Source organism: Coregonus lavaretus (assembly GCF_964263955.1).
Source record: "Coregonus lavaretus genome assembly, chromosome: 19".
Classification (NCBI taxonomy): domain Eukaryota; kingdom Metazoa; phylum Chordata; class Actinopteri; order Salmoniformes; family Salmonidae; genus Coregonus; species Coregonus lavaretus.
Genome location: NC_140006.1, coordinates 37928516 through 37998949, shown reverse-complemented (window position 1 = coordinate 37998949; position 70434 = coordinate 37928516). Strand labels below are relative to the sequence as shown.

The 70434-nt window shown below is 43.2% G+C and overlaps 5 protein-coding genes and 1 pseudogene across 7 annotated transcripts in view; 4 read left to right on the top strand and 2 right to left on the bottom strand.

Annotated features, from left to right (window-relative positions):
• Nucleotides 1-17852, top strand: part of LOC311146395 (putative ATP-dependent DNA helicase HFM1) — a gene marked incomplete at both ends in the record, with an annotated part of 29694 nt that extends 11842 nt beyond the window's left edge. The window contains 24 exons of the mRNA XM_084182894.1: nt 2235-2329; nt 2554-2687; nt 4908-4955; nt 5081-5161; nt 5392-5483; nt 5666-5772; nt 5864-5911; nt 6057-6154; nt 6279-6413; nt 7606-7691; nt 7921-8004; nt 8215-8372; nt 11839-11942; nt 12127-12333; nt 12461-12538; nt 14260-14384; nt 14635-14717; nt 14833-14933; nt 15062-15151; nt 15330-15926; nt 16024-16096; nt 16320-16425; nt 17521-17660; nt 17786-17852. Coding sequence (XP_084039020.1) covers nt 2235-2329; nt 2554-2687; nt 4908-4955; nt 5081-5161; nt 5392-5483; nt 5666-5772; nt 5864-5911; nt 6057-6154; nt 6279-6413; nt 7606-7691; nt 7921-8004; nt 8215-8372; nt 11839-11942; nt 12127-12333; nt 12461-12538; nt 14260-14384; nt 14635-14717; nt 14833-14933; nt 15062-15151; nt 15330-15926; nt 16024-16096; nt 16320-16425; nt 17521-17660; nt 17786-17852 — 2937 coding nt within the window. The remainder of the gene's footprint in view (nt 1-2234; nt 2330-2553; nt 2688-4907; nt 4956-5080; nt 5162-5391; nt 5484-5665; nt 5773-5863; nt 5912-6056; nt 6155-6278; nt 6414-7605; nt 7692-7920; nt 8005-8214; nt 8373-11838; nt 11943-12126; nt 12334-12460; nt 12539-14259; nt 14385-14634; nt 14718-14832; nt 14934-15061; nt 15152-15329; nt 15927-16023; nt 16097-16319; nt 16426-17520; nt 17661-17785) is intronic.
• Nucleotides 17853-25274: 7422 nt separating this feature from the next.
• On the top strand, nt 25275-37505 carry cdc7 (cell division cycle 7 homolog). The gene is made up of 11 exons (XM_084182909.1): nt 25275-25451; nt 28299-28409; nt 28513-28599; nt 28752-28887; nt 30151-30244; nt 30354-30496; nt 30630-30918; nt 31194-31295; nt 32427-32700; nt 32871-33020; nt 36879-37505. The coding sequence occupies exons 2-11, from the start codon at nt 28319-28321 to the stop codon at nt 37232-37234; spliced, it is 1722 nt and encodes a 573-aa protein (XP_084039035.1). The 5' UTR covers nt 25275-25451; nt 28299-28318; the 3' UTR covers nt 37235-37505.
• Nucleotides 37491-45769, bottom strand: glmna (glomulin, FKBP associated protein a). 2 transcript variants are annotated; one of them, XM_084182904.1, is made up of 19 exons: nt 45692-45769; nt 45099-45189; nt 44568-44693; nt 44087-44200; nt 43593-43701; nt 43009-43249; nt 42644-42743; nt 40436-40617; nt 40208-40261; nt 40002-40032; nt 39806-39895; nt 39623-39664; nt 39458-39531; nt 39272-39356; nt 39022-39131; nt 38797-38860; nt 38484-38622; nt 38273-38358; nt 37491-38134 (listed from the first exon to the last, which is right to left on the bottom strand). In XM_084182904.1, exons 2-19 carry the CDS (start codon nt 45135-45137, stop codon nt 38045-38047), a joined length of 1776 nt encoding a protein of 591 aa, XP_084039030.1. In that variant the 5' UTR covers nt 45138-45189; nt 45692-45769; the 3' UTR covers nt 37491-38044. The 2 variants fall into 2 exon arrangements, with proteins under 2 accessions (XP_084039030.1, XP_084039031.1); XM_084182905.1 differs by having other exon boundaries at nt 38273-38355; nt 45692-45764.
• A 253-nt stretch (nt 45770-46022) lies between these two features.
• Nucleotides 46023-58319, top strand: LOC311146289 (putative RNA polymerase II subunit B1 CTD phosphatase rpap2; the record flags this gene model as incomplete). The annotated part of the gene is made up of 5 exons (XM_084182781.1): nt 46023-46033; nt 46390-46416; nt 48108-48213; nt 49803-49921; nt 57444-58319. The coding sequence occupies 5 exons, from the start codon at nt 46023-46025 to the stop codon at nt 57586-57588; spliced, it is 408 nt and encodes a 135-aa protein (XP_084038907.1). The 3' UTR covers nt 57589-58319.
• On the top strand, nt 47229-48101 carry LOC311146908 (annotated as a pseudogene). The gene has a single exon. The product of its transcript is annotated as an uncharacterized misc_RNA (transcript).
• Nucleotides 58320-60689: 2370 nt separating the features above from the next.
• Nucleotides 60690-63108, bottom strand: LOC311146413 (zinc finger protein Gfi-1-like; the record flags this gene model as incomplete). Its single annotated transcript, XM_084182918.1, has 6 exons — nt 60690-60932; nt 61315-61480; nt 61657-61794; nt 61914-62320; nt 62553-62753; nt 62997-63108. 6 exons carry the CDS (start codon nt 63106-63108, stop codon nt 60754-60756), a joined length of 1203 nt encoding a protein of 400 aa, XP_084039044.1. The 3' UTR covers nt 60690-60753.
• Between the last annotated feature and the right edge of the window lie 7326 nt (nt 63109-70434).

Sequence of the window (70434 nt, the reverse complement as noted above, 5' to 3'; positions counted from 1 at the left end):
CACTAATGGCCTCATTGTAACATCCCTGAGCAGTTTCATTCCTGTCCTGCAGCTCAGTTCAGAAAGACGACTGTATCTTTGATGTGTCTTGGTGGTTTAATATATAATCCACAGCATAATTATTAACTTGACATGCTTAAACAGATATTCAATGTCTGATTTGTTATTGTTACCCATCTACCAATCACTGCCCTTCTTTATAAGGCTTTCGAAAAGCTCCCTGGTCTTTGTATATTTAATCTGTGCTTGAAATTCAATACTTGACTGAGGGACCTTACAGATGTATGTATGGGGAACAGAGGAAGGGGTGGTCATTAAAAAATCATGTCAACCCCTATTATTTCACACAGAGTGAGTCCATGTAACTTATTATGTGATTTGTTGAGCCAAATGTTACTCCTGAACTAATTTAGGCTTGCCTAACCAAAGGGGCTGAACACTTAAGCAGCGACTATATTTTAGTTATGAATTTTTTATTTATAAAAATATATATACAGTACCAGTCAAAAGTATGGACACACCTACTCATTCAAGGGTTTTTCTTTATTTTTACTATTTTCTACATTGTAGAATAATAGTGAAGACATCACAACTATGAAATAACACATATGGAATCATGTAGTTACCAATAAAGTGTTAAACAAATCAAAATATATTTTATATTTGAGATTCTTCAAAGTAGCCACCCTTTGCCTTGATGACAGCTTTGCACACTCTTGGCATTATCTCAACCAGCTTCACCTGGAATGCTTTTCCAACAGTCTTGAAGGAGTTCCCACATATGCTGAGCACTTGTTGGCTGCTTTTCCTTCACTCTGCGGTCCAACTCATCCCAAACCATCTCAATTAGGTTGAGGTCGGGTGATTGTGGAGGCCAGGTCATCTGATCCATCACTCTCCTTCTTGGTAAAATAGCCCATACACAGCCTGGAGGTGCGTTGGGTCATTGTCCTGTTAAAAAACAAATGATAGTCCCACTAAGCGCAAACCAGATGGGATGGCGTATCGCTACAGAATGCTGAGGTAATGCTGGTTAAGTGTGCCTTGAATTCTAAATAAATCACAGACAGTGTCACCAGCAAAGCACCATCACACCTCCTCCTCCATGCTTCACGGTGGGAACCACACATACGGCGATTATCCGTTTACCTACTCTGCGTCTCACAAAGACACGGTGGTTGGACTCATCAGACCAAAGGACAGATTCCCTCTGGTCTAATGTCCATTGCTCGTGTTTCTTGGCCCAAGCAAGTCTCTTCTTCTTATTGGTGTATTTAGTAGTGGTTTCTTTGCAGCAATTCGACCATGAAGGCCTGATTCACGCAGTCTCCTCTGAACAGTTGATGTTGAGATGTGTCTGTTACTTGAACTCTGTGAAGCATTTATTTGGGCTGCAATTTCTGAGGCTGGTAACTCTAATTAACTTATCCTCTGCAGCAGAGGTCTTCCTGTCCTGTGGCGGTCCTCATGAGAGCCAGTTTCATCATAGCGCTTGATGGTTTTTGCAACTGCACTTGAAGAAACTTTCAAAGTTCTTTAAATTTTCCGGATTGACTGACCTTCATGTCTTCAAGTAATGATGGACTGTCGTTTCTCTTTGCTTATTTGAGCTGTTCTTGCCATAATATGGACTTGGTATTTTACCAAATAGGGGTATCTTCTCTATACCACCCCTACCTTGTCACAACACAACTGATTGGCTCAAACTTTTAACAAGGCACACCGGTTAATTGAAATGCATTCCAGGTGACTACCTCATGAAGCTGGTTGAGAGACTGCCAAGAGTGTGCAAAGCAGTCATCAAGGCAAAGGGTGGCTACTTTGAAGAATCTCAAATATAACATTTTTTGATTTGTTTAACACTTTTTTGGTTACTACATGATTCCATATGTATTATTTAATCGTTTTGATGTCTTCACTATTATTCTACAATGTAGAAAATTGTAACAAAATAAAGAAAAACCCTTGAATGAGTAGGTGTGTCCAAACTTTTGACTAGTACTGTATATAAATGTTTTCTTCCACATTGACATTAGAGTATTTTGTGTAGATTGTTGACAAAAATTACAATGAAATTGATTTTAATCCCACTTTGTAACACAATAAAATGTGAAGAAATCCAAGGGGTCTGAATACTTTTGCAAGGCACTGTATCCATGGCAGCAGTGTCACTGAAAGTGGACGGTCCATTTATTTGATGTAAGGCTTTGACTTTTATTTTTTTTCCTCTCCAGTTTGATACATCAGCGACCGCAGTGATCATGACCAAGACTCACACCAAAGACAAGTACATGCAGTTCATGAATGGGGCAGAAATCATTGAGAGCAGGTATGGTGATGGGTTACTTCTACAGTGTCAAAGTTCCCCAACACTTGTTTCAGAGTGTAGCTTATATGATTTGATTTGGTTTTACATTCATTTGTATGATACAGTACATTGTGATGATGATTGTTTGACCACATAGACCGGTACCTTTCTTTAAATCTCTGTTTGATTTCATACTCTTTATGTGATTCACATTGAGGTTGAAGTATTTTTGTCCTCCTCCTCAGCTTGCACACCCACCTTGTGGAGCACCTGAACGCTGAGATCGTCCTCCACACCATCTCAGACGTCAACATGGCCCTGGACTGGATCCGCTCCACCTTCCTCTACATCAGAGCCCTGAAGAACCCCAAACACTACGGTAAGTACACACAGACTGGACATCACCCAGTCATTATTAGCATTAGCCAGCATTGTTAGCATGGATGCTAGTCTATTTCAGCGCAAGTCAACTTCATCGTTAGCATGGATACTAGTCTATTTCAGCACAAGTCAGCTATATCGTTAGCATGGATGCTAGGCTATTTCAGTATTAACCAGTTAGATCGTTAGCATGGATGCTAGGCTATTTCAGTATTAACCATTTAGATTGTTAGTATGGGTGTTTGGCTATTTCAGCACTAGTCAACTACATAGTTAGCATGGATGCTAGGCTATTTCAATATTAACCAGTTAGATTGTTAGCATGGATGATAGACTATTTCAATATTAACCATTTAGATTGTTAGCATGGATGCTAAGCTTTTTCAGTGTTAACAGTTAGATTGTTAGCATGGATGCTAGCTTATTACAGTACAGTTAATAGCATGTACAGTGGCTTGCGAAAATATTCACCCCCATTGGCATTTTTCCTATTTTAGTTGCCTGACAACCTGGAATTAAAATGGATTTTTGGGGGGTTTGTATCATTTGATTTACACAACATGCCTACCACTTTGAAGATGCAAAATATTTTTTGGGGTGAAACAATCAAGAAATAAGACCAAAAAAACTGAACTTGAGCGTGCATAACTATTCACCCCCCCCCCCCCCAAAGTCAATACTTTGTAGAGCCACCTTTTGCAGCAATTACAGCTGCAAGTCTCTTGGGGTATCTCTACAAGCTTGGCACATCTAGCCACTGGGATTTTTGCCCATTCTTCAAGGCAAAACTGCTCCAACTCCTTCAAGTTGGATGGGTTCCGCTTGTGTACAGCAATCTTTAAGTCATACCACAGATTCTCAATTGGATTGAGGTCTGGGCTTTGACTAGGCCATTCCAAGACATTTAAATGTTTCCCCTTAAACCACTTGAGTGTTGCTTTAGCAGTATGCTTAGGCTCATTGTCCTGCTGGAAGGTGAACCTCCGTCCCAGTCTGAAATCTCTGGAAGACTGAAACAGGTTTCCCTCAAGAATTTCCCTGTATTTAGCGCCATCCATCATTCCTTCAATTCTGACCAGTCTCCTAGTCCCTGCTGCTGAAAAGCATCCCCATAGCATGATGCTGCCACCACCATGCTTCACTGTGGGGATGGTGTTCTCGGGGTGATGAGAGGTGTTGGGTTTGCGCCAGACATAGCGTTTTCTTTGATGTCCAAAAAGCTCAATTTTAGTCTCATCTGACCAGAGTACCTTCTTCCATATGTTTGGGGAGTCGCCTTTTGGCAAACACCAAACATGTTTGCTTATTTTTTTCTTTAAGCAATGGCTTTTTTCTGGCAACTCTTCCGTAAAGCCCAGTTCTGTGGAGTGTACGGTTTAAAGTGGTCCTATAGACAGATACTCCAATCTCCGCTGTGGAGCTTTGCAGCTCCTTCAGGGTTATCTTTGGTCTCTTTGTTGCCTCTCTGATTAATGCCCTCCTTGCCTGGTCTGTGAGTTTTGGTGGGCGGCCCTCTCTTGGCAGGTTTGTTGTGGTGCCATATTCTTTCCATTTTTTAATAGTGGATTTAATGGTGCTCCGTGGGATGTTCAAAGTTTCTGATATTTTTTTATAACCCAACCCTGATCTGTACTTCTCCACAACTTTGTCCCTGACCTGTTTGGAGAGCTCCTTGGTCTTCATGGTGCCGCTTGCTTGGTGGTGCCCCTTGCTTAGTGGTGTTGCAAACTCTGGGGCCTTTCAGAACAGGTGTATATATACTGAGATCATGTGACAGATCATGTGACACTTAGATTTCACACAGGTGGACATTATTTAACTAATTATGTGACTTCTGAAGGTAATTGGTTGCACCATATCTTATTTAGGGGCTTCATAGCAAAGGGGGTGAATACATATGCACGCACCACTTTTCCGTTATTTATTTTTTAGAATTCTTTGAAACAAGTTATTTTTTTCATTTCACTTCACCAATTTGGACTATTTTGTGTATATCCATTACATTAAATCCAAATAAAAATCCATTTAAATTACAGGTTGGAATGCAACAAAATAGGAAAAACGCCAAGGGGGATGAATACTTTTGCAAGGCACTGTACTTAGAATATCTCACAACATCCTTACAACAGTTTCTCAAACGACATAGAGACATAAATGTTATAGACATACATTGGCACATCATACATGAGAAAACAACTGTCCGTACTTTTTATTGCAGGTTTTTCCACTGACTTGGACCAATGTGGGATCGAAGCCAAATTGCAAGGTGTGGCATTCCTGTGTTTTCTTTGTTAATATGGACTTCATATCTGAAAACACAGAATATCTCTATCATGATAGCGTTTGTGTAGTAACTAACTGTATTATGTCTCTCCATACTCTCTGCTCCAGAGCTCTGTCTGAAGAACCTGAACTCCCTGGCCTCCATTGGTCTGGTCTCCATGGATGAGGACGTCAACATCAAAGCTACAGGTTGAGAGAGGCAACCCATTTTGGGTTTTGCGTGGCTACTATGGCCTTTTACTGTTTGTTTCATTAGTAATCATCAGAAGTGTACAACAACTAACTAACAAACCCCCGTACATGTTTGGTGTTATTCAATACAGATGGATATCTCCTACATTTGCTTTCCAGCATCCCAAAGCCATTCAACTCAAGTCTGTTCTCTTCTTGACATGTGTAATTGTGGACATCCCCTACAGAGGCAGGCAGGTTGATGGCCAGGTACTGTGTGGCATTTGACACAATGAAGCAGTTCAGCAAGGTGGCTGGCACTGAGACCTTACCTGAGCTGGTAGGTGTACAGTAACACTGTAGCATCTCTCATATGCACGTACACAGTTTTTTATTGAGTTTCTGTATTGTGTTGTTTGTGGCGTTTGTGTTGTTTGTTACATAGGAAATTAAAATAGATGAGTTGAGTAGATTTTGTATTGAGAATCCCACTGAAATGGAAGCTGTCTCTTCTTCACACAGATAGAATTGATGGCGAAGGGCAGAGAGTTCACTGACGTGCAGCTGAGAGTGAACGAGAAGAGAACCCTGAACACATTGAACAAGGACAAGAACAGGATTACCATCAGGTTAAAGTACAATCCATTGATACATTGTAAGAAGAGGTGAAGTGACATGCAAAAAACTGTAAATGGTCATATCTGGGCTTTTTATCTCCAGGTATCCCATGGAGGGAAAGATCAAAAACAATGAGATGAAGGTGAACTGGTAAGTCAAGCAGAGGCCCGTACAGTGTACCAGCATGAGAAGATGGAGGATGACATTGATGCCACCATGTATTCTCTTTGGGTGAATCTCAAATGTCTTTCCTTGAACTTCGGCACTTTTCCTCTATACTCGTCTTCCACCTCAGCTTGATTCAGGCCCAGTTTGGCTCCATTCCAGTCCAAGAGTTTGGACTCACACAAGACACCGGTAGAATCTTCCGGAATGGAGTCCGAATCAGCAGATGTAAGTCATCAATCACTTCACATTTTGATAGTAGAAGATGGTTCGCAGTGAGCCTTGTCTAATAAGCAAGCTTCCTTTGAAAAAAACACTCTTTGATCCAAGATGTGTTTTGAATCCAAACCAGGTTTGGCAGAGTTTCTAAACCAGCGCTCCAAGACAGGCTTCTCTGCTCTGCTCAACTCCCTGATACTGGCCAAGTGCTTCAGGGCAAAGCTGTGGGAGAACTCTCCTTACGTCTCAAAGCAGCTGGAGAAAATAGGTAGAAAACGGTCAATGAATACAGAATGTGTACGCAAAACATACTGTCAACGCATGTAGAAAGTTAGTAGTTAATGGTTGTCCTGCTGTTACTATGTTCAGAGACCCTTTTTAAGAAATCCATTGACCAACTGATTTATTCCTAGACAAATTAAAGTAGTACAGTAGCTGTAACCATAGAAATATAATGACTCTATAATGGTCCCATGTGGCTCAGTTGGTAAAGCACGGTGCTTGCAATGCTAGGGTCGTGGGTTTGATTCCCGCGGGGGAGCAGTACGAAAATGTATGCACTCACTACCGTAAGTCGCTCTGGATAAGAGCGTCTGCTAAATGACATTTCTTTATTTCATTTTTTTGTTCTCACCTTTATTTAACCAGGTAAACCAATTGAGAACAAATTCTCATTTACAACTGCGACCTGGCCAAGATAAAGCAAAGCAGTGCGATAAAAACAACAACACAGAGTTACATATGGGGTAAACAAAACATATAGTCAAAAATACAACAGAAAATATATATACAGTGTGTGCGAATGTAGTAAGTTATGGAGGTAAGGCAATAAATAAATAGGCCATAGTGCAAAAATAGTTACCATTTCGTAATTAACACTGGAATGATAGATGTGCAAAAGATGAGCAGTTCGTTCCAGTCATTGGCAGCAGAGAACTGGAAGGAATGGCGGCCAAAGGAGGTGTTGGCTTTGGGGATGACCAGTGAGATATACCTGCTGGAGCGCAGACTACGGGTGGGTGTTGCTATGGTGACCAGTGAGCTAAGATAAGACGGGGATTTGCCTAGCAGTGATTTATAGATGACCTGGAGCCAGTGGGTTTGGCAACGAATATATGTAGTGAGGGCCAGCCAACAAGAGCGTACAGGTCACAACGGTGGGTAGTATATGGGGCTTTGGTGACAAAACGGATGGCACTGTGATAGACTATATCCAATTTGCTGAGTAGAGTGTTGGAGGCTATTTTGTAAATGACATCGCCGAAGTCAAGGATCGGTAGGATAGTCAGTTTTACGAGGGCATGTTTGGCAGCATGAGTGAAGGAGGCTTTGTTGCGAAATAGGAAGCCGATTCTAGAGCCAATTTTAATGTAATAATGAGGCTGATTTAAAATGATAAATGAGACTCTATTCATAATATAATGATATATGTCTGTAACGGCACAGATAATCTGTTCCAGGGTTGACTCTGTCAGCAGCCATGGTGAACGCTGGGCTCACCACCTTCAATAAGATAGAGCAGACCAACGCCAGGGAGCTGGAGCTGGTGAGCATACAGCATCTGTAGATGACTATAACAAACAAAGTCATTCATTTAAACACCACGTTGTTTCAAAATCTCCATGGTTTATTGACATACCCGCTGAAACAAACATGCAGTTCCATGGCTTTCAATCAAATCAGTCTTTCAAATGTTATTCATAAAGCCCCTTTCTACGTCAACAGTCATCACAATGTGCTTTCACATACAATAAAATCAAATATTTGTTGTCTAGATCGTCAACAGACATCCTCCATTTGGAAACCAAATCAGAGAGGCTATCATCAATCTGCCTAAGTATGAAGTTCGTTTGGAGCAGGTAAAAACCATTGCTTTGGTAGAATTTTTGTTAGAATGGAAAAAAGGTGATCAAGATTAATCATTGTAGCAATATTTGGTATCGGGATGTAACAGAATATTTTCCCACACATATATCATTTAATATCACGGCTGCGTATATTTCCATTTCTAACCAATTAATACATCTCCCCAACAACCTTTAATTTCATTTTTATTTATCACGTTTTAGCTTCCAAGATACAACGTCGCCACCGCAGAGATTGTCGTGACTGTGAACGTGAAGAACCATGAACAGCTGCTGTCAAAGAGAACTGCTCCTGACCACCACTATGTCACCATGATCATCGGGGACTGTGACAACAACGTGGTCTTCCTGCAAAAACTCACGTAAGATAAGGAGGACTGACATTTTGAGTAACACACCGACACACACACAGCCTGATACATGCATAGAGACACACTTTATCTAAAGCTTGTTAAAAGCGTATTATAAGATGTTTTAAAGGTTCATACATGGTTATAACAAGTTATAAAGCATTATACCTGCAGGCAGGGTTCTCCAACTGGAGGCCCGCGGGTGGTTTTATTTGGCCCCCCAAGTTTTCGGAGCAAAGAAATTCATCAAAAATATATATATATATATACAAAAATATATATATATATATTTATATATATATATATATATATATATATATACTGCTCAAAAAAATAAAGAGAACCCTAAAATAACACATCCTAGATCTGAATGAATGAAATAATCTTATTAAATACTTTTTTCTTTACATAGTTGAATGTGCTGACAACAAAATCACACAAAAATTATCAATGGAAATCAAATGTATCAACCCATGGAGGTCTGGATTTGGAGTCACCCTCAAAATTAAAGTGGAAAACCACACTACAGGCTGATCCAACTTTGATGTAATGTCCTTAAAACAAGTCAAAATGAGGCTCAGTAGTGTGTGTGGCCTCCACGTGCCTGTATGACCTCCCTACAACGCCTGGGCATGCTCCTGATGAGGTGGTGGATGGTCTCCTGAGGGATCTCCTCCCAGACCTGGACTAAAGCATCCTCCTGGCCAACTCCTGGACAGTCTGTGGTGCAACGTGGCGTTGGTGGATGGAGCGAGACATGATGTGCCAGATGTGCTCAATTGGATTCAGGTCTGGGGAACGGGCGGGCCAGTCCATAGCATCAATGCCTTCCTCTTGCAGGAACTGCTGATACACTCCAGCCACATGAGGTCTAGCATTGTCTTGCATTAGGAGGAACCCAGGGCCAACCGCACCAGCATATGGTCTCACAAGGGGTCTGAGGATCTCATCTCGGTACCTAATGGCAGTCAGGCTACCTCTGGCGAGCACATGGAGGGCTGTGCGGACCCCCAAAGAAATGCCACCCCACACCATGACTGACCCACTGCCAAACCGGTCATGCTGGAGGATGTTGCAGGCAGCAGAACGGCGTCTCCAGACTCTGTCACATCTGTCACATGTGCTCAGTGTGAACCTGCTTTCATCTGTGAAGAGCACAGGGCGCCAGTGGCAAATTTGCCAATTTTGGTGTTCTCTGGCAAATGCCAAAGTCCTGCACGGTGTTGGGCTGTAAGCACAACCCCCACCTGTGGACGTCGGGCCCTCATACCACCCTCATGGAGTCTGTTTCTGACCGTTTGAGCAGACACATGCACATTTGTGGCCTGCTGGAGGTCATTTTGCAGGGCTCTGGCAGTGCTCCTCCTGCTCCTCCTTGCACAAAGGCGGAGGTAGCAGTCCTGCTGCTGGGTTGTTGCCCTCCTACGGCCTCCTCCACGTCTCCTGATGTACTGGCCTGTCTCCTGGTAGCGCCTCCATGCTCTGGACACTACGCTGACAGACACAGCAAACCTTCTTGCCACAGCTCGCATTGATGTGCCATCCTGGATGAGCTGCACTACCTGAGCCGCTTGTGTGGGTTGTAGACTCCGTCTCATGCTACCACTAGAGTGAAAGCACCGCCAGCATTCAAAAGTGACCAAAACATCAGCCAGGAAGCATAGGAACTGAGAAGTGGTCTGTGGTCACCACCTGCAAAACCAGTCCTTTATTGGGGGTGTCTTGCTAATTGCCTATAATTTCCACCTGTTGTCTATTCCATTTGCACAACAGCATGTGAAATGTATTGTCAATCAGTGTTGCTTCCTAAGTGGACAGTTTGATTTCACAGAAGTGTGATTGACTTGGAGTTACATTGTGTTGTTTAAGTGTTCCCTTTATTTTTTTGAGCAGTATATATATATATATACACACTCACATCTGCTCTCAATGATTTCTGCCCCATTCATGAACTGCATGTACTTGTCTTTGGTGTGAGTTTCGGTCATGATCACTGCGGTCGCTGACGTATCAAACTGGAGAGGAAAACAATTCTGAGTCAAAGCCTTACATCAAATCAATGGACCGTCCACTTTCAGTGACACTGCTGCCATGGATACAGTGCCTTGTAAAAGTATTCAGACCCCTTGGATTTCTTCACATTTTATTGTGTTACAAAGTGGGATTAAAATCGATTTCATTGTAATTTTTGTCAACAATTAATGTCAAAGTGGAAGAAAACATTTATATACAGTACCAGTCAAAAGTTTGGACACACCTACTCAATAAAGGTTTTTTTTTTTTTTTTTTACTATTTTCTACATTGTAGAATAATAGTGAAGACATCAAAAACTATGAAATAACACACGGAATCATGTAGTAACCAAAAAAGTGTTAAACAAATAAAACATATATTTTATATTTTAGATTCTTCAAATAGCCACCCTTTGCCTTGATGACAGCTTTGCACACTCTTGGCATTCTCTCAACCAGCTTCATCTGGAATGCTTTTCCAACAGTCTTGAAGGAGTTCCCACATATGCTGAGCACTTGTTGACTGCTTTTCCTTCACTCTGCGGTCCAACTCATCCCAAACCATCTCAATTTGGTTGAGGTCGAAGGATTGTGGAGGCCAGGTCATCTGATGCAGCATTCCATCACTCAAGAAAAACCCTTGAATGAGTAGGTGTTCTAAAACTTTTGACCGGTAGTGTGTGTATATATATATATATATATATATATATATATATATATATATATATATATATATATATATATATATATATATAATTTATTTTTTATTTTTTAATGAATTTTCATTGTTGGACATAAGACTGTAAAAACACCAGGAAATGAGCTGCAAGTGATTTTAATTTAAGAAATCTGGTCAGAGTATTCCCACCCATAATAGAGACGTGATCATATACAAATGTAAGCAAGGTTTGAAATGATTATGTTTTAGTCAAACATTATATCTGTTTGGGATTCATGAGTCAATTTGCGGTCTACAAATTATTTGTAATTATAAACTGGGTCGTTCGAGCCCTGAATGCTGATTGGCTGACAGCCGTGGTATATCAGACTGTATACCACGGGTATGACAAAACATTTGTTTTTACTGCTCTAATTACGTTGGTAACCAGTTTATAATAGCAATAAGGCACCTCCGAGGTTTGTGGTATATGGCCAATATCCCACAGCTAAGGGCTGTATCCAGGCACTCCGCGTTGCGTCGTGCAAAAGAACAGCCCTTAGCCGTGGTATATTGGCCATATACCACACCCCCTCTGGCCTTATTGCTTAATTATGTTCCGGACCCCCGACCATCCGCTCAAGAAAACAAATCGACCCGCGGCTGAATCTAGTTGATGATCCCTGCCTGCAGGCTTTAGGTAAAGTGTTACCGTCATACACTCATACAGGGAAAACAGTGAAAGAAAGAGAGCAAAAGAGAGGGAGAGAATGATGAAAGGGGGGACTGTGTTGTGTGTTCGTCCAGAGACTTGATGCTGTTGAAGTCAGGAAGCTGGTCAAAGAAGATCGAAGTGGCGAAAGCCTCCAAAGGAGAGGAGATAAACGTGAATCTGGTCAGCTCAGAATACGGTCAGGCGGCTAACTATCATGACATTTTTCTCTCACTTTTAGTATAGATTTGTGTTAAAATACATTTGTACAAACTACTTCAAACTTGTAAAAGGCAGTTTAAGTCGAGTGGAATTGTTTGAGTGAGATTTATGAAAAGTAAGAATATATTCTATTAACTACATTGAGATCTTCCTCTCTTCAGTGGGGTTGGACATTCAACAGAAGTTTAGTGCCTTCTTCTCTGGACCGAAGAGGTACGGAGCTGAATCACTCACACCTGAGCAACATAACACCGTGCAGCGAGCACAGGCTAACACTCAGAGATCACAGGGTGCAACACAGAGAACACAGCCAACAGATCAGCAAACACAGAAGAGAAACTCATCATCCACATGTGCCACAGAAAAGGGTAGGCTGATTTAATACCTTACATTAGTATGCTTTGAGCTATTGCTAAGTTGTACTTGCAGACTCACAGGACTGTTGTTGTTTTTTAACCCAACTTCCATAATCTTTTTTTCCTCACTGAAATACAGGTTCCTCACAACCAGATCCAGGCAAAAAACAATGTAACCACTTCTGCAAAAACAAGGATCAATGTGGCCACGACTGCTGTGAGTCGAGTTTTTGTCTCCATTCCATTGCTCAATTGACACTTAGAATCATTGAAATTGTTGATTCACAAATGATTACATTGTATTTTCAATGTCCTCCTATCTACAGTGGGGGGGAAAAGTATTTATTCAGCCACCAATTGTGCAAGTTCTCCCACTTAAAAAGATGAGAGAGGCCTGTAATTTTCATCATAGGTACACGTCAACTATGACAGACACAATGAGGAAAAGAAATCCAGAAAATCACATTGTAGGATTTTTAATGAATTTATTTGCAAATTATGGTGGAAAATAAGTATTTGGTCAATAACAACATTTTCTCAATACTTTGTTATATACCCTTTGTTGGCAATGACACAGGTCAAACGTTTTCTGTAAGTCTTCACAAGGTTTTCACACACTGTTGCTGGTATTTTGGCCCATTCCTCCATGCAGATCTCCTCTAGAGCAGTGATGTTTTGGGGCTGTCGCTGGGCAACACAGACTTTCAACTCCCTTCAAAGATTTTCTATGGTGTTGAGATCTGGAGACAGGCTAGGCCACTCCAGGACCTTGAAATGCTTCTTACGAAGCCACTCCTTCGTTGCCCGGGCGGTGTGTTTGGGATCATTGTCATGCTGAAAGACCCAGCCACGTTTCATCTTCAATGCCCTTGCTGATGGAAGGAGGTTTTCACTAAAAATCTCACGATACATGGCCCCATTCATTCTTTCCTTTACACGGATCAGTCGTCCTGGTCCCTTTGCAGAAAAACAGCCCCAAAGCATGATGTTTCCACCCCCATGCTTCACAGAAGGTATGGTGTTCTTTGGATGCAACTCATCATTCTTTGTCCTCCAAACACGACGAGTTGAGTTTTTACATAAAAGTTCTATTTTGGTTTCATCTGACCATATGACATTCTCCCAATCCTCTTCTGGATCATCCAAATGCACTCTAGCAAACTTCAGACGGGCCTGGACATGTACTGGCTTAAGCAGGGGGACACGTCTCGCACTGCAGGATTTGAGTCCCTGGCGGCGTAGTGTGTTACTGATGGTAGGCTTTGTTACTTTGGTCCCAGCTCTCTGCAGGTCATTCACTAGGTCCCCCCGTGTGGTTCTGGGATTTTTGCTCACCGTTTTTGTGATCATTTTGACCCCACGGGGTGAGATCTTGCGTGGAGCCCCAGATCGAGGGAGATTATCAGTGGTCTTGTATGTCTTCCATTTCCTAATAATTGCTCCCACAGTTGATTTCTTCAAACCAAGCTGCTTACCTATTGCAGATTCAGTCTTCCCAGCCTGGTGCAGGTCTACAATTTTATTTCTGGTGTCCTTTGACAGCTCTTTGGTCTTGGCCAAAGTGGAGTTTGGAGTGTGACTGTTTGAGGTTGTGGACAGGTGTCTTTTATACTGATAACAAGTTCAAACAGGTGCCATTAATACAGGTAACGAGTGGAGGACAGAGGAGCCTCTTAAAGAAGAAGTTACAGGTCTGTGAGAGCCAGAAATCTTGCTTGTTTGTAGGTGACCAAATACTTATTTTCCACCATAATTTGCAAATAAAGTCATTAAAAATCCTACAATGTGATTTTCTGGATTTTCTTCCCTCAATTTGTCTGTCATAGTTGACCTATACCTATGATGAAAATTACAGGCCTCTCTCATCTTTTTAAGTGGGAGAACTTGCACAATTGGTGGCTGACTAAATACTTTTTTTCCCCACTGTATGTTTCCCAGGTAAAAATGGAGTGCCGGGGGTTCTGAAAAGGCAGATGAATCAGCATTCGAGTTTCTCCTCCTACCTCCAAGACCTGAAGACCAGGAGTGACTCACTGACGGAGACACCAGTCAAACGCCTCAAGGTGGGGAGAACAACTGACAACAGCTGCAGAAGTCCTTTAAAATATAACCCCTTTGGGCTAAATTCTAATTTGAGAGAGAGAGTGAGAGGCTGAGACAAAATACTTATTCATACTTTCACATAAATCAGGCATTGAAGTCAAAGATGAGTGACACGTGTTTCAGGATCATTTACTGATTTATCATCAACTAACTGAACAAGGAACTTTGACCTGAATTAGTGCTTCATCTGCCTGTTGCTGGTTCCTTTAGATGAGAATGAGTGGTGGGATGGGAGCTGAGAACATGCAGCAGTTCTCTTATTCACCTAAGCCGATCCTACCTGCTTCTTCCAGGTATGTACACTCCTTTACCCAAAACATAGATGCAGTTAATCAGCTTGGAGTTAATTGATTACTAATCCAAACTGTATCCAACACATTCCTCATCTTTTCTTAACTTTCTTTGAAGGTATGAAGGTAATGGCGCTTCAGCAGGACCACAGAGTGTGGATTCAGCTGAGGACTTTGCAACACCCCAAGAGATGGCTTATGTTGTGACCTATGGCCATGGTATGTTTAGTATCGGAATGCTTCTAGAGGTTTCTAACTTCATTCACCTTCAATACAGCAGTGTTGTAGAGAAATGGTAGTTAATGGACACTTGAGAAGAGTAACTGAACATATGTGTCTCTCGACAGAGTATAATGACTACCTGGAAGACATGTATCAGACAATGGGAGAAGTGGAACCACCACCTGTTCAACTTCAAACCCTTACGGAGTCACAAAGTAGGACATCTCAGTTACAAAAAAAACTATGTCATACTGTTTTTTTTTTGGTTGTTGTAACAATTCTACGAAATAGACCTATTGTAGATTCAATACAATTTACACACAAATGTACTGCAAACAGACAATAACGTGTTCTCATAATCTCACCATAACCAATCCATATTTCTGTTTTAAGGCACTTCAATGTGGAGGAAGCCCAATGCCTACGATGGAAGATCCCTCAGCCACAGTACCCCCCACAGCACCCCCCAAAGCCAGAGCAGGAGTTACCCTCAGAGTCACAGCACCCCCCAAAGCCAGAGCAGGAGTTACCCTCAGAGTCACAGCACCCCCCAAAGCCAGAGCAGGAGTTACTCTCAGAGTCACAGCACCCCCCAAAGCCAGAGCAGGAGTTACCCTCAGAGTCACAGCACCCCCCAGAGCAGGATTTACCCTCAGAGTTACAGCACCCCCCAGAGCAGAAGTTACCCTCAGAGTCACAGCACCCCCCAGAGCAGGAGTTACCCTCAGAGTCACAGCACCCCCCAGAGCAGGGGTTACCCTCAGAGTTACAGCACCCCCCAAAGTCAGAGCAGGTCTTTCCCTCCGAGTCCCATTGTAGACTTGACCGACGACAGTGGTTTCTTCTCATCGTCACTCACCCCCAGCGTGACCTTTGACCTGGGAGACGAGTGGGACGATTTTGACGACAACTTGGTGCACTCCAACGAGAAGTCATGCACCACTGTAGCTAAAACTAAAGGGTTGGACCTGGACATTGATAGGCCAAAAGGTATTCTAACAGGGAGCAGTTTTTGAACATATCAATGTTAAAAATTTCATTTTGGTCATGTAAATTATTGAATAGTTAAATGTATTGATGTTTACAGGCCACTCCACACAACTACCATCCACTTGCTTACAGCCCAAACCCCGCTTCACTATGTCCAGTACCCCACTCAGGTGAGCTCAGCTCGTAACAAACTAGGAATTCACAGTTCCACACGGTATCAAACCCCTGTCATTTCACTGAATGAAATATCTATGATCTATCCCAGCGGGCAAAACTGGTTTCTGGTTGAAGAGACGTCAGTAGGAAGGAACTTGGTACTGTTGCAAAAATACGTGACAAATGTGACCCTGAGCAATTGATTATCAATGTTATGTAATGATTTGTGTGTCTCAGGTCGACCTCCCCAGATGTTTCTCAGATACCAGTTACTACTTTCCCAGTCAGACCACACAACCGCCAGGCTTCTGATAGCTGGAGCCACCCTGACAACAAGACCACAGTGAGTTATTATCTACCCATAGTATCAGTTGACTTTATCTCAATGCTGGATCTGAGGTCAAAATGAAATTGACAACAGACAAAGCCAAGGCTTCTGTTATGATATATGATACAGTTTATTAGGTACACCACCCCGTTCACGAAAATGGTTTGCTCCTACAGACAGTGAATCACGTGGCCATGGCTTGCTATATAAAGCAGGCAGACAGGCATCAAGGCATTCAGTTACTGTTCGATTGAACGTTAAGAGTGGGCAAAACGAGTGACCTAAGCGACTTTGAGCGTGGTAGGATTGTCCGTGCCAGGCGTGCTGGTTACAGTATCTCAGACACACGACTGTGTCTAGGGTTTACCGATAATGGTGCGACAAACATAAAACATCCAGTCAGCGGCAGTCCTGTAGGTGAAAACAGCTTGTTGATGAGAGAGGTCAAAGTAGAATGGCAAGAATCAGGCAAATAACGGCGCAGTACAACAGTGGTGTGCAGAACGGCATCTCGGAACTCACAACTCAGCGGTCCTTGTCACGGATGGGCTATTGCAGCAGACGACCACACCGGGTTCCACTCCTATCAGCTAAAAACAAGAAGAAGCGGCTCCAGTGGGCACATGATCACCAACACTGGACAATTGAAGAGTGGAAAAACATTGCCTGGTCCGACGTATCCCGGTTCTTGTTGCGTCGTGCTGATGCCAGAGTCAGGATTTGGTGTAAGCAGCATGAGTCCATGGCCCCATCCTGCCTGGTGTCAACGGTACAGGCTGGTTGTGGTGGTGTAATAGTGTGGGGAATGTTTTCCTGGCACACCTTCGGTCCCTTGATACCAATTGAGCAACGTTTGAACGCCACACCTTGTAGAATCCAAGCCCAAAAGAATTCAGGCTCTTCTGGAGGCAAAGGGGGTCCGACCCAGTACTAGATGGGTGTACCTAATAAACTGGCCACTGAGTGTAGAATGAAAAGTTACCTTTTATCACGCAATTCACATGCTTTGAAATCAAGGGGATAGCAATGTTTGGTTTTGTATTTAGCAGCCCATTTTTTTCAGTACACGTTTGAAAAGTAATCTGAAACACACATCTTTCCCCTCTGCAGAGGACATTCAGTGAACCCCCCGTGAATGCACCACCCTCCTTCCCAAAACAGACTGACACAAGCTTGCCCCCCCTGGGAGAACGGTTTGATTTATTCTCAAAGACGACTACCCCAAACAATGACAATGTGACTGGCAAAAGGTAAGGAGGGACTATAGAGAAATGATACTTTATTTTCTTAACTTTGTTCATCCATACTAATTGAAATCATGATTATGAATTAACTTGATATCATTGACAGATAGCATTAATCTTCATCATTGCAGGCTCCATGGAGAGGATTACAGCAAGGAAGTGGAGGCATTCATGGGGATATTTGATGGACTATTTTAGTAGTGTTTATAGTTGTATGGACCATGATAATGTTTCATGGTGATTTGTCATGTTACTGTGTATGTTATTTTTTTATACTGTGATTTGTACTGTTTGTTGTTTGAGATTTACTGTTAGATTTACTGTTGGCCCTATTTGAAAATGTTGATATCATAGGAGTATGAACTTTCAATCATCATTAGCATGATTCCAAAAATGTAATATTTCTATGTACTTAATTTAATTAATTTAATAAACACCATATTTATTCAGAGGAAGTCTGAGGGTGTAGAGAGCAATAGTAATGGTGTCATGGACCACATAATGATGTTTTAAACCCTCTAGTGGACTGTCTTTAAATTGCAGCTTGTGGCTGCACTTCCTGTGCTCACTATGGGAGAAGACAGTCGGGGATGTAACTCTGAGCTGGATGTAACATCCAGTATAGCATCCAGCTTAGAGTTACATCCAGCTCAGAGTTACATCCAGCATACAGTATCCGGCTCAGAGTTACACCCAGCATCCAGCTCAGAGTTACATCCAGCATACAGTATCCGGCTCAGAGTTACACCCAGCATCCAGCTCTGAGTTACACCCAGCATCCAGCTCAGAGTTACATCCAGCATCTAGCTCAGAGTTACATCCATCTTAGAGTTACATCCAGCATCCAGTATCCAGCTCGGCGTTACATCCAGCATCCGGCTCAGAGTTACATCCAGCATCCGGCTCAGAGTTACATCCAGCATCCGGCTCAGAGTTACATCCAGCATCCGGCTCAGAGTTACATCCAGCATCCGGCTCAGAGTTACATCCAGCTTAGAGTAAGCTTATGCTGGCACCATCTGTAAGTATTTATGTTCCTGTATGGTTTTTATATGCTTACATGTTATTATTTGTATGCAAATGTATCTTTATATCAGAATACTTATAATACTACTATTCTACAAACCTGTAATTGACCCACACTATTTGTTGTCACTGTCACAGCTTATTCAGCTATTCATTATGTACCGTATGTGTTAAGATACAGTATAGTACTCTACTTACCGTTTGTATCCTGTGCTCTTGTGGTGTTGCAGTTTTACACTTCTGAATTAAATCAACTAAATGTATCTCCAGACTGATTCTTCAACGATTTAGTGATGAAGAGTTTAGCTGGATTTATAGCAAAAAAAGGCACTCAATAGGAGCAAAGCTTTAGTGAAGACAGACCAGTAAAAAGATGAACCAAGCTATGGAGCCATGAAGATAGATGCTGAACTCTGACTGCCACATCATCCGGCTGAAAGAGTGCCAAGCAACAACAACGGTAGGCACAGACAACGCACTCAAACTTGCCGGTCATCACGCAGAGAGTTGGTGACGCAGGAAGCAAACCTCACACCTTCTGGTCATCATGGAAGCTGGTGACGCCGACAGCAAGCCTAACATCTCCATCAAGTCAAGCTCATCAAAAGCCTCAAAATCTAGTATGTCAGCAGCTAGAGCACATGCTAGAGCCACAACATACCAGGCAAGAGAGGCTTATTCTCAGAGAGAAATGGAGCTGAAGCTACACTTAGCTCACCTCCTCCTAGAAACCCCCCTCCCCCCCCCCACATCACAAACCTAGAGTTCCTCCCAAACCTAGAGTTCCTCCCAAACCTAGAGTTCCTCCCAAACCTAGAGTTCCTCCAAAACCTAGAGTTCCTCCAACCCCCTGAGCGCAAACAGCAACGTACCAGAGAATATGTGACACAGCTCTCCAGTGTCGGCTCCAGCGAACCTACAGAGAAAGAGCGGTATGGGGACACGTGCCACACATCACAAGCAGATCACACACCACAGGCAAGCAAACCACAGCCATCCAGGGCTCAACAGTATCCGCCCGACGACACTCCATCCCACTAGAGGTAACCCACAGCAGCAGAGGACTTCGCTCTCAGACAACAGCTAACGGACAACTCTCCAGGTGATACCATCACTAGCAATGTCACATCCGACCTCGATTTTCCTCCCCTTCATCAGAGTACGGTGGGGTGGAAGAACACATGTCTGATCGGTGGCAGCAGATAGCCTAGTGGTTAAGAGTGTTGGGCCAGTAACTGAAAGCTCGCTAGTTCGAATCCCCGAGCTGACTAGGTGAAAAATCTGTCGGTGCCCTTGAGCAAGGCACTTAACCCTAATAGCTCCTGTAAGTCGCTCCGGATAAGAGCGTCTATTAATGTAAAATGATCCAGACTCAGCAATCAAATGGGTCATCATACGCAACGTGTGCCTCAGCAGCGCTCAAACCTACAGCGATTCCCACGCTCAGCTCATCGGTGACACCCACTGAGCCAAACCTGGGGCAGGCAGTGACAACTACTCCACAGCCATCCTACAAACCTGAAAGAGAACCCCCAAGCCACAGCGTGTCATGCAGTCGACACAACCAGAGAAGAGCGGGTATGTTCCCATCGTTCTCAACTCAGCAAACCAGGGTACACAGGCCGTCCCAGCAGCAAGCGCAGCAAGCACCACAGGGCTATCCGGACCAGCCAACCTGTGTGATCCAGAGAAGCCTGTCACAAACGACAGCAACAAGAAAGGCCTCCCCAAGTCGGCCCTCATTGTCAGCCCACCAACGCTACCAGCTCAGAGAGGTGTTCGCAACCGACCACCAGCAAAGCTGCCTAAACTGGCTATCCTATAAACTTTCTCTGTGCAAATTCAAAGGTTAAGTTTGTTTTAGAGTGGCATCTTTAAATATTCCAGGCGGGAGTGTCATGGACCACATAATGACGTTTTGGTGGACTTTCTTTAAATTGCAGCTCGTGGCTGCACTTTCTGTGCTTGCAATTGGAGAAGATTTAATCCAGAAAGCAGTTGGTTGTTGTTAGCTATAAGCAGGGGCGGACTGGGACCAGAAATCGGCCCTGGCATTTCTAACACATCGGCCCATTTTTTTCCTTGAGGCCCCGACAACTGCCCATTTTTTCCTTGAGGCCCCCATTATTAGTCAAATAATTATAAGTTTGTGCTAAAAACCCAAGTTAGACAGGCCCACTGGGCTAAATATGGACTGCCAGATGGCCAGTCCGCCCCTGGCTATAAGTTCGCCATTCCTCTATGTAAAATGGTCTTACCTTCTTCATCCTGTCTTTGTAAGTATTTACGTTCCTGTATGTTTTTATATGCTTACATGTTGTTAATTAGTCATTTCCTCTACTTTTTGCCTCATCAAATAAATCGCTAGCCAAACAGTCCTAACAGTTAGCCGTCAGCCATTAGCAGTTGCCACAGAGATGTTTGCTTTGAGAGGCTGGTTATGGCACACATTAACTCCACCATCCCAACCACCCTAGACCCACTCCAATTTGCGTATTTCCCCAACAGATCCATAGATGACGCAACCTCAATGGCTCTCCACACTGCCCTCACCTACCTAGATAAGAGGAATACCTATGTGAGAATGCTGTTCATTGACTACAGCTCAGCGTTCAACACCATTCTCCCCTCCAAGCTCATCACCAAGCTTAGGACTCTGGGTCTGAACACCTCCCTCTGCAACTGGATCCTGGACTTTCTGATGGGCCAACCCCAGGTGGTGAGGGTAGGCAACAACACCTCCACCACGCTGACTCTTAACACAGGGGCCCCACAGGGGTGTGTGCTTAGTCCCCTCCTATACTCCCTGGTCACCCATGACTGTGTGGCCACGCACGACTCCAACACCATTATCAAGCTCGCTGACGACACGACGGTGGTAGGCCTGATCACCGGCGACGTTGAGTCAGCCTACAGGGAGGTCAGTGACCTGACAGTGTGGTGCCGGAGCAAAAAGCTCTTCCTCAACGTCCGCAAGATCAAGGAGCTGATCGTGGACTACAGGAAACGGGGGGGCAAGCACGCCCCCGTCCACATCGACGGGGCAGCAGTGGAGCAGGTAGACAGCTTCAAGTTCCTCCGTGTCCAAATCACTAAATACTTTAAATGGTCCAAACACACAGGCACAGTCGTGAAGAAGGCACGACAGTACCTCTTCCCCCTCAGGATGTTGAAAAAGTTTGGCATGGGCCCTCAAATCCTGAAAAGGGTCTACAACTGCATCACTGCTTGGTATGGCAATAGCACCGCCCTCGATCGCATGGTTCGGACAGCCCAGTACATCACTGGGGCCGAGCTCCTTGACATCCAGGACCTCTATATCAGGCGGTGTGAAAAGAAGGCCCGGAAAATCGTCAAAGACCCCAACCACCCAAGCCATAGACTATTTTCTCTGCTGCCGCACGGCAAGAGGTACCAGTGCATCAAGTCTGACACCAACAGGTTCTTGAACAGCTTCTATCCCCAAGCAATACGTCTGATAAATAGCTAACAAAATAGCTACACGGACAGAGTTTACCTTGTATCTTTATTGACCTTTTCTTTCAGTGCACACTCACAGGGCCCTATACACTCACACACACTGTCGCTCCAACACACACGCAAATACTCACTCCATCATTTTCTCACTCACACATAATATGCACATACAGTACCAGTCAAAAGTCTGGACACACCTACTCATTCAAGGGTTTTTCTTTATTTTTACTATTTTTTACATTGTAGAATAATAGTGAAGACATCAAAACGATGAACTATAACAGATATGGAATCATGTAGTAACCAAAAAAAGTGTTAAATCAAAATATATTTGAGATTCTTCAAATAGCCACCCTTTGCCTTGATGACAGCTTTGCACACTCTTGGCATTCTCTCAACCAGCTTCACCTGGAATGCTTTTCCAACAGTCTTGAAGGAGTTCCCACATATGCAGAGCTCTTGGTGGCTGCTTTTCCTTCACTCTGCCGTCCGACTCATCCCAAACCATCTCAATTGGGTTGAGGTTGGGGGATTGTGAAGTCCAGGTCATCTGATGCAGCACTTCATCACTCTCCTTCTTGGTAAAATAGCCCTTACACAGCCTGAAGGTGTGTAGGGTCACTGTCCTGTTGAAAAACAAATGATAGTCCCACTAAGCGCAAACCAGATGGGATGGCGTATCGCTGCAGAATGCTGTGGTAGCCATGCTGGTTAAGTGTGCCTTGAATTCTAAATAAATCACAGACAGTGTCACCAGCAAAGCACCCCCACACCATGACACCTCCTCCTCCATGCTTTATGGTGGGAACTACACATGCAGAGATAGTCCGTTCACCCACACCGTGTCTCACAAAGACACGGCGGTTGGAACCAAAAATGTCAAATTTGGACTCCAGACTAGAGGACAAATTTCCACTGGTCTAATGTCCATTGCTCGTGTTTCTTGGCCCAAGCAGGTCTCTTCTTCTTATTGGTGTCCTTTAGTAGTGGTTTCTTTGCAGCAATTCGACCATGAAAGCCTGATTCACACAGTCCCCTCTGAACAGTTGATGTTGAGATGTGTCTGTTACTTGAACTCTGTGAAGCATTTATTTGGGCTGCAATTTCTGAGGCTGGTAACTCTAATGAACTTATCCTCTGCAGCAGAGGTAACTCTGGGTCTTCCATTCCTGTGGCGGTCCTCATGAGAGCCAGTTTCATCATAGCGCTTGATGGTTTTTGCGACTGCACTTGAAGAAACTTTCAAAGTTCTTGAAATGTTCCGTATTGACTGACCTTCATGTCTTAAAGTAATGATGGACTGTTGTTTCTCTTTGCTTATTTGAGCTGTTCTTGCCATAATATGGACTTGGTCTTTTACCAAATAGGGCTATCTACATGATTCCATATCTGTTATAGTTCATAGTTTTGATGTCTTCACTATTGTTCTACAATCCAAAAAAAAAAAAAAAAACCTGAATGAGTAGGTGTCCAAACTTTTGACTGGTAGTGTACACTCATACTGACTCTACACACCCGCTCACATGCAAGCTGCTGCTACTCTGTTTATCTCATATCCTGTTGCCTATTCACCTTACCCCTATACATATCTACATCCATCACTCCAGTATCCCTGCACATGTAAATATGGTACTGGAACTGACTTTTTAAATATTTCCTGTATATATTATGCTTACTTTATTGTGTATTTCATATTTCTTATTTCTCTTGTTTTTGTGTGTTTTTTTTCTTTCTAGTAATACATTTATTGATTATTGCATTGTTAGGCTTTGAATTTGCAAGAAAGGCATTTCACTGTACGTGTGCATGTGACAGCTGTAGCTCAGCTGGTAGAGCACGGCGCTTGTAACGCCAAGGTAGTGGGTTCGATCCCCGGGACCACCCATACACAAAAAAAAAATTATGCACGCATGACTGTAAGTCGCTTTGGATAAAAGCGTCTGCTAAATGGCATATTATTATTAAAACTTGAAACAGATTGTTTATCCCAGCTGTTCGCGAGCCCCCCGTATGTAGCTATTATTTTCCTAATCCTAGCTACTTTGTATGCAAATGTCGGTTTATATCAGAACACTTAATTATTCTTCAAACCTGTAATTGACCCACACAATGTTGTTTTGTCACTGTCACAGCTTATTCAGCTATTCATGTACCCTATGTGTTAAGATATCGTAGTATACTTACCTTTTGTATCTATCCTGTGTGCTCGTGTTGCAGTTTTACACTTCTGAATTAATCTCCAGCCTGATTCTTCGAAGATTTTGTGATGATGACTGTGTAGCTAAAAAAAAAAAGCGCTCAATGGGAGTGAAGCTTTAGTGGGGACAGCACAATTAATGTATTTTTGTAGGCACTAACTCCGGCATGGTTCGTTGGACAAAGCCTATTAGAAAATTAATTGAGTTTTTGTAGGGTTTTTGGATAAACTCCAAAAATAAGGTCTGTGGTAAACACAGGTTTAGGAGATAGTATACGTTTTGTTCTATGAGATAACCTTCATCAGTTCTCATCACTTTTTGTGAATTTTGAAGAAATGTATGTAATCAAAAAAAGCACAAAGGCTTCATAATTCATAAAGGTGACTCATTTCCGGGTTTAGAACTACAAACTGGCGAGCTCTAGAGAGCAGCTGCCGAGCTCGCCAGCTTGTAGTCCTAAAGACCGGAAATGATTTACATCTGGTTAGTTCAGCATCCCTATTGGCAAAATGAATAGGGTTTTGGAATAAATGTCCAAAATAAGGTCTGAGGTTAACACAGGCTTATGAGATCCAATACGTTTTGTTCTGTGAGATAATATCAGTCAGTTAGCATGACCTTTATGAATTATGAAGCCTTTATGTGCGTTGTTTGTTTGTTTTATTACGTAAATGCTTAAAAATTCACAAAAAGTGACGTTTGCTGATTAAGATTATCTCATAGAACAAAAGGTATAGGATCTCCTAAGCCTGTGTTTACCACATACATTTTTTTCGGCGTTTATCCAAAAACCCTACTAAAATTATATTCATTTCCATAAGCCTTGTTCAACGAAGCATAGCGGAGTTAGTGCCTACAAAAAAGACGCCTTTACTAGAAAAGGCGTCTTTTGTGCGTATCACGTTCAACGTCATTTGACGTACATTTTTAGCGCGGAGTTTGTTGTTGGCGGAAAAGGAGAGGGGAAGAACACTTCTGGATTTGTTTGTCTTTTATAAAGTTCTGCTTTGTATCTTATCTTTTTTTAAGCATTTGTCTCAGAGAGGATTAGATTAGTCTCATCGGCTATCCTTTACAAGCGATTTGTACGATAAAGGTAAGTTAAAGTTTGCTAACATCAAGTCGATTTGCCAAAGAACTTTGCTGGCTAGCTCAGCTAACTAACTTTAGCTAAGGTTAGCCTAGGTTGAAGATGGGATATATTTTGAACCTAGACGTTAACTAAGTTAGCTAAACAATAAGTAGCTAGGTAGTTCAAAGTTATCTTCTAATATATATAGATATATATACTGAACAAAAATATAAACGCAACGATTTCAAAGACTGCTGAGTTACAGTTTATATAAGGAAATCGGTCAATTTAAAAAATAAATTAGGCCCTAATCTATTTACATTTACATCATTTAGCAGACGCTCTTATCCAGACCGACTTACAAATTAGTGCATTCAACATATGATAGCCAGTGGGACAACCACTTTTTTTCCTTTTTTTATGGGGGGGGTGGTAGAAGGATTACTTTTATACTATTCAAGGTATTCCTTAAAGAGGTAGGGTTTCAAGTTCCACCATTGGGGTGCCAGAGCAGCGAATAGCTTTGACTGGGCTGAGCGGGAACTGTGCTTCCGTAGAGGTAGTGGGCAGGTAGTGGGGCTAGCAGGCCAGAGGTGGATGAACGTAGTGCCCTCGTTTGGGTGTAGCGTCTGATCAGAGCCTGAAGGTAAGGGGGTGCCGTTCCCCTCACAGCTCCGTAAGCAAGCACCATGGTCTTGTAGTAGATGCAAGCCTCAACTGGAAGCCAGTGGAGTGTGCAGAGGAGCGGGGTGACATGAGAGAACTTGGGAAGGTTGAACACCAGACGGGCTGCAGCGTTCTGGATAAGTTGTAGGGGTTTAATGGCACAGGCAGGGAGCCCAGCCAACAGCGAGTTGCAGTAATCCAGACGGGAGATGACAAGTGCCTGGATTAGGACCTGTGCCGCTTTCTGTGTAAGGTAGGGTCGTACTCTGCGAATGTTGTAGAGCATGAACCGGCAGGTTCGGGTCACCGCTTTGATGTTAGCGGAGAATGACAGGGTGTTGTCCAGGGTCACACCAAGGTTCTTTGCACTCTGGGAGGACGACACAATGGAGTTGTCAACCGTGATGGCGAGATCATGGAGCCGGCAGTCCTTCCCCGGGAGGAAGAGCAGCTCCTCTGGAAGGGTACCAAAAACTGTCTGCAGCATTGAAGGTCCCCAACAACACAGTGGCCTCCATCATTCTTAAATGTAAGAAGTTTGGAACCACCAAGACTCTTCCTAGAACTTGCCGCCCGCACAAACTGAGCAATCGGGGGAGATGGGCCTTGGTCAGGGAGATGACCAAGAACCTGATGGTCACTCTGACAGAGCTCCAGAGTTCCTCTGTGGAGATGGGAGAACCTTCCAGCACTCCACCAATCAGGCCTTTATGGTAGAGTGGCCAGAGGGAAGCCACTCCTCAGTAAAAGGCACATGACAGCCTGCTTGGAGTTTGCCAAAAGGCACCTAAAAGACTCTCAGACCATGAGAAACAAGATTCTCTGGTGTGATGAAACCAAGATTGAAGTCTTTGGCCTGAATGCCAAGCGTCACGTCTGGAGGAAACCTGGCACCATCCCTACAGTGAAGCATGGTGGTGGCATCATCATGCTGTGGGGATCCTTGATGAAAACCTGCTCAGGACCTCAGACTGGGGCGAAATTTCACCTTCCAACAGGACAACGACCCTAAGCACACAGCCAAGACAACGCAGGAGTGGCTTCGGGACAAGTCTCTGAATGTCCTTGAGTGTCCCAGCCAGGACTTGAACCCAGTGTATTTATTTTTAATCAATTTGCAAACATTTCTAAAAAACAGTTTTTGATTTGCCATTATGGGGTATTGTGTGTAGATTGAGGGGAAAAAACAATTTAATCAATTTTAGAATAAGGCTGCAATGCAACAAAGTGTGGAAAAAGTCAAGGGATCCGAATACCCTCCGAATGCACCGCACATATAAAATATATTTATGACTGGTCATGGACTATGATCTATGGACATGACTGGGCAGGGGCGGTGGCCTGGGAGGGCATCGGCCCACCCACTGGGGAGCCAGGCCCAGCCAACCAGCCAATGGCTTTACTATGGACAGAAATACTCCTCAGCACCCCGCCCTCCCCCCTCTGACCATCCTGCAGGTGAAGAAGCCCGATGTGGAGGTCCTGGGCTGTGGCATTGTGTTGTGACAGAACTGTACATTTTAGAGTGGTCTTTTATTGTCCCCAGCACAAGGTGCACTGGTGTAATTATCATGCAGTTTAATCAGCTTCTTGATATGCCACACCTGTCAGGTGGATGGATTATCTTGACAAAGGATAAAATGCTCACTAAATTTGAGAGAAATAAGCTTTTTGTGCATATGGAATATTTCTGGGATCTTTTATTTCAGCTCATGAAAACATGTTGCGTTTATATTTTTGTTCAGTGTACATTCTCCAAACTAGAAGCTAGCTAGTTGTTCAGTTCTGTGTAATTTGAATAGTATACAAATGAGTAATATCAGTATAAAGTACCTTTTTTTATCTGCTTTTTTCCTTATTAAAAACCTTGTTTCGACATAGCTAGCTTGTCAAACCAGAGTTAGCAGATTGCTAAACGTTAGCTAACTTGCCAGCTGTCCCATGCACAGTAACTTGGTTAGCTGACAGTTGCTCTTCAGAATAATCAGTGTGTACTCGGTCATTGTGCCTCTGCACCTTGACTGTCACAAACTGAACACTGGAAAATGTGTATTACAGAAACTCAAAATATGCTAAACATTGTGTTGATCACTCTAAATATTAACTTTGGTCACCTACAATTTCCCAATTACATGTTAACATTCCAGAACAGTCATCATGTGTGTCAAAATTGTCACTGGTTTAAATGCTCATCTGTATTTCTAGATCCACAGTCCTCAGAACAAATGGAAGTTAATCCCTCTGTCTGCAATGACGGCAACAGCACAGAAAGTCACGTCAAAGCCAACAAGCACATTGGAAGGAGAAAACTATCACGTGAGTGTGATCTTGCAACAGGAAGTAGGGGCATTGTTTCTGTGACCTTGTCTTTACCAGTTATGTTATGCCTTCTGTATGGTAACTCTCAATTTTTCTTCAGTGGATGTGGAGAATGACATTGAGTACCTCTACGAAGCTGTTCCTCAGCTCTCCACAGTTTTCCACATCATAGACAAAATTGGTGAAGGTATGTAGTACTACTCTGTCTTCATATGCAGACAACTGCAGCTTAGACACAGTTTGGCAATTAACAAGTATCCGAAAAAAATAGTAGTTAAAAAGGGGTTATCCTATATCAGTTGAAGTTGGCAAAACAACAAAATACGTTGTTTTATTTAGGTACTTTCAGTTCAGTGTACCTGGGTGAGGCTCTGATGGCCAATGGGACGAAAGAGAAGTTTGCCCTGAAACACCTCATCCCCACCAGTCACCCTGTGAGGATTGCTGCAGAGCTCCAGTGCCTCACTGTGGCTGGGTAAGTCTCACACTTTACAAGCTCTGGGTGTAGGAACAATATTACCACAAGCACTAACAGTTTCATTGACTGATCCAGCCTTTAACTTGTAGAGGAACATTCTCTCAACAAGTGCATGAATAGGATTGCACTGTATTAGTTTAGGGGTTAGACCAGGGGTCTCCAACAGGTTGTTCACCAGCTACCAGTAGCACGCAGCCCACCTATGAGTAACTCGCCAAACAATTCTGAAAGTACATGCAATTTTCACGTGTTCCACCACAAACTGTCAGAATCAAATCTCAAGTATCAGACAGTTCAAGCTCCCAGCTACAATCTAATCTAATCAACGCAACATTGACATTATCTGATCCCTGGTTAGCCACTATTGGCTTAAAAAGCCAAACCTAACACACTATCTGCCAATTAATTTCCTGCAATATTGCACATTTGTCTGTGTGGTGCGCGCGTTTATTTATCAGTAGATGTGATAACCGCCTTGTGGGTTGACAGATACTTTCCCTAAAACCTTCTCAATCAAATTTTAACTGCAAAGTAGGTTTACCTGGCAGAAGTATATCATTTGTGTCTATAATTTGTTATTTGCCAACTTGGCCATGAAATGAGCAGCATCAGTACAGAACCATCACTAGACTGGAAAATTCCTCACTCCTCACTAAAAAAATCTAAATGTGTTACTTTTCTTACAGACCTAAAGTATTCGGATGTGATTTAAGCATTTACATGGACTCAGAACATCAAATTCAATATTTCTCTATGAACAATTGTAATTTTAAGAGTGAAAAATAAAACTGAGAACAGAATTTAGGAAACATAAAACATAATTTATTGGGGGGGGGGAGCAGAATCACATATTTTTTAGGGCTCCCCTTAGTTGTTTATTAACCATTATTTTACCTGGTATATTGACAGGAAACCGTGCACTACTTTCTCTTGTACACAAATGACTAATGTTACTTTTATTTCGTATTATTTTATATAGTATTTTTTTATTTTTTGGTATTCTTTCTTAAAACTGCATTGTTGGTTAAGGGCTTGTAAGTAAGCATTTCACTGTAAGGTCTACACCTGTTGTATTCGGCGCATGTGACAAATAACATTTGATTTGAAGAGTTCCAGGTGAGAGGAGGAGAATGTGACTATTTGAAACCTAGAAAAAGGAGCTCGCAACATGTTTTTTAAAGTAGCTCTGATGCTAGAAAAGGTTGGAGACCCCTGGTTTAGACAACACAAAGTTCTCAAAATGTTTCTCTTCCCTCTAAGTGGAAAAGAAAACGTCATGGGCGTGACCTACTGCTTCAGAAAGGATGATCATTGTGTGATTGTTATGCCTTATATGGAGCATCAAACCTTTGTGGTGAGTCAGTACTGTGTAGTTGGATACCTGGTGTGTGTTTATACCTTGTTTGGTGTGTTTTATTTGTGGCATAACAATAGCAATGTGATGGAAATCTTTCTCCTATCAGGATATCATTGGCCTGCTGAGTTTCGAGGAGGTGCGTCAGTATATCTACCACCTGCTGAAAGCCCTCCAACACATCCACCAGTTTGGCATCATCCACCGTGACATCAAGCCGACCAACTTCCTATACAACCGTCAGGAGAAGATGTGAGTACTGACTACCTCTGTATCACTGGAGCTAACTTTCGGCTCTATATGACTGGAATAATTCAGTCAGTCAGGTCCAGAGATCATGTCTTCTGGTCTGAGGTCAACACATTGGTTTCATGATGGTTTGCAGGTTTGCCCTGGTGGACTTTGGGCTGGCACAGGGCACGGCCGACACCCAGATCGAGCTGCTGAAGGTGGTGAAGCAGAAGACCCAGAAGGGTGGGGGCTCCACGGGGAAACCAGAGACCTCACAGGGGAAACGGGCACCAACCTCCCTAGCCCCACCTCTACAATCACTTTCACACCCCAAGACCCCAGCACCTCACTCTTCCTCTTCCACCTCTTCTTCCACTTCCACAAAACCACTGGATAAGAGGGTGTCCACATTCACCTCCACCACCCGCTCTAAACACACAAAGGTGTCTGCTCTGGCTCTACCGCTTGCTCTTCATTTGGTTACAGTGGTTATTATGGTATTTGTCTATAGGCTTAGTTTTTATTAACTCATTGACCTTGTAGTTATTGGACCATATGGTGTTGTGATACTCTTAAGACATTTTGAACTGAAAACTAACTTCAGGGATGTTGTAATGTATACAGTGACATAATGTAGTATTTTTGCTTTATGTACTTGGTTTGCGGTGTTCATTAGTGACATGATGTGACTTAGTTGATTTTTGATTTTTTAAACCAGGAGCTCTCAGGTCTGTGTAAAGCACCGCGGGCCGTGTTTGGAGAGAGGAACCTGAATAGCTGTACCCCCGTCCCCACCAAAACCACTGACCCCAAGATAGAGGTAGGAACTACTTACCTTCTCTCCTTACATTCTATCCACGGCTACCCTGTTGTCCAATCCACGGCTACCGTGTTGTCCAATCCATAGCTACCCTGTTGTCCAATCCACGGCTACCCTGTTGTCCAATCCATAGCTACCCTGTTGTCCAATCCATAGCTACCCTGTTGTCCAATCCACGGCTACCCTGTTGTCCAATCCATAGCTACCCTGTTGTCCAATTGTTATGAGAATTATTTAACACACTATTTCAGTGTCTCGGTGCGTCTCCCAAAAGGATCAAGAAACGGACAGAGTCCCGTCTGCATAGTCAGAGATGGTTATTCATTGAGAATTCTGTTATCACAATTCTTTCGTTATCACATCTTTTATACACACACGTCAAACAAAAATCCCACCCCGCTGTAGGCGGGCTGTATATTTCCACTGTACCTGGGTTTAGCTCATGTTTTCTTCTGCTCTCCTAACCATCAGGTCACACACACATGTTCTTATCATAGGCTGCATTCCTTAGTTATCGCCGTCCTCACAATATCCTGCACCATATTTCATACTCTTTAACAAGCCTAACGGTTTCTCTCCTCCCTACATTGGGAGGCCTCTTTATCTTGGTTTCTCAGTTGTCTGTAGACAGTTCTCCTTGTCCTTTGTTGTCTGGCTTAACTCTTACTCACATTGCTAAATAGTAGCACAATGTCATAATCTTTACTGGTCCTACACTCACACATTACCAGGTAGTAGATTCTAACACATTTCACACAGTTTCAAAGTGTAATAATTAGTCACTACTAAGAAAGTACTAATCATACTTAAAACAAGAACATTTCACAACTATATTTAAGGGTGGAACATTTAGTCATTACTTTTAACCTGTATATATTTTAATTTCTATATCACCAATGTGTATGGAACACATTTGATTGACAGATATATTGCCGCACAAGTTTGGTATACTTTTCAGTTCTCTCTTAGCTAGCTGTAACTCTGTTTTAGTCTTTTGGAGATGTCACCAGCAAATACATGTTTCTGAATTCTCAGTCAGACTGCCCTCCAACAGTGACAAACCAGACTGTGAACATGCCCGCTGCAGATTTCCTCAGATCATAACAGTCCTTTGTCTCTGTGTTGGGCCAGCTGGTGAAGTCCACCAAAACAGAGGACCCCGCCACGCGCAAGTTTGTCACTGCCCACCGGCGCCCCCTACCTGTCAAGACCCCTGTCAGCAACCAGAGACCCAACCAGAGGACAACCCCTGCTGCGGTCAACCTGGGCTTCACCTGCAGCTGCTACACCACCGACCGAGTCTGTAACATCTGTATGTCCAGGAAACAGCAGGTGGCCCCCAGGGCCGGAACCCCAGGCTTCAGAGCACCAGAGGTCCTGACCAAGTGTCCCAACCAGGGAACAGGTAAGGCTAACACAGATAAAGCACACAGACACCATCCTCAGCAGTACTACACCTCACATCACTACTATTACTCCTCTCCACTGCAATATCGCTCTCTGTAATATAAATAAGAATGTGTTCTCAGTTGTATTTATCAATCATATTTGATTTTCACCCCTGTCTCCCTGCAGCCATAGACATCTGGTCAGCTGGTGTGATTCTGCTCTCCCTGCTGAGTGGCAGGTACCCCTTCTTCAAAGCCAGTGACGACCTCATCGCCCTCACACAGATCATGACCATCCGAGGCTCCAGAGAAACCATCCAGGCTGCCAAGACGTTCGGTGTGTATTCGTCTTATCGACTATGTTTGACAGCCGTTGTCGGTGGTGATGACACTGTGATGTCACAAACGATGGTTTAGCATATTTGAACTTGACTTTACCACCGGAGTCTGGCAGCGTACAGCAGCGCAGTGAATACACAGCAGGGCGACATGCCAAATGGCCTATTCCCTATTTGCCATAGCCTAAATGTTCAATACATATGTGGTAGGTTGACTATTAACATAATGCAAGAGAACAATGTGGATTTTAGAAAGAGCGGAGAGCACCAAAGCAGCATAAAATGTCAGATGGGGCCCGACGTGTTTTTTTTCCCCCCTCCAATGTCGGATGATCATGGGCCTTTTGCAGCGGACACTCCGTTGTCTGGCTTATTGTTTTAAAATCTTAATTTTAAAGAGATTTTTCTCCCAAATTCCCATTTGATTTGCATGTGACTTTTTGGCCTAGGAATAGCCTACTCTTTCATGATCAACCATGGAATGAATCTATAGGCCTAACAGAGTTCCATCTCAGAAAGTTGTCTGTGAGTAGCCTAAATATAAACATAGTATAGTAATAGTGAGAGAAAGAGAAACTAATCGAATAGCTTCCTGATACGTTTCTGCTTTACTTGACCAAAGTGTTGGCAAAATAAATTGTGCTGTCGGAAAATACCAAACAGCCAATAATATAGGCCTACACTGGGCTACTGTCAATAAAAGTTGCAGTACATGTTACTTTGACAAGTTAAACTTATAAACTAACATAATATTGTCGAAGTGTTTTATTAATGTCCTTGAATTGCGCAACGGGCAATCGGGCATAAGCTCCCGCAGCAGCACTTTCAATAAGCGGAAACAGAAAATGTGTTAATGAGGTTTCTGTCGGAGTTGTCTCGCAAACAACTTTATATTGAATAGCTTACAAATGGGGGGGGGGGGGGGTGTATATGGACAATATACCACGGCTAAGGGCTGTTCTTAGGCATGACGAGGTGCCTTATTGCTATTATAAACTGGTTACCAACGTAATTAGAGCAGTAAAAATAACTGTAACCCGTGGTATACGGTCTGATATACCAATGCTGTCAGACAATTAGCATTAAGGGCTCGAACCATCCAGTTTATAACATTCTTTATAACACTTTAATGAACGTTGGCTTAGCCCTATTCTTTTCTTTCAGTTTATCTATTATCCATAGCCTTTTGCCTATCGAACTGTAAAAATTATAAATATACAATCAGATAAAACAAATTCCTATAACACTTAAAAATGAATGAACATTTGCATAGGCTAAAAACGAATAGGCCTTTTTCCTAACTAACAGTACAAATCCTAAATGTAGGCCTACAAATTACAAAATAAAAGTAAGTACGGAAATATTTTAGCGTATCCTATAGGCTATGTCTTTCGAAAAAGATGCATCTGGATTTGAATAAAGGCTACATTAAAAAAAAAGAAGAGCTTAGCGAACTTGTAAATGTTTGTAGTCTGTCTAACCTTTGCCCTGATAATCTTTTTGTATATTCTGCAAGTGACGTCGATCAGGTCTGCTGGCTCACCTTTTATATTCGTAATTCGGCCTGAAACCAAAGAACTGCCAAACGTGCGAAGACGTGAGTTTCTTTCCCACCAAGTCAGCCATGGTTTTTGTCTGATTTTTAGTGCAAGGCAGGCTATACTGACCACAGCTAATACAGCTAGTTATGCGCGGTGGTGTACAACAAAAGGAACCAAGGTGAAACATAGAAACGTCGGAACGTTGCTAGGGAAATTACCCAAGATGCGCTGTGATTTCGATGCTGAATATCATACATTTTTTATCTTTAATCAATGTTATGTGCAACTTTTACAAGTTTTGAATCACACAGTATTCATGTTTATAACATCTCCATAATGTAGCAGTTCTGGGTCACGGAACAACACATTTTTGGTGGGTGGCCCTTGGATATAGTGTAAGGCAGGCCAGCATTTGTGCGTTTGGAAGCTTTTGAGCTTCACGGAGGTCTTCTGTGGCCTGGAGCCAGTGCAGAGGACAATATGTAGATGTTGCTCCTAAATAGACAGAGACACGGGAAAACAGTCAATTACTGAACCATTGTGTGTATTGGAAAGATACATACAGTTAATTGAAATGTTACAAGCATTATTAACTCAGCAAAAAAAGAAACGTCCCTTTTTCAGGACCCTGTCTTTCAAAGATAATTTGTAAAAATCCAAATAACTTCACAGATCTTCATTATAAAGGGTTTAAACACTGTTTCCCATGCTTGTTCAATGAACCATAAACAATTAATGAACATGCACCTGTGGAACGGTCGTTAAGACACTAACAGCTTACAGATGGTAGGCAATTAAGGTCACAGTTCTGAAAACTTAAGACACAAAATAGGCCTTTCTACTGACTCTGAAAAACACCAAAAGAAAGATGCCCAGGGTCCCTGCTCATCTGCGTGAACGTGCCTTAGGCATTCTTCAAGGAGGAATGAGGACTGCAGATGTGGCCAGGGCGATAAATTGCGATGTCCGTACTGTGAGACGCCTAAGACAGCGCTACAGGGAGAGAGGACGGACAGCTGATCGTCCTCGTAGTGGCAGACTACGTGTAACAACACCTGCACAAGATCGGTACATCCGAACATCACACCTGCGGGACAGGTACAGGATGGCAACAACAACTGCCCGAGTTACACCAGGAACGCACAATCCCTCCATCAGTGCTCAGACTGTCCGCAATAGGCTAAGAGAGGCTGGACTGAGGGCTTGTAGGCCTGTTGTAAGGCAGGTCCTCACCAGACATCACCGGCAACAACGTCGCCTATGGGCACAAACCCACCGTCGCTGGACCAGACAGGACTGGCAAAAAGTGCTCTTCACTGACGAGTCGCGGTTTTGTCTCACCAGTGGTGATGGTCGGATTCGCGTTTATCGTCAAAGGAACGAGCGTTACACCGAGGCCTGTACTATTTGGAGGTGGAAGGTCCGTCATGGTCTGGGGCGGTGTGTCACAGCATCATCGGACTGAGCTTGTTGTCATTGCAGGAAATCTCAACGCTGTGCGTTACAGGGAAGACATCCTCATCCCTCATGTGGTACCCTTCCGGCAGGCTAATCCTGACATGACCCTCCAGCATGACAATGCCACCAGCCATACTGCTCGTTCTGTGCGTGATTCCCTGCAAGACAGGAATGTCAGTGTTCTGCCATGGCCAGCGAAGAGCCCGGATCTCAATCCCATTGAGCACGTCTGGGACCTGTTGGATCGGAGGGTGAGGGCTAGGGCCATTCCCCCCAGAAATGTCCGGGAACTTGCAGGTGCCTTGGTGGAAGAGTGGGGTAACATGTCACAGCAAGAACTGGCAAATCTGGTGCAGTCCATGAGGAGGAGATGCACTGCAGTACTTAATGCAGCTGGTGGCCACACCAGATACTGACTGTTACTTTTGATTTTGACCCCCCCTTTGTTCAGGGACACATCATTCCATTTCTGTTAGTCACATGTCTGTGGAACTTGTTCAGTTTATGTCTCAGTTGTTGAATCTTGTTATGTTCATACAAATATTTACACATGTTAAGTTTGCTGAAAATAAACGCAGTTGACAGTGAGCGGACGTTTCTTTTTTTACTGAGTTTGTTCCTCTTAGTCATGTCACTGAAAAAACAGCAATAAGAGGCTCCAATTAATAATGTAGCTTAGTTCATAACTTTACAAAAAAAAGCAAACCTATTTTTAAAATGCTTTAATTATTTAATCAAATTAATTTCCAATGATTTACCAGCCATAAGGGCAGGATGCCGCTGGATAATTTAAAAAAAGTAAACCCAAAGTAAAGTACAGCAGAGTCTGACCATAACATGACCATTATTCAACCACAGGTAAATCAGTGGTGTGCAGCCGCGAGCTCCCCCGCCAGGACCTGAGGACCCTGTGTGAAACCCTCAGAGGAAGGAGACCATCCCCGGACGATGAGGCCACACCACATCCCCACAGAGACACTACCACATGCCACCATGACACCCCCATCTCCACTGATCTCCCTGGGGAGCCTTCCAGACAGCACCACCCAGAGGAGGACCAGACCCTAGCTGAGCCTGAGGCCCAGGATGAGAGGGGCTGGGACAGGGTGCCTGATGAGGCCTACGACCTGCTGGATAGACTGCTGGGCCTGAATCCAGCCAAACGCATCACAGCTGCACAGGCACTGCAGCATCCACTTTTTACTGACCTCTGAGATTACTCTACTGGTGTTTTCTCCCTGTTGTTTTTACTCCTCTTTGCCAACACTGCCATTGTCCCCATTCCCAGCCAAGGAGTGTATGAATTTCAAATATGTGTTATGTGAAGATGTGCTGTTTACTTTAATTGTTCTGTGTTGTTACCCTTTAATTTATGATTGTCTTGTTATTATATATATAAATTAGTACTTGTATTATAAAACTTCCACATTCTCAGAATAAATGTTGTAATAAAGCACTCTTGGGAACTGATGAAGACGTTTGCACAACATGGTTAGAAAGGCAAAAGTTTATTAACTGTATGTCTTTAACAAAGATCCATCAACATGATTAACTTAGTGGCATTTGAGTAAGTAACTAAATAAATGGCAAATGCATTAGACATTTAAAAAATGAATAACTGCCATCAAGCATTTACAGTCTCGAAAATAGTTGAAGACTCAACATACAACATAGCTTTGCACATGCTTTTATCTTATATTACAGTCAAATCAGTTATTCAAGAAGCTGGTCTTGGTGTCATTCTGCCTGAACCTGACATAATTGGGTAACGATGTCAAAATAATTAAAATAAAAATCGCATCATTGTCAGAATCCAGAGAAAGTTCACCAGAAACAAGTGATCCAAAGTGCTTGCTTACTGACCCAAATCGCTTTTCTATCGATCACCTGTTCGCTTATCTATTTGTTAACTTTTGACTGCTGTTACACTTGAGGTCAGAGGCAACAGGGAGGGAGTTCGATTATGAGACCATTGCAAACGGCCTCAATACGACACTGAAATTGTGACCCGGTTCCACTGCTGCTCAGGGTTTCTCTTTCACTTCGATGATTTCCTCTATTCTCGCCAGGACGCTCTCGATCATGTCAAACGTGTGCAGTGCCGAGTGCAGAACCTACAATGACAAACGGCAAGCATGGGATTAAAAATACAAAGTAGGTAGAAATATTTGTATAAATCATGCCAATTCTCTAAAATGAACCTATAATAGATAAACAGTATGTTTTTATACAGTCGTATCTACGTGTTTTACCTGAAGCTGCATCTCTGGCGTCATGTTTGGCATCTTCTCGTTCCCTACTGTCAAAGAGCACACCGACTCCTGGGTCTGGGATTCTGCTAACACAAACAGCCCAAACAGATGTTACTATCATATGAAGAAAACATGGATCTAGAGCCAATTGGTTACTATAGTAGGAAGGAGACCAGCTGGCACTAGATAAGAATAAGTGGTTGTGTCTCACCTTTAGCATTGGTCTTCTTGCTGTTGTCTTTGGTGTTCTGGAGCTCAGCCTCGTAGTGGGCTTTGGACATGTTCAACCCCATTCGCAGCGGCTTCATGAAGCGCTCTTCAATCTTATACAGCTCAGTCCAGATCCCCGTCTGGAGACCAGAGTATGATCAGTGTGTGCATTCAATTAACCCAAAGACTAGGCAATAGTGTAAACATCATCGGTCATCCTCACTTTATCAAAATTAAGCTTTTTGTGTTCATAAACATTGCATGCATCCCTTCTGCAATATGGAAAAGTGTTGTGGTTTTGAGGCAGTAGCTACCTGGTTCTTCCACTCTTTGTCTCTGATGAGTAGATAGCGCAGCAGGTTCAGAGACTCCATCACCCTGTAAGAAAGACATGGGCGTTGAGTCTCACTACACCCTACTACTGCTCACTGGGCAAAACTAGTTTGAATCAATCAATTATTGTAGTGAATATAGCCTGGATGGTGGGTGGAAAACATTGCATCAATCAACTACTGGTAGTTGGGGTGCACTGGACTGACCTGTCCAGGTTCTGTAGGAGGTCCGTCTCAGGACCCTGGGGGAGACACAGCACCTGACGCAGGAGAGGGAGCAGGTGTACCCCCATGAACCACTCGTTCCCCTTCTCTGGCTGACGAGGAGAGAGAGGTACATTTCCACAGGTAATACAGCACCATTTTTAAAGGGAGAGTTCCCGTTGTTTTTGAAGTTGTATCCATAAAAATAAAAAAAATAATGTTTGCTAGCCTTGTAAATCTGAACTGGCCTTACCTTTAAGGCAAAGTCGATCTGGTTTTTGATGTTCTTGATGATGTAGCCCTCTACTCCTGCATGGTGACTTGTCTTCAGCATGCACCTAAAATGATATGAAAAGTTATCAGAGCAAGACTATGAGCATCTTACAGGAAGGTGTCAGAACAGGAGAGCGGCCATATTGTTCTACAGGGGTGAACTTACTGGAAGAATTTGTATTTGGCTTCCGTGTCAAATTTATTGATGCTCAACTGCAGCACTTTTAGTGCTTTAGTTCTCTGTGAACAGAAAAAATATTTCAGACTGCCAATATTAGTAATACACAACCTCCAGAGGACAAAGTAGTCATAATGTACACAGGTTACTTACCAAATGCTGAATTGGACACAATGTCATGACTTTCACCAAGTTCTAAAATGTAAAGGAAGGATAAAATGTAATCATGATTCACACAGCGAGATGGGATGAAGCAATTCATCTCTACTGATTGATTTAACACAAGCTATCCCAAGTATTTGTGGCATTACATCAATATAGGATGTTTGGTTTTACCTGAGGGACACTGAAGAAGGATTTGAGCTCCATTAGCTGGACTGGCAGACTGTTGTCCTCAAGCCTCACTAGGCTCTTTTCATACAGGTCCTTAGAAAAGGAGAAACAAGCAGTTAAGAGTCGTAGAAGGTCAATGTGAAAGTGTTACTTGTAAATAATTGCTAGGCTTCTGACTTTTAAAACAGAGGATCCTTACCAGTCCTTTCTGCAGCCTGGATTCTTCCGTTCTGAGGAAAAAAGAGCACCAAATATATTGTTTGGATTTAGACACAATCAAAACCAATTTTCAAGACTTGATTAAACTCTATAAAATGCTATACTTTATGTAATTTACATAAATTGGAAAATAAAGTGAATTGTTACCAACTAGAGTGGAAAAAAGATAAGTAAATGAATATGTACCTGCTCAAGAAGAGGTTGATGTATTCCATATTACACTGAAGAACAAACACTGAGCTGAAAGAGGAAAAGAGTGTTAGGACAATCAACTCTTTTAGCACTTACATTAAGAGCCAACCAACCCCCATACTGCCGAGGCATACAATACAAATTTAATAAAAAACTTCTGCGGCAGGTGCAACAGTACTTTCAGAGCAGTGTGAACTGAAAACACAAGTCTTTAATCTCTACCTGAAGACAGTGGGGAAGGTATCCATGGCAATGTGCTGGACAAACAGCAGGTAGGCCAGACTGGCCAGAGACTCTTTGGGGTAGCACACTTCTTCCTCCAGGAACCCAGGCACCTCTCTCCTCCTCAGCAGGCCGTGGCACAGCAGCTCAGGGAGGGACTCCCCGATGTCCGACAGGATGCCCTGCAGAACACACACACATACAGTGGGGAAAAAAAGTATTTAGTCAGCCACCAATTGTGCAAGTTCTCCCACTTAAAAAGATGAGAGAGGCCTGTAATTTTCATCATAGGTACACGTCAACTATGACAGACAAATTGAGAAGAAAAAACCCAGAAAATCATATTGTAGGATTTTTAATGAATTTATTTGCAAATTATGGTGGAAAATAAGTATTTGGTCACCTACAAACAAGCAAGATTTCTGGCTCTCACAGACCTGTAACTTCTTCTTTAAGAGGCTCCTCTGTCCTCCACTCGTTACCTGTATTAATGGCACCTGTTTGAACTTGTTATCAGTATAAAAGACACCTGTCCACAACCTCAAACAGTCACACTCCAAACTCCACTATGGCCAAGACCAAAGAGCTGTCAAAGGACACCAGAAACAAAACTGTAGACCTGCACCAGGCTGGGAAGACTGAATCTGCAATAGGTAAGCAGCTTGGTTTGAAGAAATCAACTGTGGGAGCAATTATTAGGAAATGGAAGACATACAAGACCACTGATAATCTCCCTCGATCTGGGGCTCCACGCAAGATCTCACCCCGTGGGGTCAAAATGATCACAAGAACGGTGAGCAAAAATCCCAGAACCACACGGGGGGACCTAGTGAATGACCTGCAGAGAGCTGGGACCAAAGTAACAAAGCCTACCATCAGTAACACACTACGCCGCCAGGGACTCAAATCCTGCAGTGCGAGACGTGTCCCCCTGCTTAAGCCAGTACATGTCCAGGCCCGTCTGAAGTTTGCTAGAGTGCATTTGGATGATCCAGAAGAGGATTGGGAGAATGTCATATGGTCAGATGAAACCAAAATAGAACTTTTTGGTAAAAATTCAACTCGTCGTGTTTGGAGGACAAAGAATGCTGAGTTGCATCCAAAGAACACCATACCTACTGTGAAGCATGGGGGTGGAAACATCATGCTTTGGGGCCGTTTTTCTGCAAAGGACCAGGACGACTGATCCGTGTAAAGAAAATAATGAATGGGGCCATGTATCGTGAGATTTTGAGTGAAAACCTCCTTCCATCAGCAAGGGCATTGAAGATGAAACGTGGCTGGGTCTTTCAGCATGACAATGATCCCAAACACACTGCCCGGGCAACGAAGGAGTGGCTTCGTAAGAAGCATTTCAAGGTCCTGGAGTGGCCTAGCCAGTCTCCAGATCTCAACCCCATAGAAAATATTTGGAGGGAGTTGAAAGTCCGTGTTGCCCAGCGACAACCCCAAAACATCACTGCTCTAGAGGAGATCTGCATGGAGGAATGGGCCAAAATACCAGCAACAGTGTGTGAAAACCTTGTGAAGACTTACAGAAAACGTTTGACCTGTGTCATTGCCAACAAAGGGTATATAACAAAGTATTGAGAAACTTTTGTTATTGACCAAATACTTATTTTCCACCATAATTTGCAAATAAATTCATTAAAAATCCTACAATGTGATTTTCTGGATTTTTTTCTTCTCATTTTGTCTGTCATAGTTGACGTGTACCTATGATGAAAATTACAGGCATCTCTCATCTTTTTATGTGGGAGAACTTGCACAATTGGTGGCTGACTAAATACTTTTTTTCCCCACTGTATAGGAGGAGCAGGGTTAGCCAAAGTATAGAGAGGGTTAGCCTAGCGGTTAAGAGCTTTGGGCCAGTAACCTTAAAGGTCGTTGGTTTGAATCCCCAAGCCGACTAGGTAAAGAAATATGTCGATGTGCCCTTGAGCAAGGCACTTTACCCTAATTGCTTCTGTAAGTCTCTCTGGATAAGAATGTCTGCTAAATGACTAAAACGTAAACACTTAAATGTAAGTTGAATATATTCAGTTGAATATAATCTTCAACCATAGTATAAAAAGAGCTAGCCTGTTTCCAGAGCTGTTGGTGCTGTATAGGCACAATTAACCGTCTCCTCGTTGGATATACAACACAAACAGATCTGGAACCAGGCTATGAGAGGAGCAATGGTCACAATCTGAGCAGGCTTCTTACCAGAATCTCTGTGGCAAAGTTCCTGAGGGGAGATTCTGCTAGGGTTTCAGGATCCTTCAGCTGCACCTCCAGAAGAGGCTCACAAAGACTCTTCATACAGCTAGGGAGACACAACAGAGACACATAATGCACTGTACTTTAATGTTGGAGCTTGGAGCCAAAGATTTTCACTGTACCCTGCAATCACATCTGCAACCCTGTACATGTGACTATTGAACACTGAGTCTGAATACAATGCTCATCTGCTAAGCTACAGTATGATGGTGTATTGTATCTCTATCTATGTAAAATACAAAAAATAAAATAATAAAAGCTTCCCCCGTTCGCTTAACCCAATAGCTCCCCGATAAAACATGTCGACCTACAACTTGAGCAGCTCAGTCCTCAGCTCGTCCTCTTTGGGCGTGGGCGTCCCGCTCTGCTTGGCCTCCTCCACGAAGGGCCTGACGAAGACCAGCAGGGCCGAGCAGCAGCGGCACAGACTGAACACGTCATCCTCCTCCTGCTCCTTGGTCTGGGGCACGGGCAGCCTTGCCACCTGGCCCAGCAGAGTGGAGAGAGCCATGCCCACCGAGGAGGCCTTCCGGCCACCCAGCCGCAACAACACTGAGGGGGAGGGTGCAGAGGTGGGGACAGTAAGGGAGGGGGTCAGGGTGGGGAAAGGGAGGGAGAGAGTTAGGGAGTAGACAGGGAATTGTGAATAGGGGCAAAGGGCATGAGGGTGGGTGAGAGCGAGAGTAGAGGAAGTGGGTGGGCAGGCGTTAGAGGCCCAGGGTAGGAAAGAGGTAAGAGAGTAGGTAGGGGATAAGGGATGTGTAGATTGAGAGAGTGGTAGCAGAGGATAGGCATTAAGGCAGGGAAAGGGAGAGGATACAGAAACTCCTTAATCGTCAAGAATGTCAAACAATATTGAGGGTGTTCCGTTCAGACAATACATCCTGTTCCTCACCTTTCTGTAGTGGCTGCAGCAGGAGGATGACGGTCTCTGCGATGGAGTCAGGGTGGGCCTCCTCAACCTGCTCCAGCAAGCCAACCAGCAGCTCCTTGGGACTGCAAACCTGACCAATCACACACAAGAATACAGGGTTCCTTTTTCTGTGTCAATGCACTTCTGTGTCTGGACATGCAAACATGTAGCTTGGTCTCAGATCTGTTTGTACTATCTTGCCAACTCCTATGGTGGCAAGACATCACAAACAGATTTGGGGCCAGACTAGCAAACATTTACATTTTATAACCAAAACAACAATATGGCTGTGTTTAGACAGGCAGCCCATTTCTGATATTTTTTTCACTAATTGGTATTTTGAAAAAGAGCTGATGTGAAAAGGTCTGATATGATTGGTCAAAACGCCAATTAGTGGAAGAAATATCAGAATTGCGCTGAAAGCAGAGTATTAGACCTTTGTAATAACGTATAATAGTTAGAACATGCAAACAGACCTCCAGCAGGTGTGTGAGGATGGCGAGGCAGTGAGGAAGATTTTTTTCCTCCTTCTTCAGCAGAATCTGAACCAGAGGACCCAGCAGGTTCCAGCCCATACATCTCACTATGTTCTACAGAAAAACAAGGGGAGAAGTAATATGTAATAACTAACATATACCATAATTATGGCCCAGAGGTTTTCCTGGTCAGATCATGTGGTCAGGAAAACCTCAGGTTCCAAACATACATCCCTATAAAGTGCATATAAAGGCTATTTTAAGAGAGAGAGCCTTTCAGCTGAGAAGCAGCACACTACATCCAAATGAACATCTGTTGATGTGCAAGGCACTTCACCCTAATTTGCGCCAGGGGCGTGTACTACTATGACTGACCCTGTAAAACAACACAGCGAGCGACTCTTTTTCAACACATTTCACTGCACCTATCCAGTGTATGTGATAATAAAACAGTGTATGTCTGGTTTCATCTTTAGTTCACCTTATTTTCCTCATCTACGACGATACTCAGAACCTGAGCACTCTCTCCATCCTCTATACAGGTACGTCCAGCTATCTGGAACACGTCATAATCCTCAGTCGTATAGTTGTCATCCTGGATGGCTTGCTGCATGAGAGAGGGGTAGGGAGAGAGAGAGAGAGAGATGGAAAGGGAGGTTGGGTAGGTCTGTCCTTTACTAACCTTGTCCCCAAGCTATTGTGCACAACGCATAAGCTATACGAAGCATCCGAGCTTGGGGAGGATGTCTGGTGAGTGAGACTAACCATAACATAATGCTCTAGTGAACTCAGTTGCCTTAGGGCATGTGTCAAACTCATTCCACGGAGGGCTGAGTGTCTGCGGGTTTTGGCTCCTCCGTTGTAATTGATGAATTAAGGTCACTAATTAATAAGGCACTCTCCTCACCTGGTTGTCTAGGTCTTAATTGAAAGGAAAAACCAAAAACCAGCAGACACTAGGCTCTCCATGGAATGTGACAATCCTTGCCTTAGGTGGCCACTTATGACTCACACATCTCTGGACTACATCACTCAGTTGTTCTAGAGCCATCCTCGTTGTCTTGGCTGTACTCCTACAGAGGGTATCCCTTCACTAAACACTCCTGTGAGGGAAAAAAAACATATATGTATTCAGTAATACGTGTTATTAAACAACATGTTTCGAATGCAGTCATCTCAGTTTTGTATTATGGATGAAACTGTGGCACACAAAACAGAGACTCAAGGCAAAGTAGGTCTATTTAGCAAGCATCAGCTGATTTGTTGTGAGCGACTGGCACACATTATGAATGTAATGTCAGAATTGTATCTTAGTTTTACTCCATGATTAGTGATTTGATCTCAAATGTATTTTGTTTGTTTATACTAGTGGCGTAGCTAGCCTAGCCTAAAACGCACATGATTAGGAAATTAGCAAGAAAGGAATAGTCAAATCACTTAATTATTGTGGCTGCCTTGAGGCGAGAAATCGAGACAACAAGAGACCCCAAGTGTAATCGTTTCATAAAGCTACATAGTATCTACAGGTTAATTTCCACGATAAAGAATATAATGGCATAGTTAAAGTATGAAACGGTTTAATTATTTAGAGGAATTGCTACTTACATGTCAATTATCGGAGAGACAGTCGGTCGCGTGGGTTTCGGAAGTGTTTTGGCTGCGTTGACCCTGATGACTTGCCGTAGATTTAAAACGTCACAAGTCAAAGTTGAAATTAGCACAACACATTGGACCAGCATGGAGAAGGAACAACGAAAAAGTGTCGCTCGCTCTTCAAAACCACCCAAAAAGGGTTTGTTTTTATAAGACATCATCAGACCGGTATTAACATTGTGTTTGGATATTGTTGGGTCACTGTGGGTCCTCAAAAAGTAATGGAAACTGAGCTATCATTCTTGCAACTATCGTTGTGTTTACGTATAGTAAGCTAGCTAACATGTGTCATAGGTAACCATATAGCCTTTTATAGTTAATTTCAGTATACAGCTAACCTCCTTATAATGTTCTGTCATGAGCACTGACACCTAATTTCACTTTTTTGACAGATGGGAAGAGTGTCACAAACCTCGGCAGAGGAAGCAAGAAGGTATTTTAACCCCCCTGCTTGCATCAATGCTCCCCCATATCTGGAGGTTGAAAACGTGTTTTGATATTTGGATGAATGCCATTACCAATGTTGTTGGTCTCACATTTGTGGCTAGTGTTTTTCTGGTGCTTACGTGCGTATAACCTTGCCCCCCAGGAGAGAGGCAGTGAGGGAGACCCTGAGAGAGAAACTGGACCTGGAGAAGAGGGCTCTGCAGGTGGAGGAGGACTTCCTGGTTGACCGTGTGAGTACCATAGAGAATGAGATCTACAAATACACTAATCCAAATACAAGATTGCTCTTTTTATCTGTGGTTGGTGGCTGAGATGGTTACATGCAGATTTGGAACGGTTCCACTTTTTTTAGGATTAGAAGGGGATCAATGACCTCATGGAAAGATTTTACAGTAATGGTCAATAGATATCAGTTGATGGAGGAGCACCACATTGCTATTGGAGGGAGAGAAGCTTGGGAGGGAAACACAAATATGCCAAAACAAACAAACAAGGCTGAAGACAAGGAGGAGAACACAGAATAATCACAGAAGGCACCAACAAAGACAATCCATGACACAGATGGAACCCAACAACACACAACCGATACAAACCACCCCTTGTGAGCAGCAACCTTTCCTGGAAGAGAGCGGCTCACCAGTCTATGGAGGAGGCCGCAGCGCTACTGAGCCAAGTCACAATGCAGGATAGCAATCCAGTCACGGCTACATCTTCTGTACTAACAGCCCTCTCCACAACACAGTGCAGTGTACAGAATCAAGATCCAGCTCCCGTCAGGGGGACTCAGCACGGCCCGCCTAGCCGGGATCCAGCATCACCCAGGTGGGCATGAGCAGGAGGGGGGCCCAGGGGCTCCTCAAGGGCCACGAAGCTAGGCCAAAACCTGGCTTGGTTCGACTGAACCTTCTAGAAGGCCTAAGGAGCACCTTCAACGAATGGTGTACTGAGGTGAGTATGAAGTTCCTATATGGCCCAGACCACTTTAGTAAAATGACAATAGAAACGAAGAAGACGGAGGAGGAAGAAGAGGAGCTGGATGAAGATGGAGGATATTGTAGAAGGGGGTGGGGATGGAGGGGACGGCGGGTCCCCAGGGGGTCCAGGGAGGTCATCAGCTCCAGCCCCAGACTACGACACAATACGCAGGGAGACAGGAGCTGGGGCTGAGGGTCAGGGAGTTCTACAAAGGGGAGGAAGCCCAGCGGGTGTCAGGGAAACGTGCCGGAGACTTAGAGGTGAGTGGGGATAAGAGTGTAGTAACCGCCAGTGTCCAGATGGGGGCACTGTGTATAAGCATTCGAGATGTGAAACGTGATGATGGTCTTGTTTTTGAGGTTGACTTTTACCATGAAGATATTTTATTTGTCTCGTCTCACTTCTCACCCTCACTCTTTGTCTCCCCTCTTTTCCCCTCTACGCTCTTTGTCTCTCACGCTATGTCTCTCACGCTCTCTCTGTTTCTCACACTTTCTCTCATTCTCTCTCGCTCTCTTTCTCTCACGGGCTCTCTGTCTCTCCTTCTTTCACTCTCTCTCTCACACACACGCTCTCTCTCTCCACCCCCCACCCCCCCTCCCCCCCCGGACCAGGGTGGTGGGCTCCCATTGGTAGACTCCCACGCCCAGCACCTCATACAGAAACGCATAACGGTTAAGAAGCTCACTAGAGGGTGTATGTGTCTGTATGAAAATGCTGCTACGGTTTTCAAAGTGCAAAGAACTGTGTTTTTATGCAATGAAAATGTGGTCGCTGATAGTTGACAAACAGCAATATTACAGAAGCATTGATAAGTACTGGCTCGGTCTTATAGCTTGTTGAACTTAACTTCGCATCTCAGCAAATGAAAAAATGAAACCAAGTTGTTCTGTGTATATGTGTGTCTATTTATATGTCCGCTTTTCCTCATCTTTGTGGTGTGAAGCCTGAGAAACATTGTGGGCCCCCTGCGTCTCACCATGACTGACGTCTCCAGTGACCTCAACAACCTGGTCAGGACCTTCAGGTCAGTGCCAATGTCAACTCTGAGAGTTAAAGGGCCAATCCTTAATTGAAACCATAAAAAAAGGGCTCCCCGCCTCTGTTTTGGTAAAAAGCTGAAGGATGGGCCTAGAGAAATGTAATCACTCTCAAATTCATAGACAGAGCTATGGATGCAAGGACTGACCCTCCAATATTAGAGTTTTAAGCATGTTTTGAGGCAATACAGTGTTTGGTTACATTTGAAATCTAATGTTATTGGTTGCATACACCTATTTAGCAGATGTTATCGAGGGTGTAGAAAATTGCTTGTTTACAAACATTGGCGTAAAACAAGCTTACAGTTTGGGTTCTGATGGGGTATGACATTTGAACTAAGCTAATGAGGCAATTTATAAGTTATATTATTCAAGAATCAATGGGTATGTATCAATAATTTATAAGTCCAAAAATGGATGTAGTAAACTGCAGATTGCTGCTTTAACACACAATGTCCTACTAAAACGTCCAATACTGTGTCTGAGAGAGAAACTGGACATTTTACACTCCTATTTGTCAGTATTTACCTGGTCCCGTAGTCACAAACCGTCTTATTTGAAGTGCTGATCTAGAATCAGTTTAGCCTTTTCGATCATGGTGAATAAGATTACCTGGACAGGGGGACCTGATCCTAGATCAGGACTATTACTCTGAGACACTATGAATATGTGCTTGGTATTTATGGAGAAGTTATCTGGCAACAAGGCTTCCATGAACTGATTGAACTTTTCTGGGGAGCCCCAAACAGCCAGGGGTGAACTCTGTTCCTGTCATGGGCACTAACTGGGCTGTGATTGGCTGATTGAGGTGCAGTCAACAGGAAGTAGTGATTGGCAGAGTGCTATTGACTTCCTGTAGCTCTGATTTAATAGCGAGGTACTTGAGTCACACCTCCAGTGAGAGGCCTGTTTCCAGGAATTCTCTGCCAGCTACTGAGGCCTGCTGGAACAGCACCCAGACCTTAAACCGCAAACTGTGAAATAAACACCTATAATTGTTCAATCTATATGATGAGGTGTCTCTGATATGGTTGGACATTAGGCTAATATGATTTAGAGATTTTCACTGCCAAGTTGAAGTAAAGGACATATAGACTGTTGTTTCCTCTTTCATGGATAATCACGATGTTAGGCCTGATGGCAGTGTGATGTTAGGCCTGATGGCAGTGTGATGATGTTAGGCCTGATGGCAGTGTGATGATGTTAGGCCTGATGGCAGTGTGATGTTAGGCCTGATGGCAGTGTGATGATGTTAGGCCTGATGGCAGTGTGATGTTAGGCCTGATGGCAGTGTGATGTTAGGCCTGATGGCAGTGTGATGATGTTAGGCCTGATGGCAGTGTGATGATGTTAGGCCTGATGGCAGTGTGATGATGTTAGGCCTGATGGCAGTGTGATGATGTTAGGCCTGATGGCAGTGTGATGATGTTAGGCCTGATGGCAGTGTGATGATGTTAGGCCTGATGGCAGTGTGATGATGTTAGGCCTGATGGCAGTGTGATGATGTTAGGCCTGATGGCAGTGTGATGATGTTAGGCCTGATGGCAGTGTGATGATGTTAGGCCTGATGGCAGTGTGATGTCAGTACTTATTTGTCTCAGCTTCTCAAAACCTGTGCCATTTTCTACTATACAGTCTCTTTTTTTCCATGGTTCACAAACACCACCATTATCCACAAAGGCCCAGAGTGGACCCTGATCACTGTGGTGCTCCTCCATCTGTAAGTGTGTGTGTGTGTGTATGTGTTTCTGTCCTGTGTGTGTGTGTTCCTGTGTGTGTGTTTCTGTCCTGTGTGTGTGTGTGTTTCTGTCCTGTGTGTGTGTGTGTGTGTGTGTGTTTCTGTCCTGTGTGTGTGTGTGTGTGTGTGTGTTTCTGTCCTGTGTGTGTGTGTTTCTGTCCTGTGTGTGTGTGTTCCTGTGTGTGTGTTTCTGTCCTGTGTGTGTGTGTGTGTTTCTGTCCTGTGTGTGTGTGTGTGTGTTTCTGTCCTGTGTGTGTGTGTGTTTCTGTCCTGTGTGTGTGTGTGTGTGTGTGTTTCTGTCCTGTGTGTGTGTGTTTCTGTCCTGTGTGTGTGTTTCTGTCCTGTGTGTGTGTGTGTGTTTCTGTCCTGTGTGTGTGTGTGTGTTTCTGTCCTGTGTGTGTGTGTGTGTTTCTGTCCTGTGTGTGTGTGTTTCTGTCCTGTGTGTGTGTGTGTGTGTGTTTCTGTCCTGTGTGTGTGTGTTTCTGTCCTGTGTGTGTGTGTGTGTGTTTCTGTCCTGTGTGTGTGTGTGTGTTTCTGTCCTGTGTGTGTGTGTGTGTTTCTGTCCTGTGTGTGTGTGGGTTTCTGTCCTGTGTGTGTTTCTGTCCTGTGTGTGTGTGTGTTTCTGTCCTGTGTGTGTGTGTTTCTGTCCTGTGTGTGTGTGTGTGTTTCTGTCCTGTGTGTGTGTGTGTGTTTCTGTCCTGTGTGTGTGTGTGTGTTTCTGTCCTGTGTGTGTGTGTGTGTGTTTCTGTCCTGTGTGTGTGTGTGTGTGTTTCTGTCCTGTGTGTGTGTGTGTGTTTCTGTCCTGTGTGTGTGTGTGTGTGTTTCTGTCCTGTGTGTGTGTGTGTGTTTCTGTCCTGTGATTGTGTGTGTTTCTGTCCTGTGTGTGTGTGTTTCTGTCCTGTGTGTGTGTGTTTCTGTCCTGTGTGTGTGTGTGTGTGTGTTTCTGTCCTGTGTGTGTGTGTGTGTGTGTTTCTGTCCTGTGTGTGTGTGTGTGTTTCTGTCCTGTGTGTGTGTGTGTGTTTCTGTCCTGTGTGTGTGTGTGTGTTTCTGTCCTGTGTGTGTGTGTGTGTTTCTGTCCTGTGTGTGTGTGTGTGTTTCTGTCCTGTGTGTGTGTGTGTGTTTCTGTCCTGTGTGTGTGTGTGTGTGTGTGTTTCTGTCCTGTGTGTGTGTGTTTCTGTCCTGTGTGTGTGTGTGTGTGTTTCTGTCCTGTGTGTGTGTGTGTGTTTCTGTCCTGTGTGTGTGTGTGTGTTTCTGTCCTGTGTGTGTGTGGGTTTCTGTCCTGTGTGTGTTTCTGTCCTGTGTGTGTGTGTGTTTCTGTCCTGTGTGTGTGTGTTTCTGTCCTGTGTGTGTGTGTGTGTTTCTGTCCTGTGTGTGTGTTTCTGTCCTGTGTGTGTGTGTGTGTTTCTGTCCTGTGTGTGTGTGTGTTTCTGTCCTGTGTGTGTGTGTGTGTGTTTCTGTCCTGTGTGTGTGTGTGTGTTTCTGTCCTGTGTGTGTGTGTGTGTGTTTCTGTCCTGTGTGTGTTTCTGTGTCATGTGCTGTTGCATGAACAGCTGGAGTGCCTGAGCCTCAGTAGGACCCGTCAGGGATCAGCAGAGGAAATCAGGGAACATTGTTTTACCTGGGGGAACACCCTCTCAACAAACTCAACCTAGAGTGATTTATCTCTGCGTGTGTGTGTGTGTCCAGGGTGCACTGCAGAGTGTGTGTGTGTGTGCACATGAGTGTGTGTTCTTTTGGATGCCCTCATTTTAAACATCACAAAAGTGAATCCAACCTGTTAAAACTCATGATTTCATTAAGATATGCATTGAATTAGAATCTGTATATTCGTTATGAAAAACGCATACGCTCAGCAATCCAAAGGTTTCCGTGTGTTTGTGGTGCCCTGTGAAATATACAGTGTGGTGTGTGTGTGTGTGGCATCTCCAATCTGCAGTGTGTACTTGCCCTTGCATTGTTTGCCCTGTGCCAGATGGCGTGTGTGTGTGTGTGTGTGTGCCCCACTTCCCCAGGCAGGTCGGTGGCTGGCAGGCAGGGAAGGGCTTGAGCCTAGCAGGGGCTGTGTGGGACAGATCCGTGCTGCTCCCGTCTGTGTACACACAGACGCCTCTCTGCTTTATCTCCTCCACCTGATTACCCAACCCTCTCCAGATCCGTGATGCAGAAGCCAGGGACGACACACACACACACACACACACACACACAGGCCCTGGGAAACATTCCACTTGTTCCCTAACTGATCCACTGTGTACACCACCCCAGAGAGGAGACCAGGGCCATAACTTCAGCTCTGATTTATAGCTGTCAAAATAAATGGGGGATGACGCTTTCTTGAGCTGATATAACCTTATCTAAGCTACAGATGTTGTCATCATCCAATCCGATAGTTAGATAGTAAAGAACACGCCTTATTGAGTGAGGTGCTCAACAAATAATTGAAAGTTGTACCCGGCTGTTGGCTGCAGTATGGTTTCAACTAACTCAAAATGTCTCGTATTTAGTCAGGCTCATAATATTATTATAAGAAATTATAAAGGAGTCTTTTATGACAAGTCTTACATTGCGTTATAAGCGCATCATAAAGCATGCATACCTATCCGAAGTGTTATCCAATTATTTTTTACTTACTAACAATATATCTGCACAGCCCATAGAACAGTACCAAGCCATTTGCATTTGAGTCAACTATCCATCTCCTGAATCATTTGGAGTTGAGGCCTATTTATCTACTGCATGGCAGCTGTGTAATTAGTAGGACCTCTGTTGTGGTTAGGTGAATCAGGTAAATAATGGATGGGCCTCATGCAACCGTAGACCCAGATAGCCGCTTCGCTCCGGGAGACACACTGGGCTCCCGTCGCTGAAGGCTACATCTCGTATCCCTAAAACATACAGCTCTAGAAAAAATTAAGAGACCACTGCAATTTTTTCTTAAACAGCATCTCTACATGAATGACAGCCATTCCATTCCAGTGTCTGTTGAATTCCAACACAGGCACACCCCATTCTACTGAATTAGGTACTGATTAGGTGATCACATGAACCAAATCTTATTTAATAAGGAAAAGTATAAAAACCACTGCTGTGGTCATCACTATCCTCTTGCAATAGGACCAGCTGGATGGCAAAAACAGTGCTAATAGTACCTCAAAAGTAATTTTAATCAAAAAATAACTATTGACCATGCCAAAAGAGTTGAAAAGGAAAGTTTTGAGTGAGGAAAATAAGGGTTCAATTCTGGCTTTACTGGCAGAGGGATACAGTGAGCGTCAGGTTGCTTCCATCCTTAAAATTTCAAAGACGGCGGTTCATGTGGTCCTCTGTGGCTCAGCTAGTAGAGCACGGCGCTTGTAACGCCAGGGTAGTGGGTTCAATCCCCGGGACCACCCATACACACAAATGTATGCTGTAAGTCGCTTTGGATAAAAGCGTCTGCTAAATGGCATATTATAAGAACAAGGTCAAGCAGCAGACATTGGGGACAACAAAGCTACAGACCGGCATAGGGCAAAAACGACTCTCTACTGACCGGGATGACCGCCAACTCATTCGAATGTCACTCAACAACCGTAGGATGACATCAAGTGACCTACAAAAATAATGGCAAACGGCAGCTGGGGTGAAGTGCACGGCGAGGACGGTTCAAAACAGGCTCCTAGGGGCAGGGCTGAAGTCGTGCAAAGCTAGAAAAAAGCCCTTCATCAATGAGAAGCAAAGAAGAGCCAGGCTGAGGTTTGCAATTTATAGGTGGGTGTTTGGGCCGTAGAGGACTGGAGTAAGGTCATCTTCTCTGAGTCCAATTTTCAGCTTTGCCCAACACCTGGTCATCTAATGGTTAGACGGAGACCTGGAGAGGCCTACAAGCCACAGTGTCTCGCACCCACTGTGAAATTTGGTGGAGGATCAGTGATGATCTGGGGGTGCTTCAGCAATGCTGGAATCGGGCAGATTTGTCTTTGTGAAGGACGCATGAATCAAGCCACGTACAAGGTTGTCCTGGAAAAAAAAAAAAAAAAACTTGCTTCCTTTTGCTCTGACATTGTTCCCCAACTCTGAGGATTGGTTTTTCCAGCAGGACAATGCGCCATGCCACACAGCCAGGTCAATCAAGGTGTGGATGGAGGACCACCAGATCAAGACCCTGTCATGGCCAGCCCAATCTCCAGACCTGAACCCCATTGAAAACTTCTGGAATGTGATCAAGAGGAAGATGGATGGTCACAAGCCATCAAACAAAGCCGAGCTGCTTGAATTTTTGCGCCAGGAGTGGCATAAAGTCACCCAACATCAATGTGAAAGACTGGTGGAGAGCATGCCAAGACGCATAAAAGATGTGATTTGAAAATCAGGGTTATTCCACCAAATATTGATTTCTGAACTCTTCCTTAGTTAAAACATTAGTGTTGTTTCAAAATGAACATTAACTTATTTTCTTTGCATTATTCGAGGTCTGACAAAACTGCATCTTTTTTTGTTATTTTGACCAGTTGTCATTTTCTGCAAATAAATGCTCTAAATGACAACATTTTTATTTGGAATTTGGGAGAAATGTAGTCAGTAGTTTATATAATAAAACAAAATTTTTAATTTCACCCAAACACATACCTATAAATAGTAAAACCAGAGAAACTTATATTTTTGCAGTGGTTTCTTAATTTTTTCCGGAGCTGTATTTACCAGGCCTCTGGTTAGCCTATTTCCGAGATACTTTTCCCGTCACCGAAGGCAAATCAATAACCCGGAATGCGTTACCAGTCGCTACGGGCTATACAATGTGTGAAAAGAAACGCCAACTTCCACAGAGTTCACCGAATTCACTCCATATTTTTTTTGTTTTACCTTTTATTTAACTAGGCAAGTCAGTTAAGAACAAGTTCTTATTTACAATGACGGCCAAACCCGGACGACGCTGGGTCAATTGTGCGCCGCCCTATGGGACTCCGGATCACGGCCGGATTGTGATACAGCCTGGAATCGAAGCAGGGTCTGTAGTGACGTGTCTAGCACTGAGATGCAGTGCCTTAGACCGCTGCGCCACTCGGGAGCCCACACGAAAGTTACGCTGCCATCTGGGATCGCGTGGTAATCTCGAGTGGCAACTACTACAGAGTATGAGGACTAGGGAGTGATCTTGGGAAATGTTGGATTTAAACGTTTATTTTTTGCCGTAGTTCACACATTTTATAACCCCTAGCGACTGGTAAAGCATTCCAGATTATAGGCATGCCTTCGGTGAGGGGAAAAGTTTCTCGGAAATAAGTCAACCAGAGGGCTGGTAAATATGTTTTAGGGATAGGAGATGTATTCTTCAGCGACGGCAGCACAGTGAGCGAAGCGGAGTTCAAAATAAAGTTTTCCCTTAAACACACAGCTTTGTAGACCTTACAAACATGTGCATTGCGCTGCTGAGGAGATCTCTGAAACTGGTCAGCAATTAGTCATATTGCCATCTAGAAGTCATATACTTGTTTACTATACATTGAGGGAAAATGTATTTGATCCCCTGCAGGTTTTGTACGTTTGCCCACTGACAAAGACATGATCAGTCTATAATTTTAATGGTAGGTTTATTTGAACAGTGAGAGACAGAATAACAACAACAAAAATCCAGAAAAACGCATGTCAAAAATGTTATAAATTGAATGCATTTTAATGAGGGAAATAAGTATTTGACCCCTCTGCAAAACATGACTTAGTACTTGGTGGCTAAACCCTTGTTAGCAATCACAGAGGTCAGATGTTTCTTGTAGTTGGCCACCAGGTTTGCACACATCTCAGGAGGAATTTTGTCCCACTCCTCTTTGCAGATCTTCTCCAAGTCATTAAGGTTTTGAGGCTGAGGTTTTGAGGCTGACGTTTGGCAACTCGAACCTTCAGCTCCCTCCACAGATTTTCTATGGGATTAAGGTCTGGAGACTGGCTAGGCCACTCCAGGACCTTAATGTGCTTCTTCTTGAGCCACTCCTTTGTTGCCTTGGCCGTGTGTTTTGGGTCATTGTCATGCTGGAATACCCATCCACGACCCATTTTCAATGCCCTGGCTGAGGGAAGGAGGTTCTCACCCAAGATTTGACGGTACATGGCCCCATCCATCGTCCCTTTGATGCGGTGAAGTTGTCCTGTCCCCTTAGCAGAAAAACACCCCCAAAGCATAATGTTTCCACCTCCGTGTTTGACGGTGGGGATGGTGTTCTTGGGGTCATAGGCAATATTCCTCCTCCTCCAAACACGGCGAGTTGAGTTGATGCCAAAGAGCTCGATTTTGGTCTCATCTGACCACAACACTTTCACCCAGTTCTCCTCTGAATCATTCAGATGTTCATTGGCAAACTTCAGAAGGCCCTGTATATGTGCTTTCTTGAGCAGGGGGACCTTGCGGGCGCTGCAGGATTTCAGTCCTTCATGGCGTAGTGTGTTACCAATAGTAGGGGGGGGTGGGGGGGGGGGATAGAAGGATTACTTTATACTATTCCAGGTATTCCTTAAAGAGGTGGGGTTTCAAGTGTCTCCGGAAGGTGGTGAGTGACTCCGCTGTCCTGGCGTCGTGAGGGAGCTTGTTCCACCATTGGGGTGCCAGAGAAGCGAACAGTTTTGACTGGGCTGAGCGGGAACTGTGCTTCCGCAGAGGTAGGGGGACCAGCAGGCCAGAATCCAGAGGGGTATCCTACGAAGCAATTTAGGCTTTTCTAAAGCTAATCAGCTTCAGTTAGCTTCACATTTCAGCTCAGGCTTCATCCTTACTATGACGGTGGATATTGCTCGTCCGCCTGCTGCTAACTCTTATCAGGCTTGTTACTGCGCGTGCGTGTAACACATGGCTTGTGGAACGCCGAACTCTTCATTGTGACAATACTGAAACATCAATATATGGGCGAGTCAGTGCCACATTTTCATTTGCGCTAAAATCAAAATGAAAGAACCCTTATCTTGCAATTTCACCAGGCTATGGCGTGAAATAGGCTTTTCGAAGTGCCGTCTGTATTTTATTATTGTTAATGCCGACTTTGCTTTGGTGTGCTTATCAATGCACAACTACAAGCCCCCTTTTTCCCCACTCCGGTCGATAAAATAATTGCATATAGTCATACAAAAGTGTTACTGTGCGTTAAGTTTAAAGTGCTTTCTGTCATTACTAAATGGGTAATGTGATTTATTTTAACATTACAATTTTTTAAATTAATATTTGAATAAAATATTTAATCAGTTGTCTTCCTCAAATGAAGGAGCGAATCTGATTTCATTGGTCCTCAACTCGTGGCTCAGTCATTTCATTCCGAGTAAGTGGCATTAGCGGTGAGTTGCTCTTCCCCGGACCAGGTTAGTTCTGATGGATTCGTTGCCATAGAAATGTACCAGGCTAAAAGGTGGGCCACATTCGAATGACCGGTTATCCCGAGTTGAACTCAGTTGACCAAAGTTACCTTGCTAACTCCTCAAACCTGCTTTTGTAGGATAACCTTCTGGCCTTAGTTTTTCCTGACCATGTTGTGTTTGCGTGTTGCAGGTTATCAGAGGTGTCCCCGGTGGTACGGGAGGCCCTGGAGAGGCCGACCTCAGTCGAGTACCTCTCTATTCTGATGCAGGAGCTCCCACTTCAGGACCAGGACCTACAGAGCCTAGTCCAGCTACTCAAAACCATAGCCCTCTAGTCTCCTCTACTATATACAACTCTTTTTTTTCTACTGTTACAGACAAATCTTTACATTTTTCCTATCAGAACTGCAAAGGCTGAAGGTATAGCGCTTCTGATAGATACATCATTAATTGACTTTTATTTGAAATCAATAGTATAGTGGAGAACCTTGCCTTGGTTGTGCAGTTTGGTCACCTGCCCTCTCTGAAAACATTTCAATCTGATTTACGGTAATCTTTTTTGTATTACTTTGGTTAGGTTGCTTTTTCTGTTTTATTGAAACTACTATTGAGAATTAAGAGAGAAATTACTATTTTCATCTCAGGATATGGACAGTGCTTGTTGTGGCTTTAGTGCTCTGAAATGAAGACTTAAATGTACATGAAGATTATGTAGATATACTGTATCATCGAATAGGCCTGTTATTACACAGGAATTGATGAACAGGTGCATAGTTTACACACATTCTGCCAACTTCATGGTGGAAATGTATAGTATTTTTATGCCCTTCCTAATGTTCAAACAAACACTGATATATAGTGAATCTGTTGATACTGTAAATGTCTAAATCAAATCTTAAAAGTTACAAGCCTCCAATGTTTAACCCCATGCTTCTATACAACCAAATAAATCACACTCAGGTTTTCCACTGTGTATAAAAATGTCATGTCTCCGACTATATTGCCATACTGGAAGAGGATGGTGCAATAAAAGTGTCGCTGTTTATCCCAACTTCCTTCACATGAAGTTTATGGTGTTATAATCTAATTTGTTCCAAGTGTGACAACAAAGCTGTGTCTGAAAATATTTGGTTTGGACCAGGTGGCTTGCGCGACTGGAATAATGTTGGATATTTATTTTATTTGATCGTCATTGTCTTTATGGATATTTTTTTATTCAAACATTTTAGGATGATACTGATATAACCTTAGTATATTATTTCTAAAGCATTTCGCTTGAAGACCATAAGTAACACGTTACTTTTTTGGGTGCGAGTTTTCATTTTTTTCTTTGTTCATTTCGAAATGTTTGGAATGGAAATATTGTACAGTGGAGTTGTGTCGAAATTATAAAAGCCTATAGGGTGAAGTCAGAAAGTGTGACATAATATAAACTGGGACAGCTTAATCCTGACGCATTTATTTATTGGTCTGACCAGACAAAATCTAAACTATTGTTATGCCACGTTCAAAACAACTTGGAACTCGGAAATCTCCGACTTCAGTGCGTTTAAGACAAGTGGGAACTCGGGAAAAAACGAGCTCTGACTGGGGGAAATCGTTTTGAAGGGTTATCCAACTCGGAATTCCAAGTCAGAAACTCTGGCATCTTTCTAGAGAGCTGAAGATCGCTGAAGTCTCGTTTTTTTCTGAGTTCCCAGTTGTCTTGAAAGCACCAACACTTATGCAACGTTCACTCGGAAATGTCACACTTGCTAACTGGTTGTAGTTAAACACGTGCCATGTTCAACTAGTTAGTACGTCGGAAATTTCTGAGTTTCCTAGTTCCGACTAGTTTAGTTTATTTGCACAAATAGAAAGACCATTTGTGACAGTAAAAAAAATGCCCCTGCAGAGAAACCAACCACATGATTAAAAAATCACATCACTTCGTTGGTGTGACATAGAGGTTGGCAGATGCCACGTTCAAAACAACTGGGTACTAGGAAGTGGGAAATCTCTGATTTCCGACTTCAGTGCGTTCACATCAACTGGGAACTCTTACAAGGGAAAATCGTTTTGAATTGTTATCCAAGTCGGGAACTCTGGCCTCTTTCTAGAACTCCGACCTGAAGATCACCTGACGTCATGATTTGACCTCGTTTTTTTCTGAGTTCCCAGTTATCTTGAAAGCACCAAGAGCAAGCTTCAAGTACTTAGGTTAGGCAGGGTTCTTGTAGTACTATATCCTTTTCATTTTTTCTTGTAGTATTGTTAGTAGTACTGTTATTTGAGTGAATTCAGCAAAAATGGGACACTTTTTGCATTTCGGTCTATTGTAACCTCTTTCGACATCTATCCAACATATTAGCCCAACACATGACACATTTCTGAAATCCTCAGATGTTTCCTAATCACACAAAATTGAATTGTCATTGGATACAATTAGCACTATAATAATAGTGTCCCAGTTTATCTAACCTGCTGTCTACCAAATGCGAACTGAAAATAGGGTTTTGACTCAGTGTAAACAAATGTGTGTGCTGCCTTCTGTGTGTGTGTGCGTGATTTACATTTTACATTTTAGTCATTTAGCAGACGCTCTGCCCTACTCCTATTCCCATTCCGAAGTCAACCTACTGTATCAATTCACTCACTTCGCTGCCCTACTCCTATTCCATTCCGAAGTCAACCTACTGTATCAATTCACTCACTTCGCTGCCCTACTCCTATTCCATTCCGAAGTCAACCTACTGTATCAATTCACTCACTTCGCTGCCCTACTCCTATTCCATTCCGAAGTCAACCTACTGTATCAATTCACTCACTTCGCTGACAACAATTAAATTCACTCACTTCACTGACTTCAATTCAATTCACTGGCAACAATTTTGGATGAAGGCCTATTATTATATTATATGTATTTGAACATGTTTGGTTTAGATTGCTGCACTTATAAGCCTATCATTGTTTTACAAAAGACGGGGGAACATTGAAAATGTATATTCAGACAAAAGAGCGTAAACTCCCCTTTCCCCGCCATGGATTCTGTTATACACAGCAGATTATAAAGTGACCTTGTTGGATAATTAAAGGCGTTCATTAATTAAACAGGCATTAATATTAAAATGTTCAGATAAATAGCCTACTAAGCTATACCATTTATCTAGCCGGTTTCTTATAGAGACGAAAACAAGTAGGCTAGGCTAAAACGAATAATGCACAAATACAATCCTTGGGGATCACAACCAAAACTTTTAAAACATGTATTTTTGTGTTGTGTGAAATGATATTCAGAATGTGGCCTGTAGCTAATGAAAATCTATAGGCCTATTCGATAAATAAATGTTTAATTTTCAAAACAATAATGAAATAATTAAAACCATTAGGCTGAAAGGGACATATTTAGGCTGCATGTATTAAAATATAAAATTGACTTGTACAAGTTTTTCGATTTACTTCCATATTAATGATATTTTCTTCGCAATTCTCCAGCACAGTTTTTCGGTGTTGACACTTTTTCATTTCAATCCATGTTGTGTTTCCTTGTGCCTCCTCAGATCCACTTTCCTTTGGAATCCTTTGCCGCAGAGGTCGCAGCCGAACGGTTTGAAGCCTGTATGCTTGCGACTGTGCGTGATGAGGTTGGAGCTCTGACTGAAGGCCTTTCCGCATACCTGGCACTTGTGCGGCTTTTCACCTGATAATGTAAACAAGTTGCATTATGAAAGTGTCCATTTGAGCTCTCCATATTCAAGTACTGTAATTGTTCTTGTGCGTAATTAAAAGTGTCCTTTTGAGCTCTCCATATCTGCTGTGATTGTTCTCGTGCCTAATTGTCTGACTCTTAGGAGCGTAATATGCTTACCCACTCGCCACCGACGTCAATTCAACGTCTATTCCACGTTGGTTCAACGTAATTTCATTGAAATGGAAACAACGTTGATTCAACCAGTGTGTGCCCAGTGGGAAAATTTACTTTTTGTTTGGTTGACACTCTTAAATAACAGGTGTTTGCAAAGTATTTTATAATCTTTTAAAATCATTAACTTATCTTTTGTGGTTCGTGCGTGATCGCTCACCTGTATGGATAAAGGTGTGTTTCTTCATGTCGGACTTCTGATGGAATCTCTTCCCGCAGTACTGACAAGGGTAGGGCCGCGTGTCCGAGTGGATGAGCAAGTGCGTGGACAGCGTGGACGAGCGCTTGAAGCTTTTGTCACAGATTTTACAGTTGAAGCTCCTTTCCTGTGAACCAGGTAAGATGTGAGTGCATGTGACATGTGGCCGTCTGCACCTTTTTATTTAATCAGTTTCCTTTGTCATTTAAGCATGCATTACACATGGGATTGATTGCCAACAGGCATAGGAGAAAGTAGGCCTAAAGGTCCAAATATTAAGTGACTTGGGCATTTGGGCCTTACCTGGGAGTGAACGCCCTTGTGTTGTTCGAGGCTCACTGCGTGCCCAAACGTTTTCCCACACAATCCACAGGCAAAGGGTCGAGTTCCGCTGTGCGACCGACGAACGTGAACCTCTAACCCGTGCGGCGTCGAGAATACCTTTTAGAGAGGATGAAAGAGATATTATTATGTGTTAATAAGTGAAAATCACCTAATTGAAACCGAACAATTGTTTATCGTTGCCATACGTTGTGGTAAAGGAGTGTGGCTAGGCCCACCTTGCAACACTTGATGCACTTGTACGATCCGCTTGGTTCTAGACGGGAACAGATGAGATCGGATTTAGACTTGATTTCAGAGGCCTTGGTCTTCAGCTTGAGGTCCGAATATAACTGGTCGCCATCCCGCATTCTATAGGTAGGGAACACCGTAGACCCAAAGTCCCTGTAAAGTCCAGTGTGCGGGCCCCGCTGCGCGTAAATTGGAGAGTTGGTGGCACCATCCTCGGATCCATAGAGGCCCATCTGTGTGTCAGGCTCCAGAGTTGTGGGGAGATTGTGTTGATACGTTCGCTGCACAAGGTGCCTGAGCTCGGAGCCAGAGTAGGTAGTCCATGGGTAAGGGTGGAATGGAATGGCGAAAGGGTGAGCATCGTCTGCTGACGGAGTGAAACATTGTTCCGAATCTGGAAAACATTCGGACCATGAGTCGTCACGTTTCCAAATACTGTTTACAAAAATAGCAAATAGTTATTAAATAATACACCCTTTAATATTCTGGTAGCCTATATTGGAGGATAACAAGTGCTAAAATATGAAAAGCAGAGGGACAGCCTCAAATAACCATGGTTGGAGATGCAGTGCGCATATGCGTAATGATGACCAAGATGGACATCACAACACACTATAAACACAAACCTGGTGATGCAGAAGGTGACGGAGGGCGCCAGTAGTCGTCATAGTCCGAGAAGCGGTCGCACACGCTGCCCTCACAGCTCAGCGGGTATATGGAGGAGAGGTCAGCCGTGTGCACCAGACGGGATTCGGGGGACAGCTTGCCGTGGTTAGGAGCATCCTGCGTGTCACAGTTCCCCTCAAACTCAACCTGCAGTTTGCTTTCTATAGCCATAGAAAAAGAGAGCAAAGACTAGCACTTAATTCAAGCTCATAATATACGTCACAGTTTGATATTGTATTTGTGAATTTTAAAGGTAAAGATAAAATATTCAACGAGAATTTAGAGAATTTCGAATCGTGTCCATATCCAAACAAACTTGTGTGTGACGTGCGTAATGTATTACAATTAAGTCTAGGCCTAGGCCTTATATATATTGAGAGCAGCATCACATCAGATAGACATACCTGCGCATATATAGGCTAAGATAGTATCCATTCTAATGTAGTCATCATCCAGGTATCGGGGTTGGTGGTAGCTATGTGCCCGTTTACTCTTCACCAAAAATGACCTCGGCATGGTTACTCTCCGCTGTGTGACTGTCAAGATCCCTGGTCACTTGTGATGAAATCCTCTCCGTCCACACGGACCTATTTTATCTCTGGAAAGATTTGAATACCATTGGTTGACAGGTTCATCCAGCATAGGGATTTTTTGGCAGGAGATGAATCATGCGCATTGCCCAAAGGCACCTGCGCGTTCACCAGGTGTTGTGAGACAGGTGGCCAAAGGGACTACTGCCCTCCACGGTCCACGGAGTGTGTGATTGAATACCACAACTTATCATATTTCAAAAAGCTAATTAAGAGGCCATAGTAGTTGTTTCCTTTCATGACAGGTAATATTTGCATTGGTTCAGAATCAGATGACAGAATATAATTTATTACCGTGATTGATTTAAGTGGATGTGCAAAAATACATGATTTCTTTGATTATGATGTGGAATCTTTAGACTATTTGTCGATTTAAAGCCCTAACCCTCCCTTCCTTAATGGCCTATGCAACTAGGCCCATGTCAATGTAAACGGATCCTGCGGTACCTTCTCAGAGCTCACCCACCGCAACGATATCCCATTAATGACTTACGCACGGCACCGTGAGTCGCCCTCTCCATGCAACCGCCTGCAAGTGCGGACCTGAGGTATCCCTTACAGACCCGCGGTCATTTAACATGCTGGCTAATTCACCCGGATAGATCCAATAACTTCTTCCAAATTTATCATATCCAAATGCATAATGCCAAAGCATGTAGAGGCTATATTATGATATCAGTACCCACTGGGCACACGGGTTGAATCAAAGTTGTTTCCACGTAATTTCAATGAAATTACGTTGAACCAACGTGGAATAGACGTTGAATTGACGTCTGTGCCCAGTGGGTAGGCTCACCCTTGATTAAAAAAAAGTTGGAGTGAACTGAGATGTTGTCATTTAGCCTATTCCAGAAATCACTAAGCTTCAAATTAAATCATTGCGAGGATTTTCGTGTTCAAGGTTGGTGTTCAAGGTTGTCTGAAAGCAAAGTGATATCGATTTCTGGGCCGTGTGGGAAAGAACGTTGTTAGTTGCACCTGCAAGTATAACTTGAGATAAGCAAAGTTGGAACACATGCTCGATACTCATAGCCGAAATTGCTTACCCGTGCTTTATTTTTTTAACAGAGCTATTTGAGTAAGAACTAACACCTCCAACACATTGCAACTGTAAGTAATTGATAAATCACTTGACATCTGAAGCATTGCCTCCCCCCCCCCCAAAAAAAAAGATTTCATTCTTTACCTTAAAACATTTGACACTCAATCACGCACACATAGACGCATTAACATTTAGTCTACATTATTAAAATTGTCAAGAAACAAAACTGTTTCAGTTACAATTTGTTTTATATATAGTAGTTGTTATTTCAGTCTAATGCATGGAGACCTACCTGTACACGGTGTCCACATGCCTAATAGGCGCAGCTTACAGTATCCCTCCTCTCTCATCTGAACACAGCGGCTGTGCCGCTGTCATGACCTTTAAATAGCCGACAACTTCCTGAATGTCAGATTTTTTTGCACAACTTTCAGTAAATAGACAGTGATTAGGCCTGATCGCTAATGACATAAAGAGCTATTCAAATCATTTGTAAGGCTATTTCAATTGTCCTACATTGTTTGACAATCAAGTCATATGAAATAACTTCAACCAATTGTATTTGATGTTATGACAAAGTTATAACTCCTCTTACATTACTAACACAACACCCAATGAATCATAATTTAAAAACTCCCACAGACAATTCATGTTCCAAGGCAGCTTTTTCATATCCCAATTTTACTCTGTTTGTCTATTTACAGCTCAAGGTGGGGCTGTGAGTTTGTAATGATGTTTCCAATATTAGACCTATAGGTTATGGCCTGGCTAGACTCATCCTTAGCCGTGACAGTGCCAATGCCCACACAGAAGCTGTGTAATTTCAGACAGATCCTGAACATTCCTTTAAATGGATCTCGTATCCATTCATTATCCGTACTATTTGTGTACTGAATTGACCAGGCATCATGACTGACATGAATAGCCCATTGTTGTCTTCTCTCCTGGTATTCACTTTCCTGCAGGTGGGAGTTCACTGGAATAGAGGGCCTCCACCCTTAAAGCCAGACGGACTGTCACTGGACGCACCATGACTACTTTTACACAGGGCATAGTGGCCTTCACTGTTTCCCTTTATGGATTTGATATCAAATAATTTAGTTGGCTTGATTGAGCTTGCCTAGCAAAATAGAACCAATGCAATAGACCCAAGTGCAAACTTCGCCCATCTGGCACTCCATCAGACACTCCATCAGACACTCCATCAGACACTCCATCTGGCACTCCATCTGGCACTCCATCAGACACTCCATCTGGCACTCCATCAGACACTCCATCAGACACTCCATCAGACACTCCATCTGGCACTCCATCTGGCACTCCATCAGACACTCCATCAGACACTCCATCAGACACTCCATCAGACACTCCATCAGACACTCCATCAGACACTCCATCTGGCACTCCATCAGACACTCCATCAGACACTCCATCAGACACTCCATCTGGCACTCCATCAGACACTCCATCAGACACTCCATCAGACACTCCATCAGACACTCCATCAGACACTCCATCTGGCACTCCATCAGACACTCCATCAGACACTCCATCAGACACTCCATCAGACACTCCATCTGGCACTCCATCAGACACTCCATCAGACACTCAGAGGATTTGAAAGATAACAAATTAAATACTATTTGAACCCGGGTCAGTGAAATCTGTATAATCTTCAGAGTTTTTGTTCCCTGAAGTTCTGATCTGCATCAAGATATTTGGAGGGGAAAATCCCATTACCATGGGATCTCAGTGGAGGGTGCACCTTTATGTGCCTTTTAGGGTCTTGAGAATGAGACTGATTAGACAAATAGCTCGACATGCACAGTACTGTGCAGACTTAACATGGTGTCTGCATTGCACAGAAAATACACTAGATCAGAGCATCAAGTACACAGAGCATCAGGTACACAGAGCATTAAGTAGACTAAGAGCATCAAGTAGACTAAGAGCATCAATAATATAATAACCACATTATAAAAAATAATAGGGGCGCAAATATCTTGGCATCCTTTTGAGCAGTCAATCACAATCACACTGTATTGAGGTAAACGCATAGCAGACTGACCTCTGTGCAGTGTTGCAGAGTGATGTCTATCTGAGCAGAGTTGAAGGAATTGGAGAGTGTAAACTCAAGAGCCAGAACAGAAAACCAACCACAGTGCAGAGCAGGCGCTAACAATGCTGCGGCAGGTCATCATCTCTTACTTCTCTTCTTTTCTCACTATCCAGAGACCCTGGTGGTGAAACGCTACGGTGTCTCAGCCGAATACGTGATTGAAATAGCTGCCAAGAGTCGCTGTGATAACAGCTTGTGGTTTTTGTTCTTTCAACTTTCTCAAACATGCTATAGAAATAAACATAGGCTTTGACTTGCGTCTCTGAACCACCAGTCTATTCCTGCAGCTCAAGCTCAATTTCTTGAAACCATATGTGCTCAGAGAGAAAGTATGTGACTGCTGTTCCTGGATAGTATATATAGTATTTTACCTGTGCAAGGCTGTCGCTTCAACACCACAAAGTCCCTGTGAATCTTCCAGAAGACAACTCAGTAGTTAGAAAAGGGCCTACGCAAGAAAAACTTTACTGTGCAATTAGTTAGTTATTTGAGGGTTGGTTTCCCAGACGCAGATTAAGCCTGCTACTCCTGGACTAAAAAAGCATGCTAAATGGAGATTCTCCATTGAAAGTGCTGTTAAATCCAGGACTAGGCTTAATCCACTCTAAAGTGATGGGTCACCACACTTTCGAAATGAGGCAAATTACTTTAAAGTAAATTCTGATAAGCCTACTACAGATAGACTCATCTTATGTATCTGTGGATTTTACAAAGCAGAGCAGGTGTTCTCAAACATGATCAAACGCTCAGTGGACAGTGAGCCTCCACAGTCCATTTTGTAGCTCATGTAACTCAAGCATGTTTGGATTCTTGTCCAACTTACCATAGAATATCAAGCTACACGGTGTATCAAAATAGTCTTCCCTATGTACATTAAGCAGTCAAAGGCAGATCAGGGGGGTTGGAACCATCCAGTAAGAGGGGAGTCTGTTGCGGAGCCTTCATCAGTGTTGAGACATCTCTATAAAAACCACATGACGCTATCTAATCACCTCACAAGTTCCTCTGACCCACTCACACAAACCACACAAACGTGAAGTGCTAAGGAAATACACACACACACAGCTAAGGAAAAACACACATGGACACACAAACACAAGCACACACACACACACACACACACAGACACACATCTTACTTTAACTTCACCCACTGGCTCCCCTCGTTCAACCACAGCCCAATGGGAACGACAAGCCAAATCTGACCAAACCCCCAGCTGCCAACTGCTCCCTCCAGATAGGGCTGCAATCGAGAACACAATGCATGATTTACTGTGTCGCAGTCTAAACAAAACCACAAGACAGTTCTTCTTTCAGAGGGTTAGCATCTTGTTCTCCCTTCAAATCTTGTCATCTGAACTAGTAAATCAGTGGTTATGAGGATGAAAACCCTATAGTCCCCTTCTGTCCACACTGTGTCTCATATCTTCTCAGACTGTCCTACACTCTTAGAAAAAAGGGTTCCAAAAGGGTTCTTCAGCTGTCCCCATAGGAGAACCCTTTTTAGTTCCAGGTAGAACCCTTTTGTGTTCCATGTAGAAACCTCTGTGGATCGCGTTCTACATGGAACTGAAAAGGGTTCTACCTGGAACCAAAAAGGGTTCCTCAAAGGGTTCTCCTATGGGGACAGCCGAATAACCCATTTAGGTTCTAGGTAGCATCTTTTTTCTAAGAGTGTATGATCATAATATTTCAATCACTCATGCACGCTTCTTCTACTGTTTGGGTTTCCCTGTATTGTATGTTATATAGGAATTATGAAAGTCAAGAAAGTGGACAAACCAGCAACTTGAATGTCCATTTTCCTTAGACAGCACAGAAAGCTAAACGGAATACAGCTACAGTAGGCCTATTTGGCTATATTTTGGCTACATTTGGCATGAATTTGTCAATAATTAAGTTCTTGAAAACACATCAACTCAAAAAACTCTCTCCTGGATTTGCTGGATGCTATAAACAGGTTACAAATCACCTCAAAAAAGGAGTACCTCATCAATCTGATCAACAAGACCCCTTGTTAGCAAACCGCCAGGCCAATTTCTGGTTGTAAATCATCCAAAGTGGGCAAATACTAGGAATCTCATGGAAACAGACGTGTGGAAATCTACTCAGAGCTTCCTGGTTATTGTGCCCCTCTTTAGGAGCATGTTGGAGTTTGTTGCTGAGAGGTCAGGGTTCACAACCACACGCTCTGTGTTGTGTGATTTTTCTGATGCACTTGACAGCAGTCAATGCAAAGAGTTTATTGATAGGTGGCCATTCACAGCTCTGTGTTGAAGAGCTATGATTCATAGCAACATTTAAGTCTTCCTGGTAGTCACTAGCTACTTTCTTCTCAGTACATTGGTAGTTTTAATCTCCCTTGTTAAATATTCATTACAGGACTGCTTCAGAGCTTTTGCTCATTGTTGATATTGATGAGATGTTTGACTAGTTTGGACAAAATAGCCCCCTTTTCCCACTTCAACCCATATACACACATGCACGCACACACAAACACACACACACACGCACAAATAGTACTGACTCCACTGATGCACTTTAATCTGTGTTTTGACTAGGATTGCAAAAGGAGGGTATAATATTGGAAACTACCAGATTTTGGTATCTTAAAAGGTTGTTTTGGAATTTTATGAGATAACATCTAGTGGCCTTTTTGGGTACTTCGGATTATCACAGGCGTCTGTAATTATCTAAATAGAATGACAAAGCTGGAAAACATTATCCTAAATATAGTGCCTTCAGAAAGTATTCATACCCCTTGACTTATTCCACATTTTGTTGTGTTACAGCCTGAATTCAAAATGGATTAAATAGATAGTTTTGTCACCCGTCTACACACAAGACCCCATAATGACAAAGTGAAAACATGTTTTTAGAAATGTTTGCAAATTTATTGAAAAGGAAATACAGAAATATCTAATTTACATAAGTATTCACACCCCTGAGTCAATACTTTGTAGAATCACCTTTGGCAGCGATTACTGCTGTGAGTCTTTCTGGGTAAGTCTCTAAGAGCTTTGCACACCTGGATTGTACAATATTTGCACATTATTCTTTTAAAATTTCTTCAAGATCTGTCAAGTTTGTTGTTGATCATTGCTAGAGAGCAATTTTCAAGTCTTTCCATAGATTTTCAAGCTGATTTACAGTACCAGTCAAACGTTTGGACACACCTACTCATTCAAGGGGTTTTCTTTATTTTTACTATTTTCTACATTGTAGAATAATAGTGAAGACATCAAAACTATGAAATAACACATATGGAATCATGTAGTAACCCAAAAAGTTTTAAATAAATCAAAATATATTTGATATTTGATATTATTCAAATAGCCACCCTTTGCCTTGATGACAGCTTTGCACACTCTTGGCATTCTCTCAACCAGCTTCATGAGGTAGACACCTGGAATGCATTTCAATTAACAGGTGTGCCTTCTTAAAAGTTAATTTGTGGAATTTCTTTCCTTCTTAATGCGTTTGAGCCAATCAGTTGTGTTGTGACAAGGTAGGGGGGATATACAGAAGATATATTTGATAAAAGACCAAGTCCATATTATGGCAAGAACAGCTCAAATAAGCAAAGAGAAACGACAGTCCATCATTACTTTAAGACATGAAGGTCAGTCAATGCTGAACATTTTAAAGAACTTTGAAAGTTTCTTCAAGTGCAGTCGTATGAGGACCACCACAGGAATGGAAGACCCAGAGTTACCTCTGCTGCAGAGAATAAGTTCATTAGAGTTACCAGCCTTAGAAATTGCAGCCCAAATAAATGCTTCACAGAGTTCAAGTAACAGACACATTTCAACATCAACTGTTCAGAGGGGACTGTGTGAATCAGGCCTTCATGGTCGAATTTCTGCAAAGAAACCACTACTAAAGGACACCAATAATAAGAAGAGACCTGCTTGGGCCAAGAAACATGAGCAATGGACATTAGACCGGTGGAAATTTGTCCTTTTGGTCTGGAGTACAAATTTGAAATTTTTGGTTTTGGATGATCTCCACATGTGTATTTCCCACTGTAAAGCATGGAGGAGGAGGTGTTATGGTGTGGGGGTGATTTGCTGGTGACACTGTCTGTGATTT

What these genes read in the sequence shown, in the direction of transcription:
- cdc7 (XM_084182909.1), top strand. Translation starts at nt 28,319, where the DNA reads ATGGAAGTTAATCCCTCTGTCTGCAATGACGGCAACAGCACAGAAAGT. An exon ending in TGGAAGGAGAAAACTATCAC is followed by an intron (nt 28,410 to 28,512) that starts GTGAGTGTGATC and finishes ATTTTTCTTCAG; the next exon opens with TGGATGTGGAGAATGACATT. An exon ending in CAGTGCCTCACTGTGGCTGG is followed by an intron (nt 28,888 to 30,150) that starts GTAAGTCTCACA and finishes CTTCCCTCTAAG; the next exon opens with TGGAAAAGAAAACGTCATGG.
- glmna (XM_084182904.1), bottom strand. Translation starts at nt 45,137, where the DNA reads ATGGCTCTAGAACAACTGAGTGATGTAGTCCAGAGATGT. An exon ending in GCTGCAGCCACTACAGAAAG is followed by an intron (nt 43,250 to 43,592) that starts GTGAGGAACAGG and finishes CCTCCCCCTCAG; the next exon opens with TGTTGTTGCGGCTGGGTGGC. An exon ending in CCTTCTTCAGTGTCCCTCAG is followed by an intron (nt 39,665 to 39,805) that starts GTAAAACCAAAC and finishes TTTACATTTTAG; the next exon opens with AACTTGGTGAAAGTCATGAC.